At 41.4% G+C, this 60,948-nt stretch overlaps 1 protein-coding gene across 1 annotated transcript; it reads left to right on the forward strand.

The window, feature by feature from the left end:
* Positions 1–25,482: 25,482 nt before the first annotated feature.
* On the forward strand, positions 25,483–60,077 carry NXPH2 (neurexophilin 2). Its single transcript, XM_084209378.1, has 2 exons — positions 25,483–25,740; positions 57,348–60,077. Exons 1-2 carry the CDS (start codon positions 25,687–25,689, stop codon positions 58,089–58,091), a joined length of 798 nt encoding a protein of 265 aa, XP_084065504.1. The 5' UTR covers positions 25,483–25,686; the 3' UTR covers positions 58,092–60,077.
* The last annotated feature ends 871 nt before the right edge of the window (positions 60,078–60,948 follow it).

Here is a 60,948-nt window from a genome sequence, read left to right on the forward strand (position 1 = left end):
ACATCTAGACATGCATTCTGTGCATGTGCTCCGAGATCAACTATTACCTGAACCCCACAAGAACTGACCAGTGTGGAAAGGAGCAGGAACAGAGGGACCATCTTTGTGTATTTCAAATTGAGATAATGATCAAAATAATGCAGAATTATGTGAAGAGCTGGACATCAGCTGAGAAGTGATGAACAGTTTGCTACCAGCTTACTTCCACAAAGACACAGAGTGTGTGTGAACCATCCACGCTCCATCCCGGCTGAACAAGACCAGGCATGCACAGGGAGGAGGAGCTGGGAAAGATGCTCTGCTCTGTGTGTTTGTTCCTTTTTCCACTCCCAAGACATAGAATTGAAATGCACATTTCAGTAACTTAGCTGAAAACATCACATTCTGCAATTTCCACTGAGCAGGTCCCCGTTGCACAACTGCTGTTCCACAAGCAAATGTCAGCAGAGCAGCTGAGCCACACACAGGCCTGGGAGGGAAAGGGAGAGCTCAGGACTCTGGAAGTAAAAGGGAAATCACAGTGCTGACCAAGGAAAATAACAAAAAACCTTCTGTTAGGCTACTTGATGGCATATGGTGCATGGTTAGAGCTCCCTTGTGAATCCCTGTCAAGTCAACTACCAAGCAGAATTGGAATATTACACCAGATAATGTCCCAGTCCCAATCTTTTTTCAGGATTGGTACTCCATTATGCTCCCACTTTTGGCAGAAATGAAACCTATAACCCACTTTGCCTCAATATGTAAGGATAGGTTTCTAATAACTCTGTGTCACCTTGGAAAATTAAAACAGTACCTCTTGTTCTGATTGTATATGAAAGTATAGCTAAAACAAATTTCATGGCACTGATTAAGTGTCGTGTTCACTAAACTTTCCGATCCCATTATGGATCTTTCTATATTGGTGTTAGCAGAGGCTGCATGGTGAGTAAGAAAAATCAGATTTCAGGTGCTCACAAGCATGACAAATAGGCACTGAAGTGGCCTTGAGCACTGTGATGTAGTCACAGAGAGGAAATTGAAGCATTCAATATTCTGAGGTGCCTGAGCCCTCTGCAGATGGCTTTTGGATAGTTGTTGGTAATCTAGCAAAAAGAAATCATCTGGTTTTGTGAGGGCTTGTGGTTTGTTTTGCTTTGACACTGCCAAAATAAATAATTTTAATTCAGGCAGCATAATATGAGTAACAATACTACACCCACTAACTTGCAGCTCTTACTTTAGGAACTCCTCTCTAAATGAAATCAATGCAACATTTAGCAAATCCTTCATACAGTAACAAATCTCCAGTTCCAGGAGGCTACTGTACATTTCTGTGTTAATTAGGAGCTTTGTGGAATTTAATTCAAGGTTGCTGACAGAAAGGCTTGTGATGAGGAGTATTTTAAACCCCTGAGTGACAGTAACAGCAGTGCTGCAGTCTACTGCCTTAGTAGGACTATGTGTTCTGCCCATCTTCATACCCCACCATTTCATTAAGTAACTCATAATAACTTAATAGGTCATGAAAAAAATATATTTCTGTATGCTAATCTTTGTATCATTCTGCTTTTATAATTGGATGTATAATTAAAATGCAGACATTGAATTATATCTTTTTATTTTGGGGCCTGTATCTATCTATCTGGCAAGTAGACCTGTGGAAAGAGATGGATTCATAGTTGAATAGATGATCTGAAAATATTTATATATTATATAATCCATTTAGACATTCACCTTCAGTGAATGAAGAAAATACCAGCAGGTATCTAATAATGAGGTGTCATTAGTACATGCATAAAGATACATTTTAATCTGTTATACTGCTCTGAAATTAAAATGGTTTAATATTTTTAAATTAGGAGCTTCAATGTTTTAGATTTTCATACATAAGGAGGTGCTGCAATTCTGAAATAAATTTTATTATTTAAAATGTCACAAAATAATAGAATAGTGATATTTCCTCTTTAAATTGTTGGGCACAGCAATTGTGAGTCCCAGCAAAAAATTCTGATTTGTTAACACGAACCTCCCTGATCTTCCAACAAAAACAATTCTGTATGTTCAAATAAAATTAACTCAGATTAGCTTGTAGGTTTAATCAAACATGTAGAACACAGATCAGAGCAACAAATTGGCTATACTCAGTAATATGCACAGGTGTGACCCTGCAAAGGTCAACAGCCAGGCACTTTGCTCAAGTATGGAAAGTTAAAAATAGCCTGTGCAAGAGTAGTTTATATAAATTGGTGATGTACAGTAGCCTTTGAAGGCAAGTAAGAGTGAAAAAGTGTATTTAATTACCTAAAATTTAATTGACCTGTAGAGGAGAAAAATATGAGATATGAACAATCCAGCAGCTTTATGAAAGAAATGAAGTGGTACTTTATAAGACCATTAGAATTCCTATTGATTTTGTGAATAATCGTGTCCTTGATTATTTTATCTCTCTCTCCACACATTCAGCCATCGCCTGCAAATGAAATTTAATTATTGTTTAGACAGAATCTGAACACATCCTCAAGCAAAATAGTACAACCAGCAATGGCACAACAATTTGACAGCTCCCTGCAGCAGTACACAGAATCCATCCAGATTTGGATCGTGTCCCAGTGTGCTGCAAAGCTACACTTTGCTGCCTCTCCTTGTGCTATCAGACAAAGCCAAGCCAGCCAAAGGATGAAATGGGGTAGCTGTTGGTGGAATTCCTGTTTCTCCCTCAAAGCCAGCACTCACATAGTCACAGTGCCTTAGGAGCAAGCCCAATTCCCTGCTGGTGGCCTTCCCTTCAGGAGCACAGAGGGAGGAGGGTCTGTGTCCCTCCTTAGTGAGGAAGAACTGAATTGCCTGCCAGAAGGAAAGCAGCAGGATCAGAGGTTTGGTAGCAACCAGAACACCCCAGCATCACAGGGCCTGTGCAATGCAGGTAACAACACCAAGCTGGTGTTTCAGACTGCCTGAGGACTCAGGCTGGTAGCACAGCACCAGTTATGCCAAGATCTGGGCCAAGGTGGGAAAATCCACTTAATTTTGAGATGTTCTTCACGCCTCCTTTCAGAGGAAGAAGAGTTCTTTCAAATGCACCAAACACTGTGCCCAGCCATGACATTTCTGTAAAGGTTGCAGGAGTACAAACAAGAGCTGGACTCAGCAGCTGCCTGTCATCTATGCCAGTTCTGGATGCCAGCAGAGAAGACTGATTTAAAATTGCATGATGTGGTACATTTAAAATGAACATCAAAAACCTGAATTTATACAGGCTGGATTCATCCCTAATTTTATAAGTACATCGTGTCACATTTTCCAGGCAGCTTAACCTTTTGAAACTACTACCTATTAGTGGGCCAAAACCATCTTTTAGCTTTAGAAGGGGTTTAAATTCAAAATATACTTGGCACTTCTGTTTCAAGTAAAGATTAAAAGCTGGTGAAAAAGAGTCTCACACTGAGCTAAACCCACCCTAGAATGGTGTTATAAATATGCAGAGGCTACAGGGAATAAAAACAAAAAAAGACCTTTCTTTCAGCAAAGAAATCTCCTTCCTTCTCAGGATCAAATATGATCCAAGAGAAAATGGTGAAAAGTATAAAAAATTACACAGAATGAGAGTCTGCAGAAAAATATAGAAATATTCTCCAGTAATATGTAAGAGAACAAGGAAATAAACATTACTTTATAGTTCTAGATTGAGACACCCAAGTTAATCTCTGAATACTCACCAAGATGACCATACTCAAGGTCTGAGTAAAGACATTGAACTGCAATGAGACTGAGGAATGGATACTACTGAACCCAAAGGGAAAGTAAAGCTTGATGTTCTCAATTTCAACATGTCCAAAGTCACCATTAATAAAGTCTGATAGCATGATTCCTCTAACAAACCTAATTCAGGCTTGAAAAGAGAAAATACACTGTGTGTGTTTTAAAAGGTTGAACAGAGTCACTTGGGAGCTACAAATTCAGGAGTATGACCTCAGTAGTTTGTGAGTCTTTAGAACACACCCTGAAAGGTTTGATTTAATGCAGATAAATGGAGATAAATGAAGATAAAAAGGATGGTCCTGTACAGTGACCAGAAGTTTTTACTTGTACATTTTCTCAAGAGACAAAATACAAAGGGAAAAAAATTACAAAGATAAAAGGAAACCAGAACAAGGCTCTAGCCATATTTGCAGGCAAATGAACATATGCAAGTGGAAGCCTGAGCCCTGGTGTCTTCTGTAATATTCCATGTGCAGCTGTGAATGCTTGCACTAATGCCAGTTAATCTGCAGAGCCATGGGCTGAGGGAAGGCAGTGTTGGCCACAGCACTGGAGTCATCTACTACTCTTCAAACACTGAAACCCAATCCTTCACATCCTCCTGGGCTCCACCAGGAGGGAGCAGATGGAGCCTCACTAAGCTGCTCATTCAAACACAAATGCATAATAAGGCAGTAAACATTAGGGGTTTGACACAATACCAAAGCAGAGGAACAGCAAGAGTTTTGCTAAAAGTGCTTCTCACTTAAACCTTTCTCTGATGCTTCCAGTAGAGTGAGAGTTCATGGCTTAAACCAGGACTAGCAGCATACAATTAAATCTGAGTAAACAGACTTATATTGTTGACATTAAAAAACAACTAAAACTAAAGAAAAGACCTTTTGTAAAGGCACAGCCTGACTCTGCTTTTATGTGATGCACCAATTTCAAGCACCTCTGCAATTTGTTGTTTGCATCTTTGCAATTAAGGCTCATCCCTGACCATCCTGCCACTAAGAGGATGTCTTTCAGCTTGCGTTTGGATTGGTTTTTTGTTTGTTTGTTGTTTTTTTTTTGAAAGGTCTGATAATTTTCACTTTCATTCCTACTCCAGATGAAATATGGATTTTTTTTTTCTCTTTCTAGCAGTCAAAGTTTAGCGAACAAATAAAATGAGGATCAAATTTCTTCTTGGTCAGCTTTTTAATTTAAAGGTTTTTCTTGTTTAATTTTCTTTCTTTCTTTCTTTCTTTTAAATTCATTGAAATCTTAGATTCAGTAGTAAATGTGCCATTCAAGTATCTATTTTCCTGAAACCATGGAAGAAACCATCCATCCCTTTGGGATAAACAAGCTGAAAGGAGATTTTCTTTTGTTCTCTTTCCCACAACTGAAGTGAAATTTCTTGCTCCACTGGATATAACTTTATTTTAGAAGAGTTTTTTAAATAAATGCAAAGTAGGATTCAGACTACACAGAAAGATAGACTGGACAGAAAAGGACAAACGATCCAAAAGAAGAATAAACCTCAAAAGAGTTTTCTCCTGCTTTCTGGATATCTTATCCTAATTCTGATATCCTTCCTCCTCACAAAGCAATTCTGACTGCAAACCTTTCCAAACCATCTCTTTTGAGCTGAGGAACATTTTCACACCATTTTGTGATCTGATGCATTCCAATCACTCACACGTGGCCTTACTGTTGTGTCAGGATGCATTCCTGTCTCATTTTATTATACCTCGAGGATAATATTTGTTGCAATACAGTTGAGCAAAGAAGAGAATGTGAAACAAAGTCTTGATTCTGAATTCCCTGACCAATCTTGTCATTCAAATAGAAATAAAGAGTATGGAATAAATCCAAAGAGGAGAAGGAGAACACAGTTTCCTGTGCTTATTCAAAGGATAATGATGTCCTAGGGAAGGCAATAAAAGAAAATGAAATTGTATGAAGGACACCTCCAGTACATCTAGTAAACCTTGTAAGAAAACATAACAGCAAAATCAATAATAAAAAATTATTTGTGAGGACGCTAAATAAGGCAAACTAGGAACAAGACCTCTGAAATGCATATATTGTAAACTGAGTTCTGATACTTCAAAATAATTATTCCTAATCCAGGTTGAGATTCAATAAGGATATTTACCCAGTGCTTACCTCTTCTTTTGTGCAACCTGACTTCCTATAAATGATCAGGGAAAGAGGAACACAGCAAAGCTCTTCAGCACAGTGCACACCATGTACTCTTCTGCTCAAAACAATGCCTGCATTTGCCCAAAAGTTGTGTGAGTGCTTAAGGAAGATCATCCATGTGCTGGTTTTTTCTGCATGGATGGTTACTCCTGTTAAACCTTGTTGATTTTTATGAAAAAGGAACAGTAAAATGAAAGTGCAGAATACCAGAGTCCCATGCTGCACTGTTTCTAAATATACTGGCTACACAAAGTCCAGCAGCATCCCAAAAACAACCTTTTATAGCAGGTATAACAGTGTATTTTATAGATTCTCCTCATTTAAAAGGGATAATCATATTTTCATCTGATTATAACAAACATCTCTTTGTGCTGAAACTGAGCACAATGAAAATAATCTAAATGGATTTTGGAAAGACTGGGATTAAGTCACTGAGTGAACTGGACTAATGCTTGACAGAATGGCAGGAAGGAATCTACAGGTTTGCTGTAAAATATATGTATTAAAAAGAAAAGAAACCAACAAAGCAACCAGAATACACACATACTTCTAGCCCAATACTTCAGCACATAAAACAACTTATATTCATTAGTGATCACAATACACCCCTCTCAGTTTTAAGAGACAAGTTCCTAAATACTTATGCAGTGCTTTGAACTCTGAAAGCCTTTTAATTGAAAGAGACCTGCATACTTCAGCAGTACTTAAATGTCTTCAGGTAATCCAAAATTCATCTGAAAGTTCAAAGAGATTCATTTATAAAGTATTGGCATTTCAAGTGACCAACTCTTAACCTGTCAAATGATATATCTTAAAAACTGCTGCAAAAATCTCTTTTTAGAACTTTGGTCTGGTCCTGCATTGCAGTTTATCAATAGCAGTAAAGCTTGGCAAACACAAAGGTGGTGGTTGAAGTTCATGTCAATATAGCACAAGGTCCAGGAAAGACTTGCTGTCTCACTAAAAGCTTTTCTAAAGATTTAACTAGAAAAATGCTAATGCTATTGTAAGATTTCTCTGCACTGCACCCACATTCACCCTGCAAGAGCTTCCCGCACATGGTCACAGATATTAAACATAAATGTAAGTAATGAATATAAACCAAAAAGTCCTTTTGCACTACTACAATGAGCACAGCATTTACACTTCAGGAACTGCTGAATGATAACAATCATAACTCTGAAATTATTTACTGCGAAATTTGGGCCACTAAAAGAACTCTAAATTTGCAATTTTCAAGTACAGGCAAAGTTCAAGGAGAAAAGCCCTTAGTTCTTATTCTTGCATCATATATTATAAATTTAAAATTAGTTGTATCCAAATCTTAGAACATTTAATAATTACATTTCCATCTTCTATTTTTCCCTTGAGGTGTGCTTCATTACACAGGTGCACAACTGAGTAGGGATGCTCTGACTGACCTCTCTGTTCTCTTAAAAGTCCAAGATGAATTCCCACTTACTATAAATGATCAAAGTTTTATGGACTAATGACAGTTTAAAATGCTTTTTTCCCCCACTTTTACTGCAGTCCTGTCATTAAGACTAACAATCTAAAGTAGCTAAGAGAATGAGTAAGCAAGATGATTTACACAGATGATAGTGCAATGGTAAGAAGTGGGGAAAGTTCCTTTCAGACTTTTTTTGTAACTGGTGCATTAAAAAGATTTACACCAAGGTCCTTAAGTGAAAAGAGAGCATTGCCAAAGAGGTCTGGCAAGCTCTTCTATCAATAAAATACTCTGCCCCATAAATTTAACCAAACTCTCAGCTTAAAACCTGATTAGCACTACAGAGATCTTGCCTTGTTACCAGAAAAGCTCACCAGCCTGGTATCCAAATGCTCTGATAAAAACCAGACAAGATAACAACACTTCTATAAAATTTTCAGCACCATGGCATCTCTCATACTTTTTATTTTCCCATGATGCCACATAAAAAAGCTGAGGAAATATTTAGCATGAGAAAGCACAGCTTCTAATACAGAACAAAGTCATATTGAAATTACTTAGGGCTGGGCACAGCAGTAAAAGCTTGTAAGTTTCTGTGCCTGGCTGATCTGTACCTCTAGAGCAAGATTTACAAGAATCATGGCACAGGGTTCAACTTTTTTCAGAATGTTTTTCAGTAAGAGGTCAATTGAGAACAATCTTGTATCTTTTTTATAACCCAACTCCTACTATTTTTGTTCATCAGAAATAGCTTGAATCAGATCTGAGTTTAGGTGTAGGGGAGATTCAGATCAAGGTTTAATTTTATGACTGTACCAGTACATGCATTTGACATTTGAAAGCAGCAGTATTTGATACAGTTCACAACGAAATTTCAAGACAAAATCACAGAAAAAACACATGAGGCTTGCTGTTGTTCAGTATAACAGAACATTATTTGTTTGGTGCTAAAAATGGGCTTAAGGTTGTAAGCCATGACTGTTTTGACAGTCCTTGCTTCCAGATCAGCTGTTCCTGACATTTCCATCAACTATCAACTTGGATTGCAGCCCATCCAGATCTAGAAAACAGGTGCCATCAACTTTTGGACTTCACCCAAAAAGAGTAGGGAAGATACTCATATGTCCTCACCCTCACCCTGAAAGTCTGAATAAAGTGATAAACTTTATATATAGGGAACTCCAACAGTCAGATCCTAGCAGGCAGAAAAGCAAGGGGCCAAAGGGGTGGACAAGCCAAAGGGTCTTTCTATGTCACAGCAGTGCAGCATCTCTGCTGAGGGCAGCAGGTTTCCCTCATCAAGACATCTCTGAGCCAAATTCTTTAACCTCCCAACAGATACAAACAAATGCATAGAAATCCACTCAGATAGAAACCAGGTTTGCCTGCTGACCAGTCCACATATCATGTGCAATTCTGCTTTGAAACTGAATCAGGACACAGCCTTGGTCAACTCCATCATAGGAGTGTTGGGTTTCTATGGGAAAGTTTGATATCATTCAGGAATTGGTTCTTCAGCCAAACAAGGGTGGAAGAGAAAGTCACCATAAAAGGAGGAACTTTCCATAACCAACACCTTTCCCAGCTCACTGCTGTGATTTGGCAGTCTACAGGCAGCCAGAAGTGTCAGGAATTTAAACGATTCTGGTTACACAAAGGTTACAAACCTTGCTGGCAGCATTTACAAACACAGAAGGAGGCAGATCCCATTCCTCTTCCTGCTCAGCCTTTCCTCCACCAAACTTTGAGCTCTTGCAGATCCAATTTCTAAATCTCCAACTTTCACCCAGGTCTCAGACTACATACTGGACACTATCAACACCCAGCTGTGAAGTAGTGTCACAAAATCCAGGTATTAGCATGGTAAAATAGCACCATAATTTAATAGGGAGCCATAACTTAATAATTTAATTTAACACCAAAATTTAATAGGGAGCCAACATGCATCAAAGGAAGGTCAGCCTACAAGTCTTATCCCTAATCTTTTATCTGCATCAAAGAATTTACCCCTCTATCCAACCACAGATATTATCTACTGCTGTCTAGAATACAGTTAGTATGTGTAATGGTATTCTGATTGAGATAAGGAAAAAAACACTGAAGGTTACTCATTAAAGTGCTTGCCAGTGTTCCTCATTGGTCACAATTATAAGTTTTAGCAAATAAATTCACTATTTCAAATTATAGGAGAACCTGTGCCAGCATTGCATGTATTCATTCACAAACATACATTCACATGTGCATAGGAAGCTCAAAACAATGGATATGTCCTGAACAAGAAACAGGACAGAATAGGACCTTCATGACAACAAATATTCAACTGAAGACAGAGATTTTGAGCTGTTTTAGGAAAATGCTTGTTTCACATTTACCAATTTGGAGAGGGATTCCTTTTCTGCAAATACAACTACAGCAGCTCTCCAGTGACAGACGGCAGGAGTGATCATAAACAGGATGATTTTACTTTCTGGTCAACATGAACTTGTCAGGATTTTTATATAGGTTCCTTTTTTCATTGAAATGAAGGAAGATCTGCATCTATCTCTTCATTCACATACAAAATATTTAGGAAAAATTAGCAGGAAACTCTCATAGAAACATAGCATCTTCCCTCCCACTCCCTGCCTTAGCATCTTGTACAGCAGCCTGGGAAACCAAACCAGGTCATGCATAAAAAGCCAGTTTTCAGAACAATTCATTAAAAATACTGAAGAGTGCTTGTTGCTTTCATGTTCTCCCCAGATGAAGTGTTGACTGCATATCACATATGCAAGCCCTCATTCCTTGCAGACCTGCTCCCAAGAGAGAGTTAAAAGTGGGAAGACACATTATTCATCCAAGTATGAGAAGTTAAAAACGTTCAGAGGGGATTACAAATTTCATTTTTCCTACTGAATCTCTTCCACACTAAGTCCTGTTGACTACACACATTCTCACAACCATCCCCTTTGAACAATTGTAGAACCATCTCAATCTCAAGTATCTTCCTTTAGGGAAATGCAGAATATTTCTCTTGTTTTGAATATTTCTCTTGTTTTCAGTGTGTTAGGAAAGATGAAACTCATTCATAAATAATTTGTTTCTTCTCACCCATATTTTTATTCTCACGAGAACTACAACTTTTACATCCTGCATATATAGGAGTTGTGTAGAATTGTGATTTATAGCACTTGTTTCACTCACTTTCACTGCAGTTTTTTTTTTTTCACTCCAACAATTTTTTTTTGTTTTTTTCGACTCTGTATTTCAGTTCCTGGGTTTTCTTCTACTGTATATGAATTTAAGGAAGCTATGGAATTCTGAGACACTATTTGTTGCAGAGGCCTGTTGTCAGTAGATGGCAGCATGTGGCTGCTTAGCACACAGACTGCCAAAATTCTTACAGGGGAAACAAATTCCCAGACAGAAATAGATGGGTCTTTGTAAACCCCTACCCCTACATATCTTTCCAGCAAAATACTGCAGTCATGTCTCTTACAAAATCCTTCAGGGCCTTAGTCAAACTGTGAAGCTTTCCTTGATTCTGGGTTTGGTGTTTGGTAGAGATTTTTTTTTTTCAAACAAAAGCACAGCAGAAATTAAAGTATTTCTGTAAAGCAGAGATAATCTAGACAAGGTCTCTTGGTACAGATACTCAGAAAGGTTTGTAAAGGTTTGGAATTCCAGCCCTGTATCTGAAGTTCAAGACATCAGTTCTAGCAATAAAACCAATTCTTGTGTCCCTGTCTCTTAGCAGTTCTTGACTACACAGGGTACTTTCCTGCTGTCAAACAATACACACACATATATAATATTTTCTCTCTTTCCTACCTTTATAAAAGGATGCAGCAGTGTATCCAGGGGTATGCACCTAACAAAATTTAAAGTAATGAATTCCAAAATTCCACTCCTCTCTCAACAGGTTTTCATATGATAATTTAAATGGAAACAATTCTTGAGTTAGTATCATGTATATTCATTCCAAATTCCTAATTCTTTGCATTCCCAAAACCAAAATGGGCTTGAAAAAATATACACAGCTACTTGCACTTGCAATCTACAGTTTGCTTCTCTGAGTAAGTAATTATATTAAATGTCGTGGGCAACATAAAAAAGTGTATTTCTGTATGCAAGGTTTATTTCAATTTATGTGATGTGGTTCTTTCAGGTTTGCAAGTTTAGGGTGTATTTATAACAGAGTTTTCACAGTGGATAGAAAGCTCCTCTGTTCTACCTAGATATATCCCTTTCACTTTGTGACAATATAGAAGCTTAATAGAGTATTTTTCTGAAAATTTTATACAAGTGCTTCGAGTCCACAAACAGCTCGTGCATCTCCTTTGTCATGTTGGTTCTACAGCCAGAATTACTTGGTCATTTCAAAATAAATGCTAAAGAAACAAAAATCTATTTTATGTTGCTGGTGTGTTTTTCTTACCTGACATGATTTCATTAGCCTTATTCTGTCCCTCAGAAGCAGATAAAATTCCATTTTTTCCTCATTGCAAGTAGGAGCTGCTTCAGCACTGTGGGGAAAGAAAACCCTTCTGTCAAACAACATAGTACTTTTAAATTACAAAATGTCACACAATTGGTCTTAATAAAACAAGGCCTCAGAAGGGCCTTCCAGCACATGAGAGCTCATAGATGTCTTTAAAGTAGCAAGTCCATTTGTTTGGAGCCTGTGAGGACAGTGGCCATGGCTCCCACGCCAGAGGCACTATAGCTGGAGTGCACAGCGCTGATGGAAGCACTGCCTGTGAATCCTGTGCTCCTGCTGGGGCTCATGTGCTTGAGCCACAGGCTCCTTCAAGCCTCTGAGCTCTGGGCACCCAGATCAGGGCCTCTCCCCACCCAGTCCTGCTGCCCCAGGACTCCCAAGGTCTGTCAGAGGAGCACGTGCTCCCCCAAGCTTCCTCCGACAGCTCCTCAGATTATTTAATCTCCAAAAGTCCATCTGGCAAGGAATAGAAGCTGAAATCAGCTGATCATCCATGGAGAGCATCACTTTGGATTAGGCAATTATTGGCACAGACTATCTCAAAAAATTTGCCTTTGAAATTTGATGTGCTTTGAGTTGCAACAGAGGAGCTACAAAGAAGGCTACAAAAATCCTTTGTATCGCTAAGCAGTATTAATGGAGTAAAATGATGGGATTTAAATATCCCAAGGTAATGACAATTAAAATAGCATCAATTATAGCAAAGAATGGCAGTAAAAGGTCTGCATCAACCTAATACTGTGAATAAAGGGAAACACAGGATATTTTCCACTTCTCCAGGTTCTAATGCTGCCACATTATATCCTACTTGCAACTATTGCTTGGCAGTTTCTGAGCACACCTTATAGGCAACATGGCAACTGACAATACAATTCTTTATGCCTTTGATATCCTTCACGACCCCTGATTTCTTTTTTATGACCTCTTTTTCCTTATTACTTTACCATTAATCTCTATTTCCTCCCTGACTTCTCTCTCCAGGTGTTTTCTCCTGTATTTCTTCAGATCTTATTAAATTTGATGTATAACACTGGGGGGAAGGAAGGATCTTCTCTGAAGCAGCATTTAACAAAGATAAGGTTAAAAGAGGGGCAACAGGATCTAATGTCATTATATATTTAAATAGTGCTAATAGTGAACGAGCAGGCATGCCAGAATTCACCAGCTGTCCCTAAAGGTACAAGCCAGCTTTCTGCCTCCTCACATGATAGCCCAGTTTAACCTCTGCTGGAACATATCTCAGCACAAATAGATTGCAAAACCTCCTTCCCTACAACCAGTCTAATTTATCAGCCTTCAGAAATGTTCAGAGCTTTTCTGTAGAGTTGGAAATTCAAAGATTACACTCAAAGTTAAGGAAAATTAACAGAGCAGAATTTTTATAGTAGTTAAAGCAGAGTGGATGAAGTAGCATAACAGAACTTTCTTCATAAATATCTATATTTATATGGAAGATATATTTGTGCATATATATTCTAAATATTATCAATATTTATATAGATATAGATACACATATATCTATATAATAAAACTGATATATAAATAATATTTTCTGTATGGACAAACTATCAAACTATGATACCATCAAAATAAGCAGAGTTTGAATGGGAATTCATACATGAGAAAGAGTTCTGGACATAGAAACATGCAAGAAATTGAGGCACAATTTAGCAGAGGCAATAATATAATTGTGCTGTGTCCAGCTGTAAGAACAGCCATTGAGTTGCAGGTAATGATATTTGATTTAGACAGTTTGAAATGTTTAGGCTAATTGGCACCTAAGTGCAGCTAGAAAACAACAGATCAAAATCTATGAGGAGTTATATTCTCACACTCTGACCTCACTAATAAGAAGCAAATATAGGACCTACAAATGAGAAAGAGAATTAATTTCCAGAGAATTCATAATTTCCAGGAAGACATTTAATTTTGGCAATGTTCATATGGATGTGCAACTTCTAGTGTTTGCAATCAGCTTTTTCAGGCTACAACATGTACCTCTTTTCTTGATTGAGTCTGTGTCTGGAAAGGATTTAGTCCTGTCTTGAATAACCTTCTGGGACACCTCTGGCAGCCTGCTGTGCCTGTTTCTCCCAGTTTTCCTTCAGACCTTCAGCAAAAGAAGTTTGTTATCAAAAAAATTTCTCTTAAATTCTAAATTCAGACAAGCTGGTATTTAAAAAGGGCTTTTTCCACCCTAGAGAAATTATATGATGCTCACTTATAAGCATCCTTTAGCTCCAGAGCCCTTATAATTTCTTTATGTTAATAACATATATTGTGTATCACACCTCCAGTGAGCTTTCAGAGGTATGCCAGATCCCATCAGTGGAAGATTTTGGCAATGAAGTACCCTCAGTTCAGCAATCCAGACACAGTAGTGAGTGCTGGCCTGATGAAGCCTCTATTGCAGACACAGAAACCTCAGGCAAGATTTGACTTTGGAAAACTGGAAACCGGGTTTGTGTGGCAGTGTTGGAGGTGGAAATGCACTTTACACTTTATATACTATATAGCCAACACTACCACAGCTAGGTAAGAGCTGCTCCATATCAAGAACAAAATACTTCACTTTTCTGTTTAAGCCTTCATAATTTTACTGTTAAGTAAAATGCTTCAGGTTTCACCTATTCTTTCAGTGTATTTTCTGACACTGCCTGCATTAGGCAGTCCTTGTCCTTATGCAAGTTCCTGTACCTACCAAACTATTTCATTTAACTGTTTATAAAACAACTTCTCAGTTCTGAAACTGCCAGAAAAGTTTCAAATACAGCATCTGTCCCTCTTGTACTTTCCCTGCATTCACCAATGCTTTGGAAATGAAGCCGCATCTCAAAAATCAGGCCTGGATTACACAGAGGTACTGCAGCTGCAGAAGCCAGCATTGCTGCACTGAGCTTCAAAACCACAAAAGGCCTGAGATCATTTTTAATAACCTGGCCTCATCTTGAAGGAGAAGTAGGAATTGAAAAGGAGAAAAAAAGATGAGGCATGAGATAATCAGCTTAGATAAAGCAAAGGCATGATTTGATGCAGTTTGCTCTGCAGTCAAATTATTGGGTACCCCCTTCACACCCTGGGTCACTTCAGGCAACTTCTAACAGGCACAAAGAGATTCAGGAAGCAGGGGACACTCCATGTAAAAGTACAAACCAGTTCACTACTGTCCAATACACAAAAACAATTGCTAGGAATAATGAGTTACCAATCCAACCCTTAAGAAGTTCACTGCTCCAGAGATGACTCCAGATGACTGCTTCAAACATTTGCCAGCCAGGAAGATCATGTGAGGAGGATTTTCTCTGTCCTTGGGACAGGTTGAACCTGGTGTCACAGTGATATTTTATGAAAAATCCCTCTGCCAGGATTTCTTCTCCTGGGAAGATGAGAAGCCTCAGCTTCTCCATGTTTTTCTGCTCTGGAACATAGTCTGCAGATTGTTTGTCCAAACGTGAATTGTATTTTCTTAATGGCCAATCCCAGTCAGCTGTGTCAGACTCTCTGAGTCAGACACAGGTTTTTATTATTCATTCTTGTTAAGCCTTCTGATGTATCCTTTCTCTTTCTTTAGTATAGTTTTCATATACCATTCTTTACTATAATATAATATCATAAAATTATAAATCAGCCTTCTGAAAACATGGAGTCAAATTCTCATCTCACCTCGTCCTGCGGATCTCACAAACACCACACCTTGGTACTTCAGAGCTGCCATTTTAGCTCTTGTTTTCTTCTTAGGACTTTTCCATGTTTTTTCCATGTTTCTTTTTTCCTTTTGAATCCTTGAGCTGCCAATTATGTTCTTGTCATCAACCTTATCTCTGCAGTTACACATTGTTTCTTTGCACAGCTCTATTCTCTGTAGGCTTTTCCAGCTCTTGCCATCAGGTCAGCAGGTTTCTCAGGAGTCTGAGCTGGGGCTGCACAAACATTGCTGGATCCTGGATCACAGACACCTGAACCACTGGGAGGAGGTTACAGGGACAGCAGGCTATTTGGAAAACTATTGACATTCTCTTAGGAAGAGCCATCACTTTCATTGTCACATCACGTTGCTGTGAGGAAGCAGAGAGCAGCAACACACACTTAATAAAATAAAAGAACCTCTTTGCATCTCATTCAACTCTGACACAGCAGTGAGAGCAGCAGAGGATTCACACAAAAGCAGACAGAAGTACATAACAGACCTCTTCATTTGCACTAAGAAGTTAAGCAACAATAAGCCTACTTAGGCCTGCAGATGGTTCAGTGCCTATAATGCTTGGCTTGGGTTTTAATGCAGAAATATCAAAAGCTGTTAGTGGCAATGCTGAATGACCTCCTGCCTGCAGTCAGTGATTTGCTTTTAATACTGAACACGATCTACAGAGTGACTGATCATATTTTGAGTCTCATTAGGCAGTCACAAATGGAAGGGAAGAAGCACTAGCTAACTCTCTCTGCCCTGATGAGCAATAGCAGGATAAAGCACTGCCAGCCCTCACAGATAAGAACCTGCACACTCTGGGGATGCAGCAGCAAGAAAAGTTTTGTGTGTGCAAACAGCCTAGGCAGAATGTGCCAGATGTGAAACTGCAGGAAAAGCAAAGGAAATAAAAAAGTCATCATGGATGTAACAACCTCATCTGCAGCTCTCTGTCTCTCTTGTGAGATGAAGAAATTTCCATATCCTAGCAGGCAATCACATCTAACTGCATGACCCCACAGCTTTGTTCAGTTGAACACCTAAATAAGTGTTTATCATCTTTTCTCAGATGGAAGGCTCTTAAAATGTCACAATATTCCAATACTGTCAATGTAAGCCAACTCATAGAAAGTATGTTATCCAAGCTATTCTTCTTGACCCCTAAAAAGAATCCATAAACCTCTGGACAACAGGTCAGACAAACAGAGCAGACAGAAGTCTCCTCACTATAACTATTTTTTCTCTTTTTAATGTCCCAGCACCCATCTACTCTTTACAGTAAGGGTTGTCTTGCAAAACCTATTCTGTTAAGCACTAGTATCCATTGGTTTTATCCTGAATACTGGTTGTCATAGAAAATTAACTATGGTAAGTAGAAAACTGTTACAAATACTTCTAGAAAACTGTTACAAATACTGTCAGCTTGTGGAAATTGCACTTACTAAACAAGGATCCCTGGTAACTTCAAAGCTTTTGGACATAACTTTGAAGAAATCTGTGTATGTCAGATTTTACATCCACTATTGCCCTGAAATGACTGCAGCATCAGTACTGATGAGAAAGAACTAAGTATAAACTATCTGTTTACACCAACGGGTTTGATATCTATAATGAATTTTGAAAACACTATTGAAAATTTCTAGTTGCTACACTTAAATATTTGCAATCTGGCTACAATATGCCTTATGTGATGGGAGAATAAGGAGGGAATTACGTGATGGGATAAAATCCCAATCTTTTATAAATTACTTAATCTCACAAATCTTGTTTTCCTTAATTCATTACTTCATTGACATTGGCTGGCTGAAAAGTTATAGCAGCACTTGCCTCCACTAATCATCAAATCAAAGAAGTCTTTACAGTTTTAATTTTGGGAACACTTCTGAAGAATGCCTTTTGATTTAAGAAACCTAACTTTTCTCATCCACCTAGATATTTTCTTGTCTTCTTCCCTCCTGATTCCACTCTCAAAAGAAAAGAAAAATTGATCTGTCAAATCTTTCTTTCTATAACTCTGAAACTTTTAAAATTGGCAGAGGCTTTCATGGGTCTTTTCAACTTAGTTTTACAACCGTAAAAAATTGACAGATCTCTGCAAGAAAAATGAGAGCATGATAGATTTGTCAAAGACTGAGTGGATAAAAATGAATGCAACAAGACATATATATGCCTCTTTCTGCTGTAAGTGAAAGGAAAGCTCTTCAGAGTCAGCAGCAGGAACAGAGTGTTCCTCATCCCCCAGTCACACCAAGTTTACAGCTTTGTCTCCCCGTGAGCAGAGGGGGGATGTCTCCCGTTCAGTCCAGCAGCACCAGGCCTGGTGATACTGATGATGCCCCAAAGTGCAATTTTGGACTCCTGTACTCTCAAGGCCAACCTAGGCTGATTTCTGCCACCTTTTCCAGGACTGAGGAAACTTGTTCTGTTCCAGTTCTCTCAAAGGTTATGTAGCTTTCCCTGCTGTATTACAATTTTCATACATGTATCTATGCCCTGAGCTGGATGGTGAAGTCTGAGGTCAACACAGAACAAACTGGTGTGACATTATACAGGAATTCAATAGGTCCCTCAAAAATCACTGCTGGTCTCCTTAGATAACCCAGCTGGTCTCACTGCACCATTTTTAGACACATTGCCCTTATTGAGCAAAAGGCAAAGCTAAGCAGCATTGACTGGAATCCATGGCAAACTTAACTGCAAATTCATGCTCCTGTCCTGAGTTTCTGGTCAAGTAAAAAAACCAAAACAATTCCTCCAAGCCAGGCTTCCTCAAACCCACATTTATTATTTTATTTCAAGTACCAGGTCTTCAGAGATCGCAGACTTTTAAAAAAATATCCCAGCAAATGAAAACCAAAAAACAACAACATAAACTACCTTGTTTCAGGGAAGACTCCTGAGGCCCTCTGATTTATTCCAATGCTGAACAAACAGAGCACCTTTGCAGCTGCTTTGCCAGTTCTCCAAAGCAATTGTGCCAGAAACTAAAGTCTGCTTTTCTAGCACTCTTCATCCTTGGAGGGAAGCTGTTTCTCCAGAGGGTCAAAGCACTGCTTCCAAGTTCTGGTCTGGATTCTAAAGAAAAAGAGGCTTGTGTTTGTTTCCCCACTACTGAACAAACCTTCCAAAGGTAATTCCCTTCTCCCTCAAGAGCTCTGACCCCCCCTGGGTCACAACTGAAAGGGAAGGTGGAAGGAATTGTGCTTATTCTCCACCTCAGCCTCCTGGAGACAAGATTACAGGCAGCATCTGGGAAACACAAATTCCTTCAAAGTGGCCTGACATGAGGAAAGCTCAAAAAATTCCCTGTTTCTCTGGGATACAAAAACATCTTATGAATAATTGCTTTGGCTTTGTGGAAGATGATAAGGAAAATCAAGAATTTGTGTCAATTTTCAAAAGTAACCAATTATGTATTTAACCTAAGAGCTTGTGCATTTGTCAACCTGCTCTAATTGCTCTGATAACAGAAGGCACGTTCTGGATGTTTTATGAACAATTTTATCTCTCAAGGCACCAAAGGCCACTGGGACATGTGCTGTGCTCTAGCCTGGGTAGATTTAGAATAATAAAAAAAGAGTAACACACTCTGACATCTGCTGATAAACAATGTGAAAAGAGATGCAGGGCACAACGTCTCCATCAGTGATTCAAGTCACTTATGTTGGAAATTATGTAAATAAAGACATCCTTATTTTGGCCAATTTGGCCAGAAAAATGATGGGTTTAAAAACCACAAGGGGCCTCTTTAAGGCATAATGTGATACATTTCTCTCTCTATCTCTGACAAAGTTCACTTGGGCATGTTAACATCCCTTTAAGCTATTTATATCCCTACCTTGCTGAAACGCTATTAAAAATATTATATTGGAGTTGTCTTTTAGAAATAGCCAGAGTTCACCTTGATATTAGTAATTGTACATGTTTTATACAGATATTTCCTTATCACTCCTTAGATTAAAGGTGACAGTAAAAACAATGCATACTTTTATATAAAGGTTATTACTTAGAAATGTAATAAAATGAAAGGGAAGTGGATCTGGAAGCATCTGCTGAACAGTATTTTTTTCAGTACTAAATGAATGCAAGAGCAAATTTAATCTCCCAAGTCACAGACAAAATTTTAGCACAGCTCTGGGACTTTTTTTCCCCATATTATAAAGCTGGAATTTTTAAAATAGAATTACACAGCAAATATTTTTGTCATAATGCAGATTTGCATCTTTTTTCTGTTGAGTTAAATACAAAGCACATGGTACACATTTATGGTTTATACATATTCTATGAGAAAATAAATAGTTAAACATTAGATTCTCAAAAAAACTCCGAAAACAAAAACAAAACTTAAACCTAAAGCAATTTTAGAACTAGAACCTTAGAGATAAATTAAACAGGGTTGCCACAGAATAAATGAATCTCATGTGAGGGTACATTATAAATGCGAAAATGTTCCTTTGCAAGAAATTAACTGATTAAATAATGTATCAATTTCTGATGAGCAAAACATATTAAAAATTTTGAAGGTAGGGAAAAGCCCCCAAGGGTGTTAATGCAGTCACTCTGACCTCAAATGCTGTGATTGCTTTCTTTGAATATTTAGTTCTGCAATAACTCTAGCTACTATGACTTTTAAAAACAATTTTATTTAATAGCTCTCTTTAACCAGTTACAGACAACTCATTTTCTTTGCAAGCAGATTTTCATCATTGCTTCTTCTCATTAATGTACCTTCCAAAATCTTTCCCATTTGCCTGTTTTGACATTTCTAAAACAGTTTATAAACTCTGGAAGTTTAACTTGGCTTCTTAGTGTCTCAGTGCCAACTGTGTTGGGACTATCTAGATAAAAAATAGCTTAGCATTTAAAGATAAGCACAGACCACTAAAATAAGGCAAAGTATTGACAATCAAAGTTAATGGATTTATTAGAGGTCAGAAAGTGTAATAAACTGAGAGTCATAAAATATCATGTGACTCTTCAGCCTCACCCAAAATCACATGGAAAGGAAAAAACCCAAGGCATTCTCTCTTTGGAAGGAAATCAATCTCCCTCAAATTAATCTCCTACTTTAGCTTTCAATGTGAATGAATATCCTGAATCTTAGGGCAAATATTACTAACCAAAGGGCAGAAGAAAATGTTTGCAACACCCTGGGTAAAACAGAATTCCAAAGGCTGATGTGCTCAGACAAGCAGAGATGTGGAAGTGGACAATTCTCACTCCTGAACTCTGAAATAACCAATGTGGGAAACTGCAAGTCAGAGAGAGGAGGTCAGTAATAAAGCTGTGAAATCAGGAATGGGATAAATGTGGAACAGCAAATGCAAATCTAATTCCTGAGAATATGAAGAGAAACACAGTATCAGCAAATATGAATTTTAGAAATATGCAAAGCTGAAAGCCACCTGAAGGAGGAGAAAAAAGACTTGGAAACACAGAGAAATAGAATATGGAATAAATTTGTCCGGGTTCTGGTTTGTTTTAAGTTTTTGGGTTTTGGTTTTTTTCAGAAAGGTAGATTATTCTAGGATGACAAATATTTCATTACCTGCCTTTGATTAGGTTACTAATTTTAAAGACAAAAGAAATAGAGTAATTTATCAGCACTTCAACCAAAATATGATTGGATGTCATGGAGGGAAACAAATAGGCTGGAGAGGATGATTAGGAAAAAGTTGTGAAGAGGGTGAGGTATGGTTTAACAGACTGTGTTCAAGGTCTGGGAGGAAATAACTTATAAGGTTCTTCAAAGATTGATATTTAACACCACTGGTATTCAATAAATTAATTAGCTAGTCAATAAATTAATTAGCAATTCCAGCAAGGTAGGAATTGCTATTGAAATATGCTGCTCACACAGAAGCAGCAGGCACTCAGTAGTGTGAAGGGTCTGGATAACACATTGGAACAACTGGAACAATCCAGAGAAAATATAATGGGGATGCACTCTAGACAAGGAAAATGCTGTCACATGGTATTTCAAAGATTCTCTTTTCAACAGAGGCAAACTAGGCATTAATGACATTCCACAAGACACCAGCATCTAAATTTGAATGCTCACCCACATTAAAAAAAAAAAAAAAACAGATTTATTCCAATGGCAGCAGATAAAAGAAAAGCTTTACTGAATACAGGAAATGGAGTGATATAGCCTGACAGAGACTGCCTGGCTCACATGATTCATAAAATTTGAGAGGGAATCTGTACCTTTTAAATTTTTTGGGCTACACATTATAATTAGGAAGAAGAGCTCATTAACATAAAGCAGTTGACTGTAAAAGGATCCAGCTCTCAAATACAGCAAATTTGAAAATTAGAGGTTAGGAAGAGGTTTTCAAATGCCAGAGGTGTGAATTTTTGGAGCATGAAATTCCCCTACTCCTAACTAGCTAATTTAAAGGAGGATCTTGAAGAGTTTCCAAAAAACCCCACAGTTCACAGTCAGCAGCTCAGGGAGATGGACTGAATGACACAGGCAGCTCTTTTCATCCACTCTTCCCAGTAGCTGGAAACAGAGTGAGGAGTCTTAGGACTAAGAGAAGTAAAAGATGATGTCAATGCTTTAAATGAACTCAGAGGAATGAGATCTGAGACTTGAATTGAGGCTGAAAACAGATGGGTTTGATGCTAACTACAGGCAACAAACTTGTTTGTGTGGACAAATTACTTGATAAAGGAATAAAAGTTACTACTGACTTCATGCACAAGCATTAGAGATCATGTGTTAATCAGGTATTTTTCACTGTCTTGAAGCAGCCAAGATGGTTTAGCAGGATCCTGAGCTTTCAGTTTATTTTTTCCACAGCTGGCTCATCAATCCATTTCTAGAGATTAGGATTACTTCCTGCAGTATACAACCATTATTTCCTGAGATGAACCAACTATCAGTTATTGTGCCTTAAAATTAGACCAGAAAATTTGCCCATCCCCATTTAAATGAGGTTTAAAGATCACGCTAACATGACAAATCAAGGGAGTGCAAAGCACAGGCCTTCCATTCTCTTCTTAGCCAGCACTACTGTGACTTTTCTGGTAAATAATGCAAATAACAATAATACTTAGCACTTACTGTGCATGATTCTTTTCATCTTCAAAGCGCTTTACAACTATTTACTGCTACTTAATCTGGAAAAAGCATGATTTCAGGCCAGCTTCTGGTAGCTTGTGTGACAAAGTTAATGTCATTTGAATCAACTCTGTTTGTATTTAATAGGATAAAACTGCAGTACTTCAGTTCCAACGCCATTGTTCCATTAAAAGCCAATTACAGAAATTCAGCTTTCCCTGAATTTATAGAGCGCAGTTTGTTTTTTTTTTTTTTATTTATTTTTTAAATACAGACGAGATCTCTCTAAACACTTGATCCGAATTTAGCCTTTCCAACTCTGACTTTGGCCGCACGAAGCGATGCGCCCCGAGCGAGGCCGCGGTTCCGCCTGCGGGCGGCAGAGGGCGCTCGAGATGTGTCCATTCGCCACAGGGCCCCGCGATTGAGCGCAAAAAATGCGATTTCGGCAGCGCAGAAAGTGCCATTTCTCACTGTTAAACACACGCAGAGCAGCGTTTGGCCGTTTTCCATCCACGCAACTTTTTGGATTTAAATTCTAATGCGGGTAAATCCTAGCATGTTTTATTCTGATCGTTCTGTATTAACCAGGATGTCAAACGGCGACACTAAAATAACGTCGGGGCAATCCCAAGCGTAAGTGCAGGCTGGGTGGAGAAAGGATCGAAGGCATCCCCAAGGAGAAGGCTGATGTAAAGCTCGACATGAGCTCTGGCAGCCCAGAAATTCTCCTGTGTCCTGGGCTGTCTCGAAAGCAGAGTGGGCAGCAGGTCGAGCGAGGGGATCATGCCTCTTCCACTCAGGTGACACCTCACCTGCAGGACATCAGCAGCCCTGTGGCCCCAAGGAACAAAGGACATGGACCTGTTGGAGCAAGATCAGAGAAGGTCCTAAAGGTGCTCTGAGAACTGGAGCAGCTCTGTGCTGGAGCCAGGCTGGGAGAGCTGAGAGTGTGTGGTCTGGAGAAGAGATGGCTCTGGGGACACCTCTGAGTCCTTTCCAGGGCCTAAAGAGGCTCCAGAGATCTGGAAAGGGACTTGGGACAAGGGGTGGAGTGACAGGACAAGAGGGAATGGCTTCAAACTGTCAGAGAGCAGAGTTAGAGATTAGGAAGAAATTCATCCCTGCGAGGGTGGAAGAATGAACCTCCCAGCACAGGTTGCTCAGAGAAGCTGTGGCTGCTCCATCCCTGGAAGTGCTCAAGGCCAGGTTGGCTTGGAGCAACCTGGGACAGTGGGAAGTGTCCCTGCATAAGGCAGGGGATGGAGCAATATGAACTTTAATGTCCCTTCCAACACTCTCTTCTGAGAGTCTACGATTCTATGAAAAAAAACTCATGAATTTTTTCCACAAAAAGTGACTATATTAAATTCATTATAGTACATTGACTCAGTGACTGTCACTATTTCAGTCTTCTCTGAGTCTTTGAATCTATTGCAAATGAACTCATTTTAAGTTGTTCCCTTAATAAGTAGATTATTTTGTTATAGATAAAGGATTTTGTCCAAACTCAATGAGAGATTGTGACTTATGGCTCAATGACATCCACATGACACTTTTTACAAGCCACCTTGCAGCAGAGTTGGAAGGGAACCAGTGGGATGTAACCAAACAGCCACAATCACTACCTGGTAAAATCATGGCTGCTCTCAAGTGCCACAAGAGGGATTGCAAAGCTGTTTCCACTGACAAGGATTTTAGCAGTTGAACGTACAAGGGTTGTCAAAATGTAACCTGAATACGGACCTAGTAAGAAGATGAGGCCGAGAATTAAGAGGAAAGTAATCTACAAATGGCAGGCAGGGCTTGGAAACTGAAACCACCACTTGCACTTCATCCCGGTGGCAGAGAGCTCAGGTATCACATCACGGAATTACTGACGAGCAAACACAGGCACTGGCAGACCTGGCCCAGGTGTACCTGCTGCGGTGGCGCTGCTTCAGCCCAGGCTGTGTGTGTGGTTTGTGTGCCAAACCTGGCCGGGGTCACCGTTCCTCCAGCCTCCTGCACCCAAAACTTTATTTCCCTTTTCGAGGCTGCCACCATACACAGTTGTCACAAAAACAGAGACACAATTGCTTCAGCCTGCTCACGGCTATCTCAACAATGGGTCTGGTGAATATTATTAATTATGCTATTAAATGGATCTGACCCCAGTGACTTCTTTGGACATGGGTCCTGCAGCCCTCGGGGCTCCCCACAGGCTCGGACACCGCTACCCAGACCCCGCGGCCCTGCACAAGGAGCCCAATCAAACATGACCCTGTGCCTGGGCCCGCTCCAGTGCACAGGCCCCAGGTGACAGGAGCATGGTGTCCTCAGGGCGGGCCCTGGGACAGGTTCGGTGTCCCCGGGACACTGTGAGTGTCCCCGGGCCGCCCCACCGTGCCTGCTCACAGCCGCCAAGCAGAACCACGTCGGGTTTCCCCACGAGCCCCGCGGCTGCCCAGCCGCCTGTGGGTGCCGGGGGCAGATCCCCCCGAAGGAAGGAGCTGTGACAGGAGTGCCCTATAAAGCCGGGACCAGGGCACGGCCGTCGAGTCTGTTCACCTGTCTGCGCTGCCCTACAGCGGCGGGGCCGGGCAGCCCAGGGCGGCTCCCAGAGGCGCACCCAGGCTCGGCAGGGCGGCCGCGGGCGGAGGAGGGGCCGCCGCCTCTTTAAACTTGCCGTGAGGGCCGGGCCGCCCCGCCCGGGGCAGCGGGGTCCGCTCAGCGCCCGGCGGGGACGCGCCGCCCCCGGCACCGCTCCCCTCAGCCGCGGCCCGGGCGGGTCCCTCCGGCACGGAGGGCGGCGGGGCCCGGCCGCGGGCTGTGAGGGGGCCCCGCCGTGCCCCGCGGGGGGAGCCGGGCAGCGCCGCCGCCTCCCGCCCGCCTCAGCCCGCCTCCCGCCCGCCATGGCCGCCCGCGGAGCCGAGCGGCGCCGAGCCGAGCGCCGCGGCAGTGCCGGGGTCTGGCCGCTGCCTGGCAGCGCCCCGTGAGCGGGGACGGCGGGCGGCGTGTCCCTGCGCTCGGTCCTGCCCCCCGTCCTCCTCCCGGAGCGGCGATGAGCGAGACCCGCGCCGGGGGAGTCGCCGCCTAGACCGGCAGCCAGGATGGTGCCCCTGCAGCCCCTGCCCCTCGTCGTGGTCCAGGGCGTCCTCCAGCTCGTAAGTCTCCATCCCCGCGGCCCCCGGACTCTCACGGGGGGCTTGGCGGACACTGGTGCCTTCCTCCGGGGAGCGCGGTGGGCACGGTCTCCTCTGGAGCCCGGGTTCCCACACCTGCCTCCCGCAGCCCCTGACATATTCTTGGTTTTCTCTTTCTTTTTCCATTTTTTTCTTTTTCTTTTTCTTTTTTTTTTTTTATTTTTTTCTTATTGGATTTTAATTAAGCGGGTTTGCCTCTGTTCGCCCCGTTTGGGAATGCGGGACGCTCGTGTGCCCTAACCCAGCGCGGCCCCGCGGGCCGGGATGCGCCGGGAGCCGCCGCGGAGCTGGAAAATACCGCGGGCAGGGATGGGAGGGATGGGAGTGTTTGAGTGTGCCGAGCATCGCCGAGACTGCCCGCTCCCGGAAAGTTTTCTGCGGCCTCAGGCGCCTTTTTTTTTTGCCTGCAAGACATAGCTGTGTGTGCAGGTAGAGTCACCTGCGCTCGGGAAGCTCCCACTGTAGTTTCGGATTGCTGCAGCACGCCCCAGGTGTTTCCTTAATTTTTATCGGAAACTGAGGGGCACGCCGGTGTTATGGTGAATATTCCTCTGCATGCGGTGGGGGAATGCGGGGACTGACGTGGCGGCAAGGTGAGATGCAGAGTGCGAGATCCGGAGCTCTGAAGGGAGGGCGGCGAAGCGAGGTGCGCGGCTGGAGACGGGCGAGGAGCTCAACTTCTCCCAGCCAGCGCCTCGTCCGTGGGGCGCTGATGGCACGGAACAAATGGACTGATGCTCCTGTTCGTGAGGCGCTCATAAAGAGGAAAAAAGGTGTTTGCAAAAGAGTTTGGCCATCTTCGCTTTTATTTCGGAGAGATTTTAACTGCGCTTGCTGGTTTGGGGGGAGTTTTGGTGTTACTCTCACACATACCTCTGCTGCAAAAGTTATGCTTGTCTTCCCCAGCTGCCTTGGACGCGAAAGTTTGTCACGAAGTAGTCAATAGGGAGTGTGTAATAAACCTTGAAGGGATTAAACATCCTCCTTAAGAACTGGAGTCTAGTGTTACAGTGTGAGGTGATTGATTAGTTTTTGAGGAAGCTTATGTCAAATTCTAATCCGGTTTTGGATTGTGCTTGTCGTGTAATGTTTTTTGCTCCAGTACTTTATCATAGCAATGAAGTAGCGAGCTGCAGCCCTGCGATAAGGCGCACATTTCTTTCACACTCCCATCCTTTTGGACAATAAAAGGCTGTTTACATTCTTCACATTCTTGCAGCCCAGTTTCCAACTAAACAACGGCGAAGGGGTGAGAGATGGGGAAAGGAGAGCAGCAATTGGATTACAAAGTTGCTGAGCAGAAGGGAACTAAATAAAAACTCCTTCCTCACACCTACAACCTCTCTCACTCCCTTCTACCATCCTTTTTTCTTCCTTCATTTTTTTGAGCTATCAAAGGGATCAATTGAAACTTGTACCTTCAGGGATGGGGTTTGTCGTGCAATGTTTTATAGGTGATGTTTGAAAGTTGCTTGCTGTGAGTGTGTGAGTGAAGGCTGACTAAATGAAGCAAAGTTGCTGCCTTGAATCAAACAAAAATCATAAATAGCCACTGCAGGTTCTCAGGTGGATGTGGCACTCAGCTCACCCAGGAGGATTCATTTTTTCTGCATTCTTTAGATACAAACCAGCAAGGTTTTGCAGTCAATTAGTTTTATATCTTATATAAGTTAGTTTAAATAATAAAGTGAAGCAAAATGAGAATGCATGAGATTTTTGAAGCATTTTAGATGTACCTTTTAGCACTAACCTACTACTAAAAAGTTGTGTAAATGTATTTTGGCAGGCTCTTACCAGAGCATCTGGTTAAAATTACAGCTTATTATAAAATAGGAAATATTTTATGTTGGTGGTAATGCATTGAATGCAAGTCTGTGCTATTCTTTGTTCTCTGGGCAGAATTTGGAGGGACTGGTGGCTTCCTGGAATCTGATTAGCAGGTTTAGAAGGGAGGCATTTGTATTACTGATTCTTGACTTTTTCTTTCCTTTTTTAACCAAAAATCTGTGTGGATAATATTAATACTACAGTGAAGGCTCAGCATTTCAGCCAAGAAAAAAAAAAAATCCTGGGTTTCAGTGATGCAATACAGCAGCTTTTCAGTAAGCCAGAAATGCTACCATCAAACCCTTCCTGCTGGGGCAGTCTTAATTTTTTATAAAATCAGAGTTCTTAGAATGGGAAATATTTTGGCACTGCCTTTCAGTGAAGGGAGAAGTGCTTTTTATGTTAATAGATTGAACTTCAAATGCTGTCTTTCCTTTCAGATATCAAAGTGTGCTGTCTACTTACCTACTTGTTAAAGATGCATAAATTAGGATGAAATCCATGTGAAACTCCACAAATCTGAGGAGATTATGGCAGAGTAGCTCACTGAATTTCTGAAAGCAGTGTTAGGTGATTCTTTGTATGCTGTATCTGACGTTGCTCAGTCAGATGGTTTGTATTTTTAAGACAGCACAGATATATTTTTGTATATGTTTCTAGATTATTATTTTGATTAATAGATGGGTACCAGTATGCATGCAGCAGTTGCACATATATATTTCCTAAAATATTCTGCATATTTGGCTATATTAAGCAGTAAGGAAGGCTGCTGTTGAGTTAGGTTAAGGTGCTAATTTGCTCCTGTATAAATTCATTAATTTTTAAAGCCAGGTTTACCTTCTGTTGACAATATGGAGCAAAACAACAATTTGCAATGCACAGTCAGTGCATGTCTGGGCTGTTATTGATAAGAAGATGAAAAATTGCTGTGTTGTGTTATCATTAATAGGTGCTCTTGCTTTACTATTAATTTTCAGTAAGCTTTTCCAATTGTCACATAATTGCTGAATGCACTGTTAGTTATCTCTTTGGAAGTAATGGAGTTCTGCATGTTGAGAATTAAAGTGTGTGAAGCATTAGGATAATGCAGTTTATAGAATCCCTGCTAGTGTTTTGTTAAGTCAGCTTTAAATACCTCTAAGGAGGGGGGGCTGCTTCTACTTCCCTGCAAATATGAGTTGTCATTTTAAAGAATTCTTGTTGGAACAAAAAAAAAAAACCTGGCACTATCCCTTTGTCCTGGCAAGGTGTAGTTTCAGACACACACCCAGTCCCAGGCACACCTGTGGTTCTGGGGGTAGCCAGGCACTGTAACTCTTGGTTTATTCTTGCATCTCTGTGGTCTGAAATCGAGAATGACTATAAGCACTGGAAAATGCTGCTGTGAGCCTAAGTTTCTTCAGTATTCTATCAATAAACCCTCTTCTAACATTAGCATTTGGCAGACTTATTACTGCATTAGAAATCTAGGAATCAATCATTTTACAAACCCTTAAAAGCAGCTGATTTTTTTTTCCCCCAGCACTGTTTATATAGATGAGAAATAATTAGGAAAAAGACAAAGGTTGTTAATTTAAAATTTTTCTCCACCAAGTTTAGCAGTATAGCATTTGACATGAGTGAAATTCAATGATACATTGTCTTGGAATTTCAAAGGCCGAAAATAGCTATAACCAAAGTAGATTTTGCCAATGAAACAAAAATTTTAGAGGTTTTTTCTTTTTTTTTAACAGAATTTGATATTCTTAGCAACTTGAGCTGAAAGAGCATTTGCCCTAGCACAAGGTAGTGCTTCATAAGAAGAAACATATTAAAAGCTGAGCTAAAGCTGCCTTTCCATTAAAATATGCATATCCTGTGAGGTGTAGAAACACAGAGATCTTTTCCTTCTGGCTACTTTAATTTTGTCTCCATAGCCTTGCAAATGTGGTCCAGGTAGCATGCCCTTGCAGTGAGAATCAGAAATAGGCACCATGCAAGACTCTCAGCACCATTTCAGAAAGGTAAATGCTTCCCTCTGGTCATCTGGAAGTGCACAGATGAAATTCCATCCCCCTTAATTTCAGGGAGAACTTTGTCATAAAATGTATTGGACCCAACCTTTCATTTGGCTTCCTTTGGTAATTTTTTTTTGATGCTGTAGGCATGATAAGCCTTGTGTAATAAAGTAATGTAGGTAACTCAAGAATTGCAGGTAATTTGGAGCTGGAGACAGATCAACAAACGCTGGTTTCAGCAGATTGAGAATTTATTACCCTGAATAGGGAGTTGTGTCTTAAGGTAGATGGAGCCAGGTTTAGTTTGCATAGGAGGTTCACAATTCAAACTGTTCTTACATCACATCTTTTGTCCTAGTTCCATGAAACTGGTTCCACGATCCTTTTCAGTTTATTTGTAGGTTGACTGGGGCACAGAAAGATTACAGATCCTGTTTAAAATCTGTACAGCAAGACTTCTTTGACTGATGTCCAGTAGGCCACAAGATACCCCAGGCTTCCCTAGGCAAAATCCATGTCTCAAACTTTCCATCTGTAACACACGAGGAATTTTTCTGCCATTGTAAAGCACTTGGAGAGATGTCAGAGCTGTGCTGTAAGTGTAACAGACAGGGAAGTGAAACGGAAAGATTGGTGAGGCCCCAGTGCTTAAATAGAATGCTCTCATCACTCCCACCTTTCTGGTTTTCCTCCTGGGAGAAGGGAGCTCAGGAATGGGAGTTGAAAGGGAGCAGCAGAAACCACTCGCTGACCTGGACATTAAGAGCATCAGAGAGGTGCCGCTCTGCCCTAGGTACACCAAATTCCTCTTATACTGTTAAAATTTTTGCCTTTAATCAACACTTTACAAACAAAACTGTACAAGGAGAAGCAAGAGCTGCATGGGAAATTTGCACTGAGGTTCCAGCAAGTTGCTTGTGGTCCTTGCGTGAGGTGTTGACCTTTATTTGCTCCAGGTGTTGAGTAAGATGTGGTAATTCTTGGGCACTTGTGGTAAAGAGCTGCAGTAAGCAAAGGTCAGTGCTACTCTGTACTGAATGGTTTTAAGACAGAAGCTGTGATTCCATAGGTGGGTATTGCCTCTTGCTCAGAAACAGTGAGCTGTTCTAGTGCTCAGGGAAAACTGTGCTTTTGGATCTTTCATGCCTACTTGTCATTGTATCAAAACCAGAGACAGCGATGAAAAAGGAAGGGTTTTTTTCGGGTTTGTGCTACGCAGGACAGTCCATTTGCTCTGCTAATCTGTTTTCATGTCCTGATTTTTGCCCACTTTAACACACTGCTTCAATATACCCATTATAAAACACAAACACCAGCTGTAAAGTATTTGCTAGAGCACATCTAGCAGAATTGGAAAACAGGAAGGTGGAAGTTCCTATTTGTGTGGCTGTTATGAATTCATCCTGAACCTGACTTCCCAACACACCCTATTTTGAGGCAGCTTTGGCCTTTCACTTTGAATCTTAAATATGTTTATTTATTTCTCCAACCCCATTCGTCCTTCCCATTATGTTTCCATTCCCTCCATTTCCCACTGGGTTTGTAGCTATAGTTTGTGTAGTGTGTTTAGGTACTTAAAGGATCAATCAGAGTGAAAATAAGGGGTGACCTGCTGGCAGTTTTTCCTTCCAGCAGAGCATCACTACTGTGAAGTAAGTCTGGTCTGCAGGTCGGGACTTTGAAAACATTGCTAATTCCTTTCCTGTGGGGAATCTCCTTGTGGGCTGGTGTTCTGTGTCGGCTCTAAGCTCAGTCGCACTTAACAAAGAGATTCAAGGAAACAAATTAGGTGTGGGGAGGAAATGAAGTGCTGTGAAGTTGGTCAGCAGTTAAGACTGAGTAGTTCTGTCTTTGCAGCAGGGATTTTGGTGCTGGTGTGATGCTCCGCTCTCCCTGGAATGGCAGTGCTTACTGTAAATATAGAATTGGAACGATTGACTATAATTTAAGGTAGATTTAAAGAGCTGTAAGAGCTGTAGTTCTTGAGATAGGTTTTCTCTTTGTTCCAAATGACTGGTAGTAATAGAAGCTATTATTAGCTGGGAAGTGAAAATGAAAGAATAGGGAGAAATAAAAAAATAAAGTGAAGAATCTAATGTCTCTAAAATCAGGCTTTATGTGTATTGGGGCCAATTATGGTTATTGTATCATTACAGTACAGATTTGAGGCTACTCCAAAAGCTCTCATTCTGCTTCTCCAGATCCAGCATGTTTGGTTTATGTTTACAATCAGTTGTGAATTTCTTGACATTATAGTACTTGTTTTAGGGGATGACTAGATATTTCTAATATCATCAATCACCAGTTTAAACACTACCTTAATTTCATCTTACTTTACCCATTATCTAGGAAAATAAAATACTGTGCATAGAAGTGCTCCTATATTTGTTCTGCTATTAAGTAGATTTGAGGGGTTTTATTGGAGAAGGAGCTGGCTGTGCTTGAGGCTGACCTAGAAGAAAAAAAACCCTGGAACTTTGCTGAGGGACTAAGAGACGAATAGGAGATGATGGTGTAAAACAGCCCTGTGGGTAGGTGGAGTGAGCCTGAGAAGTTACTGCAGGCAGAGAAGGACAGACAGACTAACAATAACTAGGAATATTCCCACAGCAACAGAGTTCCACTTGTGCATCAAACCCAGGTGGGTGAAATATCAGACAGACCTTGAAGTTTTTTGTCCTTTGATGGTACCTGTCTCTCTTTTCCTTGCAAGCAGCTGCTTGTTGATTTTGTTGCTGCTAACATGTGTTTGGAAAGTTGGAATTCCTGTTCCCTGTGGCAATTTAAGGGTCATTGGCAGTGGTTTGGTCTCAATCCTTTGGCTGTAGCTGTTACTAGTGAGTGTGTTTCTTCACTATGGGGAGCATAAACCCAGGCAAGGTGTTCCCAAGTTGAATTTTCTCCTTACTCCAGGCAGTTGGGTGATTGCTAGAAGAAAACTTCTGAAATTGTATGCACATAACAGTAATTTTATAGGGCACTGTAACTGGAGTTCATGGGACTTTATGGTCAAGGTGTGTTACATGTGTGTCATCATTATTTTGAGAAACTAAAGAAATAAAACAGAAGCAAATTTCTTATCTTCACCCCAGTAGACCAGAAGAATATTTTGCATAACTGACTCTGTCCTTTCCTGGCCCGTCTCCATACAAAGGCCAAGAGCTGCTGAATCTGATCTGAACTGGCGGACAACAAGGGCATTTTTGGAGTGATGTAATTTGGATCAAGGCAGGAGTGAAGCCCAGTCCTTCAGTTTCTCAAGGAAACTGATTGCCAGGGAGAGGGCAAAGCCTGTGTTGCTTTCTGCTCATTAAACTAACAAAATGCTAACCAGCTTTGTGGAAAGATTGGCAGTAGATAATGTTACTGTGGCACCACTGTCTTATCGGGTGTGTTAGCCTGGGCCCCTTTAAATGAGTTGATTGAAACACCTCAGTGTTTTTTGAAACCGATTCAGTTTTGCCCATTGACTGCTTTCAGTTCTGTCACCAGTGGAGGCAAGGAAAACACTGATGCTAAATTCCTTGTGGGGCTGGGACAAATCCTGTGCTACAGCTGCTGTTGTGTGCCAGCCTTGCTGCCCGCTGCTGAGCTGCTGTGTCGATTTCCAGACATTGAATTAATCTTCCAGTGCTGGAAACATCCATTTTTGAATTAATTCTGACTCAAGCTGCACTGTCTTCTATTGCTGAATGACAAATCCATCAGTCTTCTTTGCCTTCCCCTGGCTTGGGTCTGCTCACTGCTGTGAAGAAGTTTCTGGCCCTCCAGGGAGCTTTTCTAAGCTACATTCTGCTGGGAGCTGCCTGCTTGCTCCCTCTGTTTCTCTCTCCCTCAGTGCTCCATCTTCCTGAAGTTTTTTTCCAAGCAGAGGATGCTCGGTTCCTCTGGGAGAACCAGCAGCTTCCTTGCTTTCTTCTTCCTCGTGGAGATGCCCCTCCATCCAAAGTACAGCAGCCCAAGAGCAGGTAGAAAGACTGCCTTCCTTTCTACTACTCAGCTTCAAATATTCTATTTAAATAGATTAAAAATATTTTTAGAAACATTTTATTATTTTTTTCAGGAAACAAATTGTTAGAGCTACCTTTCCAGAATCTATTAACGGTCATCTGTTCACCCCTTGCTGATGGCTTCTGTCCAAGCTGTCTGGTAGCAAATCAGTCCAAAGGTTTATCAGCTTCAGGCCCTAGGTTGTGTAATGCCTTTCCAGAGTATTTCCATTTCAAATTGTCCATTTTTAAACTCATTTGTCATGATTCCAAGTCTGAATGGATATCCACTTCTAAAGCACATGATTGGAATATGATTTGAGGATTGGTTTATAAGGAGCAAGTTTTATAGAACTGTCGATGTTGTAGATTCTGCTCTAAAATGCATCTGGTTCTAAAAAGTCTACTTTTCCCCTCTGTGTAAGGACTTACACAAGGTCTTATTGTGGCAGTGAGCTGTGTTGTGTAAAACATATCCAGACCAAGAGATGCAAGAAACTGCATTTCTACCACATTACTTTCCTGGGGCACAGGAGGTTTTTAGTTTCTCTATGCTTTCTCTCCTTCCCCCTAGAACCCATAATAACCCATAATCTCAGATTTTTTTTTACATCACTTTTTTTTTTACATTTACATTTTTGGTGAAATCACAATTAATGCCTTTCCTTAAAGTTCTTAAAGAGTGGGAAAGCCATTCTCATCCATCTCACTCTTCAAGTCTTTTCTTATTTTTCTTCTGACTAGAATTCAGTATCCAGTTTCTGCCACCAAGCTCAGCTAGCTTAAAATAATACCAACATGTTGAGTGTCTGACAGGGGAATAAATGCATTGTTGAGTTAGGACCTATTTGATTTAAATTAAATAAAATGCCTCTAAATGTAAGGATGAAGAAACGTGACATACCTCATACTCAGATCCATTTTATGGTGTTCACCCCATAATCCTTTTATTCAGACATGTGTGACCTATGTGTTATCAGCAATGGGCAGCCTAATGCTGCAGTAACCAGGGAATTTAAATTCTATATTTTATTCAACAAAACCTTTTTGTGGGTATTGGATGAGATCTCTTACTCTGCTTGCTTAGACTGAGGGTTCAGTGTTGCTGTTTTTAATACTTGATGTTGAACAATGGAGGAAAGAATGAATTCAAAATAGCAAAATTTCTATTTATGCTGGCTAAGGACACCATTCTGCAGAAATTTGCCTTCTGGTGAGTTTGCAATATTCTTTCAATGAGCAGCACAGTTATATTTTTGGTGGAATAATAAGCTTAATATGGGGACAAATAAATAAAATGGCTATTGTATCTTTCTTGTGTTTTTGTGGATTAGATTGTCTTGTCCATCCAGAGTAACTACTAGATTTATTTTTAATTTTTTTCAATAACGCCAGTAACTGTGAGGGAGATGGAACTTAGTTCTGTTTAGATGTTGAAACTGTAGCCCTGAAAATACAACTCAGTAGTCACTGACTGACTTGTCCTACACCAGCGAAATCCTTTTATGTTTTCAGGGAGTATTGAGATAAACTCAGTCTGTGGTCAGTTATTAATAAAGCCTGCTCTACATGTGCCCTAGGTCCCCATTCCTGTCTCATCCACTACAATTATCTAACAGAAATTTAATTATCCTTGAGATCATCAGCTCTGTGCAACTGAAGTGCACAGAATGATTGAACAGTTCTTTCAGTGATGGGCAAGAACATCACAGGAAGCTTGGTTTTCATGGGAAATGGGCTAAAATAGTATTTGAAACAGAAACAAGTTTGAAAGCCAAAACACACCTGTATGGCAATCAGAAATTCACCAGGATTTCCTGGGTAGCCACGTTTTGGTGTTTTGGACAGACATGCAGAGGTTGCAAAAGAGCTTTTAATCTTGTCTTTAATGGAAGCATGTGCTGTTGTATAATTTGTTTGGTTCTGACTCCTCCTCAAAATACTCACCTGGAAAAGTACAAGTGATCAATTTTAGTGAGGCAAGAAAACCTACATAAATTCAGTTGGTTTGTTTGGGTTATTTTCCTTGTTTCTTCAATTTGAGAATAACATCTTGACTAAATGTGGTCAGGAGTTTTCTACACACACTTCAAATTCAGACATAAAAGGATAATGCAGAGGTTATCAATATCATGACTTTGAATTAAACACCTACAGATTGTGTATGGTACCTGAGACTGAGATTCAGCCAGAAGGAAAGATCCAGAACAGGGATTGCAGGGATGCCTACTTCCACTTGCACTAGCAGACTTTTTAAACGTATCTGGGTGACTCTAAGTGGAACAGCTTTTGATGACTAATGAACAAACAGGTGGTATCTCCATTCTCTCTGGACAAATAAGCCAGTGCTTATCCCCTGGTTAGGATGGCAGAAGGGAAAATGAGCTTGGATCTGTCAAGACAGTATCAAAGTTATCAGGGGAGACAGTAGTCTACAGCAGGGTGCTCTGTCCCTGCCCTCAACAGGTCTGAAACCTGCTTGGATCTACCTTGAAGAGACACAATAGGTACAAATGTGTTCATTTCTTTTGGTGGGAGGGGAAATATGTACAAATTCAGTAGTTATGGGTAGTTATGGAACTGGGGAGGAACTGCATTTGCTGTCGAACTCTTCCTACTTTTGTCATTCTCCTTATCAGATGGATAGCTGGAAAACTACCCAATGCCTTCCTGTGATGTAGGATTGCTGATGCTAAACACTTCCTAGCATTCTTCCTTAGTGTTTTTTTAGAAGGTCCCATGATAATCCTTAGCTGATGGTATCATATTGTTTAGTTTTTCCTAATACTATGCACAAAGTTTTCTTAATTCCTTCCCTTTATGCTTAGCTATCTTGTTTTCTATCACTCTTGGGACACTTTGTTCAGACTGCATTATATGCCTGTTCCTGGGCACCTTTTCCTCAAAGATCTGCAACATTAGCACTGTGAGTCACAGCAAGTTTACCTCTTTATTGATCTTCTGATTCAGGGTGTTTGGAGTAATTTCCTTTTTTTTTTTCCCTTGCCACTTTCCTGTTGGTTTTCACAGAACATCTAACTGGAAAGAGATGTGCTGACCCAATTTGCTTAGACAGTATCTTTTAACCCTGACACAGAGGAGTCTTGGAGAATATGGCAATTTCTTAGATTTAGAAAATGAGCTAGATTCAGGAGGAAGACATAATATTCTGTCTTCTGTCTATAGGAAGACAATATCTTCAAATATTTTTTCTACTTCAAATTGTGATGCTTTCACTGCCTTTTTTTTTTTTTTTTTTTTTTTTTTTTTATGGGCATGTGATATAGACAGGTTGGGTTTTTCCTGGGCATCTGCAGCCAGCCCATGAGGATGGGACACTGTGTGTGCTCTGTGGATGTTGTGAAGATTTGAACTACGTGACTGTGTTAGCACCATGCATGAGCTCACAGGCACAGCCTCAAAACAGAGAGTGAATATAGCTGGGAGGGTTTGGTCAGCTCAGAGCTCAGGGAGAACATTCTTGTATCTACCAGAAACATTACCAGTCTCTCCAATGAAGTTTTTCCATTGCAAGCTCTTCAGGGGTGTCAGTGCTCTCTGGGTAAAATTGATTGTGTCTGAAAAGAAAAATACCAGCAGGAAATACAGATAAAGAGATTGTACACCTAAGTGTTTTGCTCAGTCCTTAATTTCCTAGTAAAGAAATATCCCATGCATTCCCAAGGGACACGTTTCTTTGCAAGCAGTGACAACCCTTGTAACTGTGTAGTGTGTAAGAAAAGCTTCTGTTGAAAGAGGCTGTTAAAGAATCACATGTTCTGTTGATATAAACCTGATATTGCTTCAAATTTCCTATTACTGAAAGAAATACATTTAGAGTAGTCTGCAAAATAGTCCTTTTGCCTGGAACCACCGCCTTTTCTCATACAAGTCATCATCTTTAATAGATAAGCTTTCCATTAAGAGCTAGAGAAGGTGCTAGTTTTTCTTTCAGCAGTTAGAAATAAGAACAATAAATGTGTGGGGGAAATGCATCAATTTGGTTAGGAACATCAAAGTGTGTTCCTATCTGAAATATAGACAAATCAGTTCAGAGAAGGCTCCAAGTGTAGAATTATTGACCCTGGAGGATAAGATACAGAATAACCTTCCTGGTACTTTGTCAATTTTAAGTAGTGTTTGCAAGGTGAATAGTTTAACAGTCTCATCCCCCCTCAGCAAAATATTAATAGTAGATTGCATCACAGCTTTTCCTAAAAGTTTTTTGCCCTTTATAAATTACACTGCTATAAAAGTATATTAATGTTCTATATATCTATTAATCTTCTGTAAGATAAAATGAATAAATCCAAGTGATTGATGTAACTCATAAAAGCCCATAATTGTATCTTCCTTTCTGCTCTGGTTGCTAATTTCATGATGTGGTCTCAATTCTGGGGCCAACTGGTTGAGCTCTCTGTGGTGTGTCAGAATCCTGGAAGCAGAGGGATCTGCAGGTGCTATATCCAAGTGAAGGGTGAAAGATTAAACCAGGAGATCACAGCGTTAAAATCACTTTTATCATCTCCTTAAATATAAATACAAATCTCATAAATTAACATTTGAGATTCTTCTTTCACATGGTGCTAAGTGTATGTCTGTTCTGTGATATTTTGAAACCCACCACGCAAAAAAAAAAAAAAAAAATTCTGTTTTATTCAAAATGCTTTTGAGCATTCAAGAAATGCAGTCTTCCTGACAGCTCAAATAGGAAACAGCAAGGAAGAACAGCTCATCCTGTGACATACTCTGTATGTATGTGTAAGACAGCATCCTGGAAAGTTAGCAGGTGAATTCTGTCCTTTAAGTTTTACAACACAAATATGACTTGTTTCAGGGAATGTGTACTTTAGAAACAAATGGAAAAAATGGCTGAATTCAATTAAATGTTGGCAATCAAAGCCTAGAATTTATATAATCACCTTTGGTCCAACATCAACAACTGTCAACAGTGTATTTTGAAAATAGCTTTTTAATGAAATCTGAAGCAAACAAGATTGTTTAAATCATCTTTGGGAAGATTAGTTTCCAGGGGGAGTTTTTCTGTTACACTGTGATTTCCAGTAACTACGTCAAATCTCTTCAGTAGTGATAGTGATTATGGACAGAGTGATTCCTACTCCATCTGTGAATTCAGGCTGCAGTCTTACAGGAGAACAAGACCCCCCTTGCTCCTGATGTCTGCTCAGAGTGTGCCTCATTAACCACTGCCTTCTGAGCCTCCCTCCAGCTGCTTTTCACTCAGTTGTCCCCTCATCAAGGCAGCAACATCCCATCTTCGAGGCAGAAGTGCTTGGGAGGCTGTGTCAAAAGCCTGGATAAAGTAGGTGACATTCCTCTGCTCTCTCCTCATCCTCAGATCTAGTTTTTTGATAAAAATTTGGCAACCAGTTTAGTCAATCATGGTAAATTTAGTAAATCCATGGTAAATCTACTCTGCCTGTTCCCAGCCATCATCTTGCCCTTCCTTAGCAGGTCAGACTTTAGAAAGGATGTGCTCCATAATTTCCCAGAGGGCTGAAGAGAATCTGAGCAGCTGGTCATCTCCCAGACTGTTTTTAGCCTTTTTGAAAACAGTTGCTGTATTTGGGGTCTTTCTTGGTTGTTCCTCCCAGTCTTCAAAACCTTTCAAATCTGACAGTGAAAAGCCTCACAATAACATCAGCTGGCTCTTTGAACGACACCCACCCTCTGGACCATGTTTGGGTTTAGATTGATCAGGGATCCCAATTCTCTGCTCTCTGACTGATACTAGGGATTGTGTAGGGAATAGAATAAAACTTCAGAGGACTTGAACTAGTTGTGCAAGAGCCAAATGGATTCCTTGGAGTTCAATATTATATCACTGAGACAGGCTCTGTTGGTTTTGTCTAGTGATGCATGCTAAATGATCATCAAGCCAACATTTAAATAATCATCTGCAAAAGAATAGTTTTCATTCACAGTTTTGTCACTAATTTAGCTAGAAGGACATGGATGGTTCACTTAAGGTCTCTTCAGGAGATCGAAGCTTTACTTAGGGACCAGGTCTTGAGTTTGGTCTTCCAGTATCAACAGAGAATTGCCCCACAGAGGCAGAAAGAAGTGTTCCTTGTGGACAAGGATGCCAGGGTGGGGCAGAAATGGGCACCTACTTGGTGACTGGAGCAGTGCTGTAAGAGCTGCTTTATTCCCCACGCTTTCTCTACAGTTTGAAGGTGGGACACTGTTCTATGTTAGCATTGCATGACATTCAACAAACATTTGGAGAACAGCATTAGTGGGGCTTAGCCCCATGTTACATTTTAGCAATGCCTATAGATACAGAAATAAGGCATGCTTAAGGCAGGCATGGGAAGAAGGTGTGTAATTCTTTGGAAGTCTCGTTCTTCCGAATTCAGTCAGAGTTTTGTGGAGAACAAGCACAGAGGTAAAACTCCAGCCTGGTCTTTGACTCAGATTCACATTGATTCACCAAAAAATGATTCGCATTTTTAATGTTAGTTTGTGTCCTACATATTGAGGGCTTGTAGAAAAATAATTTGAGAAATTCTAGATAGGCAATTGAACCTCAAAGCAGTTATAACACCTGAAAAATTTATCAAATGTAGGGATATTTTTTAGCTATGGAAAGAAATTATCATTAACCACAGTTGAGCACTTGCAGTTTTCTGCCATACAAGAACTTCATTCTCCCCTCAGTCTGTGAGCTGATGTAGTGACAAGCTGCAGAGAGATGACAGATTTCGCTAAGGATTTGGAGTCTGAACACCTGTGCAGTGTCATGCATTTAAAAATAGAATGTGACAGCAAAACACATCAACCTTCTAATGTCCAAATGGAAACCACGGGGTTTTTTTCTTCAGCTTTTATCCAGAGAAATCACTTTCAATCATCACTGGCCAAGTGAAAATACAAAGCAAGGCTGGTTTGTTGTGGTCCAAAATAAACAGGAACCAGTCAGAATGGTAAGCACAGGTGCACAGAAAATATTCAGTAATGCCCATTTTTTTCTCCTCAGTGCTGTTGTGCATCTCTGAGGGTGCAGGTTATTAATGGTCCAGAGCAATTTCTTCAGGAAACCTTCAGAGATGGGTTAGGAGAGAGCTGCCAACCAAAGCTGCTCTGCATACCTTGACTTCTGCCAGAGCCACTCACCCCTCCAATGAATGCATCAGAAAAAAACAACCAACACAGGTTTTTTGTTTCCTATAATCTTCTCTCTGGGAGAAAAAGAAGCATTAACCAAGGGCAAAAAGATAAAAAGAGGCTTGTTTGATTGCAGGGTTAGATGTGTGCATTCTGCGCTCCTCTGGAGGAGCCTGCGTCACTGGCAGTGTTGGAAGGGAACATCTCTGCTGCCCATCTCCCTTAATAGTATCCTTGGAACCTTAATAAATCGAAAGCACATAATCTTTTCTCTTTCTTTTTACAGAGGGAACAAGGCTTCCCAGTCTGCCAGAGCTTCTGAGCCCTCTGCCAGGCTGCTCTGCTCTGCTCTAAGGTTGAACATAATTACTGGGCAGCACCATGGGCTGCCCAGGAGCCCAGTCCATCCCATTTTTCCCATTACGCTAACCTTTCAGCAAGTGCTCTTTCTTCAGCAAAACCTTTGTTTTCAGAGATCATATGTTTTTTCTTCCTATTGAGTATAATAATTTTGAGAAGTGGTCTTGGCCTATTTTCTATTGCAATTCTTTTAGCTGTGTTTAGAAGGACATTTATTCAGTGTTTTGGGACAAGATTTTTGTGTGATTGTGTGACGGGGAATTAAAGAGGGTCCAGATTTAGCTCTTCTGTGCTCTCATTTATGGATGAGAAAGACAGAAACCTACTTTAAACTCAGACAAGAATTAGCATTTTGGATGACAAAAGCTATCACACATGAATGGGTTGCTTCTTAAAATCAACAAAATAAATTAGACTCCCTGTTTAGGAGCATCTGGCACCCTTAGAACCTAGTTCATATAATGATGTCTCTGTTTGTTAAAAAGAATTATGTAACAATGTGGTTGATTTATTTCAAGATGATTGGCTTAGCAACTTAATTGGACTATGCAGTATATCAGAGCACACACAAAAAAATAATTTAATTAGCTCATTTGTTTGTGGATGACTGCAAGCACTGCACATCAGGCTCGGCTCCTTTAGAGGTGAGCAGCCGTTTGATCCTGTGAGGAGCCAACCCTTGTCAGCTCCCACGGAAACCATGCTCACAGCCAGGGAACAGCAGCACCACACTGCTGTTCAGGTGCTGTGAAAACCCACAGAAACCTTCCATGGAACCCAAGGAATGCTCTGTGACTCCTGGCAGGCTTGGGAACCTTCCTGGAGAAACAGCAAAGCAAAAATGTGCCTTGAAGACTAAAACTTGTTTTCTCCCCCTGTGGTCTCTCTTTTCTCTTGAGCTGATATTCCACCTTCCAGCTCCCAAATACTATTAACATCCCAAAAAATTAGCATGTTGGATCCAGGTTTTAGATTCATTCTGGTGCAAAGTTTTAAGTCCTCCATTTCCAGGATGGCTACTCATACATGAAAAACAGGTATTTGCAACAACATTGGACTCCTTCATGAGGTCACCACCTCCCACCTGAGACAGAAAAGTACTATTATTCTCATCATTATCATTATGGTTATTTTTGTTATAAGAATACAAATAGACCTCCTAGTAACATAAAAGTAACATTTATTGTAATGTGTTCAAATTACTTAGTATCCAAGTAGTATTTTCAGAGTAGCACTTGATAGTGGTTGAAATAACTTTCAAGATATCTCCATTTTATTTCAGTTCCAGATGCAGCCAAGAGATTGCTGACTTGTGGGAAAATTCTACTTAAGTGTTTATTAAGTTGTTTCTATACTCTAATTTTACACCAATTTAAATAAAATTAGAGGTGTGGATGTTGATTTCTCTTGTGTTGTTACATTAAAATACTCTGTGTCCCACATGATTTCCTTTTTCCATTTCTATAATTGAACAGCAAACTCCCCCCTTCTCTCCCACCCCACAAAGCACACAAAAAACAAGAAAAACCTAAATTAAAATCAGAATAAGGATTTTACTTAAAACATAAAAGAAGAAATAGGGCTGAAATTCCTTACTTATTGCACCCTGTAGTTCCTAGATACAGCTGCACATCTGGTTTGCGAGATAATGTGCTGTTTAGAGACCATGGTAGAACACAGAAAATTGGAAATGAGTTTCAAGTCTTAACATTACATTTCTTCACTGCTGGGAGCAAGTAAGGCCCTGCTTTTCACTCTTTTTGTAGGTTGTGTGATTTGATTCCCTCTGGTTTTTTGCTCTGTAAATAATATATGCATGAAGGAAATCAGGAAAGGAATCATTCTGTAAGTATTTTATGCAGAACAGCTGAGAAGAGTTTTTATCAATACTTGGACTAGATAAAAAAAAAAGAAATGCTTATTTGAGGACATGGGTGGAGCAATAAAAACAGCATGTGTATCTTGTTCATTCACTTACCACATAATAATCATTAAAGGCAAGGGGAGTTTGCCATTCTCTGTAGCAGAGGATATTCTCTCAGGACTGGCTGGTGCTACAATTCACTTCCAATGTGCTTCCCTGTTACCTCCTATTGAAACTTGTGGCTGTCTGCATGGGTCTGACTTCTGGTAAGGAATATTTTCCTTGTACAGTCATGCAAAATGCAAGACTATTTTACAAAAATATGAGCCAGGTGTAGTGCATTAACTTTGAACTTACTGTACAGGAAATCAAGTACATCTCTAAATGTAGAATATCAGACCTGATCTGACCTTTTAGTACTTCCACACACTGGTGGGAGCATCACAGCCTAGCTGCAAGGCAGGGAAGCAGCATCCCAAACCAGAGAGAGGAGCAAACTGGGGGCATTGGGACCCTTCCTCTCCCTCCAGCCTGTTTATCAATCATGAAATCACCATGGAGATGGAGAAAAGCAGCCAAGTGAAGCATGTTGTTGGCCCTCCAGAGAAGATATCTCCTCCTAAGTATTGAGCAGCAATGAACTGCACATCAGAAGTTTTTGGACATTTTGATCCATATTCAGCAGTCAGGATTTATTGCAGAATTTTGAGCAAAGTTGAACCAGAGCTTATCTTACAAGACATAAAACTAATCTGCACTAATGAGGTGTTGCACTTTGCTGGCTGGACAGAGATCTGCTGAGGTCCTTCTTTTCTGGAGCATGATATGGAAATACTAACTGTTCAGTAAAGTAGCATAATCAAGCTCCTTGTTTCCTGAAGGTGGGTGATAATAATCCTTGTTTCTCACTGAGTGCAGCCATCCTGCTCTCCTCCATGCATGGCTTGTGGACAGGAGAAGCTGCTGTGCCTCAGACAGGAGCTGGAACGTTCCCAGCCTCAAACCCAGCTAAGAAGAATGGAGAAACCACATTTATTTACCAATTTCTGAGCCAAAATATGTAGCAGACTACCTTGCATGTGCTCTGGTGAATTTGATGGTGGTGACTGGTCTGGATTAGGTTTGTACCAGTGGGTGCTCCAGGCACACAGGGAAGTGGCACAGGGCTGTGCTCCATTTATCCTTATCCCTGCAGCATCACAGGCAGGTAGGACAGGCAGACAAGCCCTTCCTGAAATGGTTCATCACAAGAACTGGCACTCCTGTAAGTACCAGAAGCTGCAATGTAATTTGATGTAACAAGTTTATTGGCCTGATCATGGAGACTCAGAGACTTATAAAATCACATTTTTATTACTGATTCAGTCACGCACATACATATTTATAGCTTTGTAATTGATCACATAGGGCAACACATTAAATTTTAATACAGGGAATTACTTCCTGTCCCTGTAGAACCACCTTTTGTATCCACAGGAGACAGTTTAAAACATTTACAGCGGAGTTGCTTTTATGTTTGTCATACACTTATTACCAGCTTTGGTCTAGGCAGTTACATTTAGATTTGTCTCCTTCTTTGATCTCCACAATCTGTGGGAAAACATGCATTAGGAACAAGAAGGACTGCGTGACTTTTGAAGCCTGGCATCACTTACACATCACCAGTTCTTGTAGCTTCTCTTTATCAGCTCACATCTCACATCTCTTGTTCTAAAAGCCTGCTCTTCCTAACCCCTGAAGGTTTGGGGTTTGAAATTACTCAGGGCACTTGTTAACACTCATCCCCAAACCTATTCATGACCTGTGCTTAGGTTTCTTATACAGGCTCAGAATTTGATGAAAAACACCTCACTTTGTCCTGTTCAGTCAGTGTGTGAATTAAGCAATGACTATAAGTCTTATTATGAACTGGTTTATTCAACTTCTTAAATAGTAGTGAGAACTGACTACTGCAAATTGGTAATTTTCAAAGTCCTAAATTAGCAAAGTCTATTTTGGAAGCAGATTCATCATTTGCCAGGGAGGCCAAGACTGTGGTCAGCTGAATAAAAGAGTAACCCCAAAAGAAATCTGAAAACCAAAGTGTTTAAGGAACACTTTGGTTTTGTCACCCTGCATGGTCAAGTTCTGGAGCAGGGAAAAGTCTAAAGAGTTGTTAGGGGAGTGGGGATAGGAGCATCCATGGAATCTTCCTGGCTGAAGGTGTCCTTGCCCATGGCTGGGGGTTGGAACAAGATGATCTTTAAGATCTCTTCTAGTCCAAACCATTCTGTGATTCTATGATTATCTGAACTTTGAGGAGGGGAAAAAAAGTCTGATGTAAGTGAAGACAGACAAGCCAAGAGAGCTGAGATTTCTCATTGAGGAGTTATCTAACCTGACTTCAGGTTCAGGCCTTTGGGGCCTTGCAGGTTTGGGATCCAGCTGGCTGGATCCACTAATCCACTGATATTTGCATTATTTGTGCTAACGCAGGAAAGATTTTTTTTCAGGTTATGCTTTTATACAGCCTTTTCTGTAAAACACCACTAGTGAGCCTCTGAAGAGGGCACTTCCCCCTGCCCTGTTGCTAGGATTGTACATTTTCTGGGGTACATGTTTCAGACGTGTGTGTCTTAAAAGCCACATGCTAAAGTGCCATTCCCCTCACCCCCAGCTCCCCTGGATGATTTATCTGCTGTCAGGGCTTGTTTCACCAACTGCAAGCACCCTGCTAGTAGAGTTCTTTTACACAACCTGGAAATGTTATTCTTTATATGCCAATTGGAATACATCAAATGCATAGGGAAATGAGACCAAATTAACACTTGGGGTTATGTGCACTGTAATTCACACTAAAAGAAAGATTGGAAGATGTAAAATGTGTTGAATGTGCTCCCTTCTTGTTTGATACAGATGTGGAGCAAATAGGTTTGAAATTATATTTTTGCATGCAAATGACAGCAATTTGTAATAACTCCTATTGTGCTAAAATGTAACATTTTCATCTGATCTAAGCCTTTCTGTCTTCAGATCTTCTTTCTGTTCTTACAGTGCATTTACAATGATCTTAGATATTAATTATCTTGGTAAATTCCTGCAAGGGAACAAACCAGGCACATGTTGTGACATTCTTCCAGGCAATCTAGTTGTCAAACTCATCTCCCTTTGTTAAACACAAGTCATGGATTTATTATATCAGGGCAGATGACTGACCAACTTCTAATTAATCCCTTTTAAAACTTACATGGTGACTGGATTTCAAATTTGAACCTTGTCATTTTCAAAACATCCTAAACCCGTCATTTTGTTTTTTCCAAAAAGGAATTCTGACTTTCCTATTCTTGGGCACATAAAAAATGCCTGAATAAATGAAAAGAGTTTAAAATTGGGTTTCAATAGGACCTCACAGTATGAAGCCACTGTTAGTACACCATTATGAAGAACACAATGACTGCAGGCGTGGCTGGCTCATGCCAGGCAAAAGCTAATATTGTTTCACCTTAAAACTTAATAATCAGGCAGCCTCAGTCAGTGATTTTCTCTTCTTTAAGAGAGTAATTCATTTAGGAAAGCAGCATGCATGCGTGTGTGTAGGCAGCAATGAAATACCTCCAAGTGCCCCAGTGCGCTATCTCAAGCTAAGTGCTTTGAAAAGGGAGAAGAATTTTAATTTAATTTAGAAAACTTCTGTGGCCTTACATGCATTGAGCAGGGAGGACACAAGCTGTGAGCAGGCATGGGGACAGGCAGCTCCAGCACAGCCCCAGCTTCCACACTGGCTGCTTAGGGGGAGGAGGACAACCCTCAGCCTGGCCTTCATCCCAAACCCGTGCTGTCATCTGGAGCACATGGGGAAAGGCAGTGACAAAGGGCTTGCCCAGCCAGGGACAGGTTTTGGTGCAGTCCTGGGGTGGTGCTCACCACCAGGCTTTTCCTGGGCCTCCACCTTACTGAAAGGATGTCAGTGGAGGAGCTTCTGCCCAGTGTGTGATCCCTGGGCTGCATTTCCAAAGCAGCCTCTGCCCGTGGTTTGCCCTGATCTCACTGCTTGAGCAGCAGTGGGTGCCCCTGTGCCTCTGTGCCAGTACCAACCCAGCTGCTCCTGCACTTCCCACGTGCTTCTGTCACAAAGCTTTGAAGCAGAAATATTTTTCTTAGGGAGATGCCACAAATGCACGGAGCAGCTCCCAGAGCTTGGTCTGACTGTGCTGCTCAGGGTGCATTAATGACAGCACATGTGGGCAGCAGGGTTTCCAGGAAGAAACATCATCCCTGAAGAAAACAACAAAAGTGGTCTCTGGAAGAGAGCTTTTAACCTCACAGTATTATTAGTCAAAGTCAATCTCCCCTGTCCCTGCCCAGCTGATGGACTCTTGGATACATCCACAAACTTCCTTCAAACAGCAGGAGGATTCAGGAGGAATTCAAGAGTCACTGGATAACCCCAGTTAACTGGTTCTGTAGCAGGAGCCTGCCAGGAACTTGCGGTGACCACAATTTTCCTGAGATGTCAGTGCCAAAAGCACTAAGGGCAGCTTTTTTCCACTGGGAGTTTTCCACACTGAGCTCTGCGGTGACCCTGACCTCTGTGGTGCCTGAGCCAAGAGTGGTGCCAGAAAAACACTTTTTTAATGCTTTAAACAGAGCATTTCCTTCCTAACCCAGCTGAGAGTTAAGAAGGAAGTGCAAATTCTGACATGATGCACTAAACTGTGAACACTAGGGCAAAGTCCAGAAACTTGGGATTTGTTTCTGCTCACTTTCCCCTGGCTACAGTTGTCTCTCATTAGAGGCAGTGGAGTTTGGAAGCACACACACTGTTCTCCAGGAATGGGATCTTGATCTCCATCACGTCACCAGCAGGTTGTTAGAAAATGCAGCCTGCAGTGAAGCAACACAAAAATCATATGCTTGATTTAAATAATGGTGTTCATTGCCTATTAAAATGTAACTTCTTGCTTTAAAAAAAAGATTAATTAAAGTGTACAAGATTGCAATTCAGTTACATTTAATGCTTCAGCCCAGTGCTCACTTTTCATCACTCATTCCCAGAAGTAGTATTCAGGGAAGCACGGCATTCTCAGTTCTGCCATTAAAAGCACAAATGACTATCAAACCTGTTCTTTTCAAAAGCCTGCCTCGAATATCACCATTGTTAGATTTTTCATAACATATTACTTTGGTCATTACTGTTTTGCAAGATAATTGTATCAGTGATCTAACTTTTGACAGGATCCAAAGTGGCTGAAAATAGTTCACTGCAGCACCTTTGTCTTTTAAAGGCCATTTGGGGCTTGTTATTTTAATCCTTGTGCAGCCTGATTTATCACTTCAAACATCTGTCAGCTGTGCTTTGTCTTGAAATTGATAGTGATAGTGTTACTGATTTTTCAAGAGCAGCTGGTAGAGGTTCATTAGTTAAGCTCTCAAAGGGAGTAGATAACTGTAATATTTTTCTTTGTTAATCATCTCTTACGCCTTGTAATAATACAGAGCTTGAAAACTGCTAGAAATGCACAGCTTCTCTTTGTTTCTAACTCTTCAGAAGCCTCCTTTCATTCTTTTAATCTGGTTCGATTATTAAAACTCTCCTCTTCATAATGCAGTAAAAAATTGAATAATTGCACATGAGTGGGAAGAGGGAAAAACCAGCCTTTGCTGCGTTGCATTTCACACTGAGAGAGGTCATCGGGGTCTCAGAGTTAACATCCAGACACAAAACAACTCCAGAGAGGAGATTAAGGGCTCTTCCATAATTGATTTTTAATTTAAACTTTACAAGGCATAAAAACCCCTCATGACAACTTCAGTAAAGTCAGGTTCATTTCTAACAGATACAGTTTTCTGTTCACGCACTCTCCCTGCCACACAAAACAGCCTTCATGGTGAACTATGATTCTGAAAACATTTCCCCCCCCCAGAAATCTTTGCCAGCCAGGCTCCAGCTGAGCACCACGGTGGCTCCTGCCCAGAGCTTCCAGGGACTGGAGCATCTGGGAAGTCTCCTGCAGCTGAGAGCGTGTCAGCGCTAGCGCCGCTTCCACGGGCAGCGCTCACACACAGATAATTACAGCTTGAAATTAGTATTTTAATGAACTGGTCCTGCAAACGTGGAGCAAAATCTCCCAGGCATTAAGGGAATAAGCAGGAGGGGAAATTATTAACTGTAAAGTTCAGCAGAGGGCTGGTGGGCAGGTGCTGGCTTGGCAGAGGGGCTGAGTGTCCCTGCTTCCCTTTGCTGGGATGGGCTTTGGTCCTGCAGGCTGCCTTGGGTTTTAGGGACAGGGTTTAGTGGGACTTGGCAGTGCCGGATCAGTGCTTGGACTCGATGTTTTTTACATCATTTCCAACCTAAATGACTCCATGAGCTGCACCTGCAAGCAGCACAACTTCAGTGTAGATTGAAAACACCTGGCACGTCTCACAGGATTTCCAGGTGGATGGGATTGTCTTCTAAATGGCCCTAAAAATAATTTAATGCCAGATCTCCATCCTAAAAGCACATCTCAGTCTCATAAGACAGTACATGTGTTCCTAGTAGCAGTGAAGCTCAGTGCAAAATAGATTGTGAGAATTCAGCCTGAATATCAAGAAAATGCACAGAGTGACTGAAAAAGCCACTTGAGAATCACTGGGGGTTATTTGGTGCTAATATAATAATAATCTAAGTTTTCTGTACCTACTGTATCTCAATTTGATATTTTTATACAAGACTTTTTCAGACCCTTCGCAGAAAGCTTTACATTTCTTTTACTTCCCTACCCTTCCAGAATGCCTCATATATAGTGAAGAACTAAAACTATTTAGTGATATGTAAGAAAAAAGTTGTTCCCCAACACACATACAAATAAGAGACCTAATTTTTATCTCAGAGATCTCTAATTTAGATTTAAGGCAGGGGGAGAGGAACCCAAAGAGTCACAGTCTTCAAGAAGAGAATTGGTGCACATTTTTTGGCAAGAAGCATTTCTCAGAACAAATTTTCTGTTCTCTCAGCAAAAAGGTAGATCAATTCAATGCATGGATATAATTTAAAAGCAATCTATGCTCTAAGCAATTTATCCGATTGCGGCTGGAGGGAACACTTCAGATAACCTAAAACTACTTGTCAGGGTTGTGAAAAAGGCACATTTTTGAAATAGGAAATCTTTGCAGGCTTTATTTTTAATTTTCACTCTTTACTTCTGCTGCTTATTCCTCCCAATTTTGTTTCTTTACTGAAGTGCTGTTTTAGTAAAACAGTATTTTGCATGCTTGCACAAATGGGAGAATTTTAAAGTGGTTTTCTTTTTTCCCTGTAAAATATGATACTGAGTTTGGAGTATCAATTTTGTATTTAAAATATGCAATGGAATTGTATCTGGGATTAGAAATTTCTCCCAACATATCCCTTTTAGATTTGTACTTTTGTCTGTGGGTTATTATATCCTCATTAAACACAAGATATCTACCTGTACCTTTGCTGGCCTTTAGGTGGATGCAGGTGTAGACAGAGACCTTTCTCCCTCTCATGGTTGGAGGAGGAATGGCAAAGCCCCTTTCAGTGGTCCTGTCTGGCTGAGCATGAGCCCAGGTGTGGCCAGGTGGCCAAGAAGGCCAATGGCACCTGGCCTGTGTTGGGAATGGGCTGGACAGCAGGACCAGGCACTGGTGAGGCCACACCTCCAGTGCTGTGTCCAGTTCTGGCCCCTCAATTCAGGAAGGACAGTGAGGGGCTGAAGCATGTCCAGAGAAAGATCTGGAGCACCAGGAGTGGCTGAGGGAGCTCAGGGGGCTCAGCCTGGAGACAAGGAGGCTCTGGAAGTCAGGCTCTGCTCCCAGGGAACCAGCAACAGGATGAGAGGTCATGGTCTCAGCTGTGCCAGGGGAGGTTTAGGTTAGACATCAGGAGGAATTTCTTCACAGAAATGGTGATTAGACATTGGAATGGGCTGCCCAGGGAGGTGGTGGTGTTACCATGGAAGTGTTTAAGGAAACCTGGATGTGGCACTCAGTGCCATGGTGTGAATGAAATGGTGGTGCTTGGTCACTGGTTGCACTCGGTGATCTCAAGTGGGCTTTTCCAGCCTTAATGATTCAATGATTCTGTTTACAAGCAAAAAATCTAATGGGCTGCAAGGTTCAATCATGAAGGCTTTCTTTTCTGCTGAAGCATCTTCTCATTGTATTTTTAACTACACAAAGCTGGGTAAAATTACTAAAATAATCCATTTCTGTTAGTTATTGAACAGGGGATTTCTGGCTGCCTTCCCTGAGTGAAAGAAGGTTGCAATAGCATTTAAAGATTTCTAAATTGTAACCTCCCTAACTTGTCTGGGGGATTTTGAAAAGTCTGAGTACTCTGCCACTGTCCAGCTGGAGATCAGCCCCCCTGACTCTCAGCTCTGCAGTTTCCCCCCATAATGGATATCCTTGCTGGATTTGGCACACTGAACCCCACAGTCCCTCTGTGTCATCAGTTTCAAAATGAAACAGAAATCAAGCAAGTGAACTCTGAATTTGTGACTTAATTCCATCTTTGCACCAGAGTGTTTTGAAGAGCCAATAATTGCCCCAGAAGAGAGAAAGCCAGGCACAAGAACCTGCTAGCGTTTATTTGCTTACAGTTTGGCAAGGACGGGGCTGTAGAACCTAGAAAGGCATTTTGGGTGCCCTCAGCACCTAAATTTCTAATCCCAGAGAGGTTCAGCCTCTCTTCTGGGTATTCACATCCCACCACCCCACCACCAGCTCAGTGCTTGGTGGATTGTAGAATCACAGAAGGGTTTGGGTTGGAAGGGATTTTAAAGCTTATCCTATTCCAACCCCATGCCATCAATGGGCAGGGACATCTTCCACCCGACCAGGTTTCTCCAAGCCACATCCAACTCTGCCTTTTTGCTTCATTGCAGAGCAGCTCCCCTGCATCCTAAAAAATAAGGCTGTGACTGGATGCAACAAGCACGGCACTCTTACTCAGTCCTGCTGAAAGATGTTGCTTAGCTCCCAAATTCCTCACAGCATTCCTGACAGCAATCACATCTGCAGCCATAAAACCCTCCACAGCCTCTGTCTTTGAAAAAAAAATTTAATAATCAGTAAAGTTCAAGCTCAGCTTGTTGTGATGAATTATTGGAGCCCGTCATCATTTTCTTGGGGGGAAAAAAAGACTAAAAGACTATAATGGAACACAATTTTATGGTTTTTTCCATTTAATTGATGACGGGCTGAGTTTTTATTAATATTTCTGGGCTCCAGTGTAAGATGCTGAAAAAGCTAATATGAGATCATTGTATCTGGTTAATGTGTGTGCTTTGCAAAATTGATAAGCCCTGTCAAGACATAAATTATTTAAAATTTGATAAATGTGTTGAAATCACTGAATTTTCAAACCGATAAAGCAGAGTTATTTCTCTTCCCTGCCACACACCCCCCTTCAAACTGGGGCTTTTGTGCAGCCACTCGATGGGGCCACATTATCTCATGGCCTGTGAGGATCCAAAATCAGCAGAGGGAACCCAGAGGGGTGTCCTGTGCTGCTGCAGAGGGAACACGAGTGCAAACCCATGGGACACTTGGGCATGGAAGCAGCAGAGAGTGAGGAGACCGCTGGAATCCTCCCCCAGTATGAGTTTTTCACTGGTGAAACTGAGGGCCAGAGGAGGTGTTACCCCTCCTCTCCAGCAGTGGGATAAAAAGCTCCCAGTGAGCAGCAGAATGGTGCTTCAGAGCTGTTTATTCCAACAGACCAATTCATTCCAGCTAATTGCTGAGAGTTTTTAAATGATTCCTGGCAGGGGTGAAGCTAAAGGAATGATTGCTGGTGATTGATGAATAACCTGGATAAAATTCCCAAAGCACCAGAACTATTAACTCTTGCATGGGGACACCTGCTTTTATTTAGTGCCTTGCCCACAGAGAAAGGCACTGGAGTGAGTTTCAAATGAACCCAAATTTGGGCAAATGGAGAAAATAGAGCATTTACTGATACCAGTGTTTCATCAGTGTCAGCTCATTTCTCAAAAACAGCTCACAGGCAATGCTATTTAACCCTGTCCTGCTCTGCCATGATCAGGATCGTGCATGGAGGGGGGAGAGTGTGCAGAGCAGTCACCATCTTTTAGAGGAGAGCAGAGGAAGAACCAAAGGTTTGAGGTTTAAAACTCCATAAATATAAACCATGCTGCACTGATTCGAGCTGCTCTCGCCGTTTACGCAGCGGAAGACAACAGCGAGACGCGCTATGCATGGGGCCAAGGTTGTGTTTCTAACTGGAAAATATCTACAGGCAAATGGGAATTTTAGGGTAACTGGGTGCCATTTTACAGCCTTTGTAATCGGGAAAAAGATGAGGTGATTTCTGTTTGGAAATGGATGGTTTGGAGGGAACGGGAAAACACTGGTGCAGCAGAGGAGAACTCCAGCAATAGCCATCTATTTAAATGGATACACTAACTTCCCTAAGCTGGTATTTTTCAAATACCCTACCAGCAATATTTTTCACTATAGCAATGCATTATAGTGAAATGGAAAGATGCTGAGGAAGTAGTTTTTTCCAGCATGTGCTGCATTCTTTTAATACAGATTTTTTTATTGCCCGGAAATTGCTAACCAATGTGAATAAACAGCTGAACAAAGCCATCGGCCCTTCCTCACTAACAACAAAATGCAGCCGGTGAGGGAAGGGCCTTGGGAAAAAACAAGTGTTAGAGTTGTGTTCTCTTATACTGCAGAAAGCTTTATTCAAAACAGGAAAAAAAAATGTGCACGCCACAAAGGTTTTACATTACAAAAGCACAAACACCATTCACATCTCTGAGCAATGTCCCCTCATTCCTGCTGCTGAGGCAGGTTCTGAGCAGAACCAGGCAGTTCTTTGTTAAGCTCTTTTTTTACTGAATATTTGCAAAACACAACAATTCACCACCTCGAGCCACAAGGTCCCTTCCTCGCAGCCCTCTGAGCTGACAGCTCTGTCAGCTCCTGAATCTCATCCCTGTAATGAAATTAGTGGAACAAGGCAACACTAGGATGGAGCAGAGTCAAGAACTAAGGCTGTGCAAGACTGGAGAATCCCACAGCCTTGCAAAATACTTAAAAAATGAGGAGGAAGAAAATACACAAGCAAAAATACACAAAGCTCAAGCTGTGAGGTACAGCTTTCTGCAGTGCCTAGGGATTGCTGTCTGGGCCTTAAACAGGAGTATTACATCCTTATAATTCAATTTATCAATGATTTCACATTCCTGTGTTATGAAAGCTGTTCTGTTACCACATGGAATAGCCCAGGTCACTGTAGCTTCAGGGGTGTGTTTCGTTACCCCATGAGTAAAGCTCATTTGGTGTAAGAATTACATAAATAAAAGTAGCAGTAGTCTAGCAAGGTGCAATTCTGTGATTTCACCATCATGGTCTTGAAATACTTGTGCCCTGATACGTTATTGATGTGGCAAACCTGCCTGGCTTTAGCATGTGCTAATGTTTCCCACCCTTCAGCCATCCCCAGCCCTATACCCACATATTTCTTCTTTTCTATCAGAGCCTTCAGCAAGGCACCCCTGGGAAAGCAGCGCTCTGCCATCTCATCTGGTGTGAGAGCCCCCAGAAGAGACATACACTGAGCACATGGCTCAATGTCCTCTGCATCTCCTCATAAAAGGGGAGAAAAGCCAAAGAGCCATTGCAGGATTTCAATAAGCATTGCAGAGGACAAGTGGCTCAGAAGGATATTTGAGGGTGTTCCTGCGCCCTTGCCAGAGGACAGTCAGAGCTGGGTGCAGACACCAGCAAAGCCAGATTCCCCTGTGAACTAAAAAGCTTCTTTCCCATATATTTCTCCTTAAAAATTCCAACCACTTTCCCCTCTGACTCAGTTGCTAACAGCAATACCAGCTGTAGGTGCCCATGGTTTGAGTGGTCATTAGCATTTTAAATAGCATTTCATTTAGCTGTGCAAATGAGGAAAGTTTCTGGTATTCCAGCACTGCCAGGCCCCTGGGCCCAGCTGTAATCTAGAAATGCAGCAGAAAAGCCTCTTTTTTGTGCTTCTCAAGGCCTCAGGTCAGGTTGGGGATGGGTGGACGTGCAGCACTTCTTGCTTCATGTGAGCAGAGTCACTCCTCTGCAGCAGGGGAGTGATTTCCCTGCCAGTGGGGATTGCCAGCAATCTCAACATCACACAGCTGATCCTGGGCTGGTGACAGGCTTAAGAGTGGCTGAAGAACCACACATAAACATGACAGAGCTTCACCAGGAACTTTCCATCACAGCAGAAGTAATGTTTCCCCCAGCATCATTATGACAGTGCTATTTGGGCTGGTACAGATCAGCATCTGTCACTGTTTCCATTAGAATCTCCTATTTCCTCAGGTTCCTAGCTCAGCCATAAAAAAAATATAAGATAGAGGCAGAAAGTTGACATACAAGGTCTGGGGCTGAGAGTGATCACTGTTGTCTTTTCTTCCCCCGCTTTTAATCTGAAGAAGGAAATAAGGTATTTTTGCAGAGACACACCTGGCCCACTGCATTTCCACCCAGCTGTGGATTTATTTCTAGTAAAAAATAAGTGATAGGACAAGTGGAATGGCCTTAAGCTGAAGGAGGGCAGGTTTAGATTAGTTATTAGGAAGAAATTCTTTACTGTGAGGGCGATGAGGCACTGGAACAGATTCCTGAAATTTTTCAAGGCCAGGCTAAAAGGTATCCCTGCCCATGGTAGGGGGTTTGGAAATGAATGATCCCTTCCAGCCCAGACCATTCTGTGATTTTATGATTTAGCAATAATGATGGTCACCTTTCAACATTCAAGCTGTGAACATTGCTGCTGTTCCACATTTCATCTTAATCACTGCATTAGGGGTGATCAGGAAGGACACGTGGTAGTGGGTTTGGGCTCTGGTTTGGAGCCTATTGCTGCAGAACGGGCCTCAGTGAAGATTAAGGGCTTTGGAGTTTCTAATCTTTGCCAGATGATGAAATGAAAAATTGCAATTTATAGAAATAACAGCTGGATATTGTAAAAACAGAGCCCTGTGAGGAACCAGAGGTGTAGAAGAGCCTTTTGGGATCAGGAGCAGAGGGAAAAGCGAGCCCAACATTGAGGTTTCCCTCATGAGACACGAAGCACAAAATTCCATCCCACACATTCCACATCTACACTCCGTACTTTGGCTGCTTTAGGCAAACTTCCACCCTGTAATGTTGTTGCTGGAGAGGGAAAACCCCATCCCTGGGATCCACCACCTGGACCAGTGTGGGATCAGTGATGAAGCAAGAGCAGCATTTTGCCAGGAGGAAGGGCCAGCAGCAGTTTGTCACAGGCAGGACAACAGTGTCCTTTCTTCTTCCCATTTTAAACATCTCTTTGTTCTGTTCACACCTTTTGTAGAAATAGATGCAGCTGAAAAAGTTTTTCTTTAGTACATTAGGATGATTGTGTAAGGCAGTTCTAAAGAGAACAGACACTAAAAACGCCTTCTCCAAAGGTTCTACTCAAGATTTAAAGGACCTAGAAAGTCAGATGATAATTTCTATCCTGTTGAAACACAGTTCTTCCCTCTGACCTCTGGATCATACTCGCAAGTTCTGCATTTCCAACAGGACCTCTCTGCCAGACAGAGCAGGAAAACACACCTGGGAAATGTGTCTGCAGTGAGTTGGAAATTTTACTGAGACCTGTGTGTTTGACTGAAACCTTAAGGCCATTCTGTCACTATCAGAAGGAGGTTTTGCTTTCTGATTGCAGACTCAGCTTGGCCTTGTCACAGATCTTAAAACTGAGCTGTGCTGTGTGGCTGGGAGCGCTCAGCACTTGTGGAAGGCTGGGCCTTGCTAAGCACAGGCAGCTGTGCCGCTGAAACCAGCACACTAAAACAGGGCCATGTTCACCACGTCAAACTAAGGGCACAAACGTGCAAACTAGGTTTGGATCAAATGGGAAAAGCAACACCAGAAAGGACAAATGTACAATAAATGGTTTAGGAGGCAATTACACCAACAGAACAGGATTTTAAGCCTAAAGCAGCTGGAAGGTTGTGGGGAGAAAAAGGAAGGGACTGGAAATTCGTGCTGTTCTATTTCACTCCATCTTTTAGCAGAGGGGGCACTTTGGTCTTCAGGGTTTCCTTTTTCCCCAGTCAGGTATTCATCTGACACATCTGTGAGCATGGGGCACTTGCTCTTGCACATCTCAGCCATCAGCCTGTCCAGAGGTTTATCCATTTGTCCTCATGGATGTCTCCTAGTGAGATTTTTGCATCTTCCATAAGCTATTTTGAGTTAAATCCTTGAACTCTCATAGAGCAGTAGAAATTACTCATTACAGTGGTCCAGCTGACAGATTCAGACCCTATGGGTATAAAAATAAATATCAATGGCTCCTTCTGTGTCCTGGCTGTTTCATTTCCCCCCTTGACTCTGCTCTCCCTTTCTGTTTCGGAGCAGGTGTTCTGTGACACCAGCCGGGTGGTGCAGGCCGCGGAGGTGCTGGACTGGGAAGACAAGGATGCTGCAGAGACACTGGTTGACAACGTGGTCCATTCCAGGATCATCAACCCTCTCCGCCTCTTTGTTAAACCATCCCCAGTGCTGAAACACGGCCAGGTGTCCTACTCGGACAGCATAGAAAACTTTTGGGATTGGTTGTCCAACATCACGGAGGTTCAGGAATCTCTGGCACGAACTAAACGCAGACCTATAGTGAAAACTGGGAAATTCAAGAAAATGTTTGGATGGGGTGACTTCCACTCCAACATCAAAACTGTAAAGCTGAACCTCCTGATCACGGGGAAAATCGTCGATCACGGCAACGGAACCTTCAGCGTTTATTTCCGACACAACTCCACGGGTCTGGGGAATGTTTCTGTCAGCCTGGTGCCGCCCTCCAAAGTGGTGGAGTTTGAGCCATCTCCGCAGTCCACGCTGGAGACCAAGGAGTCCAAGTCCTTCAACTGCCGCATCGAGTACGAGAAAACAGACCGCGCTAAAAAAACTGCCTTGTGCAACTTTGACCCTTCCAAGATCTGCTACCAAGAGCAGACCCAAAGCCATGTCTCCTGGTTGTGTTCCAAACCCTTCAAAGTCATCTGCATTTACATCGCTTTCTACAGCGTAGATTACAAACTGGTGCAGAAGGTCTGTCCCGACTACAACTACCACAGCGAGACGCCCTACCTGTCCTCCGGCTGACCCGGCCTGGGGATCACTCACAGAAACGAGCATTCCCATTCACCTTCTGGAGAGGAATGTGGTTTCCTATCAGGTTAAAAAGTCTCTAAAAACCGTAGCTGTGTTCGTGCTGTATCGTAACTAATCCAGCTGTTTATGTAACAGTCGTTTTCGTTTGAGGCCGTCGCGTTTTAGCTCTCTCATCATTCGTAAGGGAACCGCCAGGCAGGCACGTGACAAGAATCAAACAAAATTATGTCTGGAATGAACATTGATGTTAAAAACCACTTTTTTGAACAACTCCACGGCAGAGAGGTTGTCTTTTACTTGAATTGGACAGCGCTTAGCAGGTCCTAGTTCTCATTGGGAAATTTAGGTGACAATAGAAAGAACAAGTGATGGAGCAGCCTCAAAGCTGCTCGTACCCAAACTTCAAATAAACAGCTCTCCCACTGATTTCATAAAGAATGTTACACAGAGGGCTCAAGTAGTCAAGTCCAAATACTAAGAGGAAGTGCTAATTCTTTGATAAAAAAGGAAAGAAATCTGCATTTTTATGAGTCGTAGTAGCTGTAGATGTTCATTGAAGTGAAGAGTGAGTAGTTCTTCCTTCAGACTTCCTACCCGTGGATATGCAAAGATGTAATTAGACCTCAATGAGCTTTAGTTTATTAGACCCCACAGGTGTGCACTTGTGGTATACAACCCTTCCTTCCATGCCCACCACTGGGTTTGATTCCTCTCACACATTCACACAAGCACACACACCCCAGTATTAGTTTTGCAGCAACAGAGAATCTGTAAAAACCTGGGGAAAAGATAATTTCTGTTTAAGTCAGCCTGGTCTAGTGGAAGGGGCCCCTGCCCATTGCAGGGGGGCTGGAACTGAATGATCTTTAAGATTCATTCCAACCCAAAACCATTCTGTAATTCTCTGAACTGTAGCAGGGGCTGGCTTCCAGGAAAAGGAAGCAATTATTTTGCTATCCAGCCCCTGAGCATTAAAGTGCAGCAAGGAAAACACATCATAGCACAAGGATGATCCCTGAACAAGCAGCTTTCTCCTTCTTGGCACCAGTTGTTCCCTTAGCACTGCACTGCACACCTCAAGTCAAAGTATCAGCCATGACAAAGAGAGAGAACAACAAAAATCTATGCACCTTCACCTCATAAAGCAGGTTTGAAACTTTTAATAGAAATACTCAGCCAGGCTTTCCCCTAGTGCAGCACCAGCTCCCTGCACTGCAGTTGCAGCAAGGGAGGGTCCAGCTGTGGTTGTGCTCCACCAGCTGCGGTCCCACCGCGGTCAGGAGTGGTTGGCTCTGGCCATGCAGCTCCAGCATCACCCCTGTGCTTGCTCTGGGTATTGATCTGCTGCTGCTGCCAATCTGCTCTCCTGCTCCTTGGTGACAGTTTAATGTCACAGGTCCTGTGGAAGGAGCTGCCTGAGGAAGTGCTGATTGCCTCCAGTCAGACTCGCACACAGGGTTCAAGAAGTTACACACAGCTTAAATAAAGCACTATTGAAATACTGTTTGGTGATGTGCACACAGACAAGTGACTATGGCAGCTTGGAAGGACTCACTCATGAGCTTAATTCTGATTTCCTTGGTAAAGACTCACACAAAAAAAAATTACTCTGTTAAAAATATACGACTAACTGGGTGATTTGTTTTTCTCTTTAGGTGACAAATTTAAATGTGTGGTTTAGTTTGATCAATAATCTAAATGTTTTCCTTCATCTTCTTTCATACAGAGTCTCTCCTGGTCTATAATGATGTTTTTTAGTTTGCCTATTCCTGTCAATCCTACAAGTTGGTCTCCTTTGTATTCTGTATAGCGTGTCCTCACCCCAGCTGTACATGAGCTTGGATTTATTGCTACGAGTTCAGTGGTTGGTGCTTTTGTAACTTAGCTGTAAGCCATGATTTTATTGCCATGTATTTTTACTCAGCACTGTAGGCAATTAAAAGAAAACCCTACGTGCTATTTATTGTAGAGTATGTGGAAACCATGTATGTATATACACTTAAATATGTGTACATATACAGAACATATATGTACATGTATTTGTATGTAAATAAAGAGAGTTTATTAAATCTGGCACTTGCTTGTGGCCCACTTGATGTTTGGTTTTAAGTGTTAATGTGTGAAGAGACAAAAACTAAGGCACAGCAACAATTTTTGCCCAGCTGGAATTTGTTTTTCTAGGAGATATTTAAATGTGTGCTATAGTGAACTGTGTGCAAGCCTAGGCAGAGTAGGTTTAGCAGCATTCCATGAGATTTGAGAAATGAAGCACGTGTTTTGACGAAGGCAATCCTAAACTGTTTAATAATTGCACCAGGTACATTAAAAATGAAGGGGAAAATTTAAATTGGACAACATTCCCAAGCAGGAACGTGCTGGGAGAGAAGGCAGCTCACTGCTGATTGAGCCCTTGCTCAATTCCTCATCAGAAGGGCAGCTGGATTCTCCTCCTCCCTGACTGTGGCACTTCCCAGGCTGAGGTTTCCAGGCCTCAGGAAGACAAACCATGGGACAAACTTACCCCAGTGTCCCCCCATGCAGTCCTGGCACAGGGAAGCAGCCTGGCAGCAGGAGCAGAGGGAGGGAGCTGTGGGACCAAACTCCATCTCACCCAACAAGTGCCCACCACTCTTCTTCCAACCACGATACTTTATGAATCAGCTTAAAAGCAGGTGGTTGGTTTTCCTTTCAGATCAATTTTGAAAACATCACAGCAGAAAAAAAAATAGTAGTTACATTCTTACTGCAGTCAAAATCTGCTTAAGAAGAAATTATTTACACCCAGCAGGGTAAGCAAAATACAATGCAATGATGACAGGCTTGATTAGGTCAGATGTCATGCTGCCCA

This window comes from Fringilla coelebs (assembly GCF_963513975.1).
Source record: "Fringilla coelebs genome assembly, chromosome: 7".
Classification (NCBI taxonomy): Eukaryota; Metazoa; Chordata; class Aves; order Passeriformes; family Fringillidae; genus Fringilla; species Fringilla coelebs.

Excerpts from the sequence above, each read along its gene's own strand:
- NXPH2 (XM_084209378.1), top strand. The coding sequence starts at position 25,687 with ATGGTGCCCCTGCAGCCCCTGCCCCTCGTCGTGGTCCAGGGCGTCCTC. Across the intron at positions 25,741-57,347 it reads TCCAGGGCGTCCTCCAGCTC|GTGTTCTGTGACACCAGCCG; the intron begins GTAAGTCTCCAT and ends GTTTCGGAGCAG.